The sequence below is a fragment of the Hetaerina americana genome, unplaced genomic scaffold, assembly GCF_022747635.1.
Source record: "Hetaerina americana unplaced genomic scaffold, ioHetAmer1.1.p SCAF_12, whole genome shotgun sequence".
NCBI lineage: Eukaryota > Metazoa > Arthropoda > Insecta > Odonata > Calopterygidae > Hetaerina > Hetaerina americana.
Window position 1 is genome coordinate 2,899,595 of NW_027286292.1, and position 72,089 is coordinate 2,971,683.

Sequence of the window (72,089 nt, forward strand, 5' to 3'; positions counted from 1 at the left end):
AAAGCTAAGAAATGAACATTTTTATCAAACAGCACGAAACACTATATATCGCTATAGGAAATTCTAATGCAATTCATGTACGGATTCAGAAAAGATCAGCAGTTAGGACGAATATCGTACTATAAATATAGCTTTAATACGCTCAATCAAATCGCAATCTATTTATTTAAATTTGACCATGCACTTGACCAAAACCTATAGCAACTACCTTAAATCAAATAATCGTTTTATTGAAATGGAAAAGAATGTATACTTTATAATCAGAATTAGATGCCCAGAAATATCCCATGAAATGTGTATGACTTTATTATGACTTACAGGTTCTTTGTCATACATTATTTGAGCATTAAGAATTGAAAAATTAGTTGAAAATAAGGACCTTCAGGAAATGGAATGATTTGAAAGATCGTGCAAATTGCTTTCGCACAAAAATTCCAATTGGCAATAGATTGAACAAGAGGGATTTACTAACAAGACGAACCTCATGATATTCTAGGAGTGAAGGAAACTAATAAATGAAATTAAGGAATGTTGGCGGCATTTTTGCTAATCCTATTAAATTAAAATTATAATAATTATTTTTAAGTACTTAGATGCTGGTGAAATACAATTTCCTCCAAACGTAGACAATTATAATTAATTTGGTTAATTGAAACTCTTTAATTGATGCAGCAAATTTAACAGGATGGCAAATTTAACAAAATTACAGTACAAGTAAAATACGCCTCTCATTTTCTCAAATTTCTCAATTATTACCAAATCTGGCCGTTTACCTTTTCCGAGAATGGGGAAATTGCCAATGAAAAGCCTCTTACCCAAAAAGAGGGTCCGAAAAATCTATGGTGACTTTTACCTCAATTTTCCAGCGAAAATCTCTTCACATCCAGAGGGGAACAGAGATAGTGAACAGAACTCGATAGAAAACAACAAATTGATCGCAGGCACCACGACGAACTCCAAACATCGGAAAAAAGGCACTTCAGAATTTGCTGCGAAACGAATGAATGAAACGTAAAATACCGTGATTTTGATTTTAGGGTGATGAGTGGACAGAGTTGACGAACAGGTATTTGTTTCTTTTTCTGCATTCCGAGTTTTTGATCATCTTTTATTTCATCCAAAAAAACGATCATTCGTATTCATCGATGCATAATTCAACGTTGTGTTTTTTTCGTGTGGATGACGAGGGGATATATCCCTTCCTTTCCGATTTTATTTGTGATTTCGGAAAGACGGAAGGAAGCCATCGCTCGAGAAGCATGCGAATGGAGGGAATCCTTGGGTGAAGGTCGATCGTGGTTGTTTATTTTAATAACGCCAAGGCTCCAACACCCATGGAAACCATTTGAATGAATATTACACTCTGCCCAGATGACTCCGAGTATAATGGAAACCGGGTATAAAATGTACCCTCGCCGCGACGCTGGTATTTTGAATTTGGGGAGGGGAACCGTAATGGGAGACTAGGAAAAGAGCGGGGCCGGGAAGGGTTGGCTCAACTAAGGAGTTGGGGGGTAGCTTGAAGGAGGCGGGGACGACGATTCCGGGACTAAGGGGGAGTGAAGTAAGAGAAGAGAGGGGTCGGCTTGGGGTAAGTTCCGGGTCTCAGGCGGAGTGAAAATTGGAAGTAAGGGAATTCTACGCCCACTAAGTAATTATGCTGCATTCCCTCAGCCCCACCCTTATTAAAGCCTTCAATAAAAAGGAGCTAACGACCTGTTATAATGAAATAGTCATACCCTTAACTGAGCTTAGTTTTCTGGCACTTAATTAGTGTACATTTTTTCTGGTCCAAAGAGTGAGTTTGCCCCTTTGGGAATTTCTTCAGCGTGAGGCCAATTAGCCGGAGCTAAGTGTGAATACATTTGAAATCGACGGATTTTGTGATCCCGATATGCGACAACTCGTTTACTTCAGGAGGGAATCATTTTATCTCAACTGTTTAAATTTTCTGTGGGACTGTATTGAACAAATTGAAGTTCCTAGGGGTTTATGACTTGTTTCAATTAGCAACTCTCCAGCCCTTAATACAAATATTTTATTGTGCCAATAACCTGGTTTTACATGATTTTAATTCCCAGATAAGGAATAGGATTAAGTGTCCCATTCCAGGTTATGAATCATTGTGATAAAAGGCACGAAATGATTGGTAAGAGGAATAAAGGCTATACTAAAGTACAAAACGACATAAGTACCTGAAAACTTCAAAGAATAGCCTCAAGAATGCCAGATAGCTTAAAAACCACGGTTACACTCAAAGTCCCATATTTTTCACGCCCTCTTTTCCATGAGAACTTCATTTTTCAATATACGAGAAGCTAATAACCTTCCAAGCTCTCTGCCACAAAACTGAATGGTTGATATCACGTGAACTCTCTTTTTGATTAGACGCTTTGGGTTTCTCAGATAGGCGTTAAATTTTCAGCTCTCAGATATTTTTCAGGCACTGAGAAAATTGAGTCACATAATCGTTGAAAACATTTCCAGCATGCCGATATATTTTCGCATTTTTGCCGTGATTAAGCATATTAGCGCTAAATATGCAATGCTGAAAAAACCAACATCTTAGGTAATTTTAACGCTCATTTAAGTATAATTTATCTGAAGCATTTTTTTCCACTTCAAGCATGGTGGCCTATTCTGCTCTTAACGGCTAATTAAAGATCCTCATACGTTGCCACTTCATGGAAGGTATAAAATTCAGAAGGGGTAGTAATTCCAACGAAGCCACAATAATCGGCCCTACGCTGACGTTGAAGCTTGATTAGGGAGGGTGGAGCACACGAAGTACTTGGCCCATGTGACTTGTGAAATTCATGCATCAAGAGTGAGCGGGGGTCAGCTCCTATCAAACGTCTGCGATTTCCCAGTAAAGATCTGGTATCCGAAAAACATTACAGATTGTGTGCCGCACGGCTTGTTCAATTCACCGAGGCTAGAACCAATGTCCTCCGTTTAATAGCTCACCCTCCTCAGTAAAAGTTGGTTAATTAAAGCGTAATGCTGTGAGGTAAATTTTCATATTCAACAATGAAAACCAAATTTTATTCTATATCTTTATTTATTCACTCGTTATTTAGTGATACCCTTGTATGATTTAAGTCTTTCACTTTTCCAGTGCATTCCTTGTACGTATACTTTTCAGTTTTTTTAGTTAAAAATTAAAAGGTTAACATAATAAACAGAGCATTTATTTAGCATTTTTCGTATATTAATAAGAAAAATGATTTCATATAATAAATTTTTCTGGTACATGTAAATGACAGCTAATTGAAGAAGGTCGCCAATTCTGCAGGGAATATATTTTTTATGTCTAACTTATTATTTATAATTATCAGAAGGTAGCTTTAATTAAAATCCTGTGGTTCAATTATGACACTAGATACCATAAAAACCAAAAATCTGATTAATTAGAGGACTGAATTTATTCTTTTTTGGAGAACAATCACCAAGAATAAAAATGATGAAATACTAAAAAGAGTACCTTGAAAACGGTATTAGTAAAATTAGTGACATGTGGCCCTTATATGATTTGTTTGTGGGTAATTCACTGAGTGGCCGGAAAGATAAAAAGTGCTTTGAAAATATTTATTTCAAAGATAAGCATTGAAATCCATGACTGCTGTAGGAAAATTATTTTCTACTCTACAGTTTTATATTAATTTTCGCATGAATTAAATCGAGCTGAAGGAAACTGGCTCAAAGAAGTAATCCTGTGATGGATACCCGTAGGTTTAACTTACCGTGTTTCCCACTGGAAAGTAGGTTTCCGTTTTCCGTAACATGCACCAAAATCATGAAATAGGGCATGCGAGTGGGTGGAAATGGAAAATTCAGTGGACATTTTGGTCAATTGGTCGAGACATTTCATTTATCGGACCCATTTTTAATATTCTGCTTCATCCATGAAGACGAGAAGGGGTGTGGATCGGCCAAGAACCCTGACAATGCACATCGAGGAGTAACGCAGAAGATGAGCATTTAAAGGAATTACTCCCGGGCATGGATGGGCATGCGATTGGGGCGGGGCAGAGGATGGGGGCTGGAGGAAGGGGCCGGCAGAGAGCGTGTCACAATGGCTGGGTGCGCGGCGGAACTCGGGTCTTTGTTTAAAGAACGCGACTGAGAAAATTTGATCCTTTTTGGGAGACTTTACATTAGCTTAAAAGCCAAGTTCTGCCCTCTCCTTAGAATAACCGTCTAGGGAAGAAAGGACTTATCGAAAGGGGGGAGCCGAATCGGTGACTTCCTGAGGCCTCCCAATTTCTTCGCCTCCCCTTGCCTCCTTCGAGACCCCAACACCCTTCTCTCCTCAGCCCCCATCTCCCTCGTCCGAGAGGCAAAGGGCAGCCCTCCAGCTGATAACACTTGTTTCCATTACTCGCGGCCATTTGACTTTCGACGTCCCTGAGAATTATCATCATTGTCCCTCAAGTAGAACAGGAAGATGAGTGGATTTCGACCCCCACCTTAACCCCAAGAACTAACCCACCCCTAAATGCCCCACAGTGCCTCGTCAAAGCCACTCCCTTGCAAGTACGTTCCGCCTACACGTCCAAACCTACTCATTGTGATGTCAAAATCATATACGTTACGGAGATAACCCTTTCAATGGCATTAGACAGACTTATGGCAGACAAACACACAATTATAGGTACATGAATTTCTTGGAAGAGATTGACCTTTGCAGTACACCAAGATAGTTCTCACGAGAAAATTCATCAGTTAGAATCACTACATTTGGTAGGATAAAATGAATTTTAAATGGAAATGTAATTATCAACTGAAGTTACGCTGATGGTGAGAGATTAATTATCCAAAGTTTTCGTTCATTAATTAATTTCTACCCTTGAGCTAAGTACTTCATTCTGGAAATTCTGGGTTTCCAAGAGCAGGCCCGACTGCCTATGTATTCTAAAGTTCCAGTTTCAAATCAGGAGATACTTCTGCATTCATTCATTTAGCACATTCATAATCTGGAAGAATACTTTCTGGTTGGCAGAAATGTCTAGGAAACCACATAGAGCACTGTGGAAAGAAACATTTTCTCTTACCTCTCCTGCTCCCAACCACGATGATGAACATTCAAATTGACGGCCCATTTATTTTTTATATAAGTTACTCTGATTTATATAAGTTTATATAAGTTATGAGGTACTCTCATTGAAATATTATTGCTGAAAATGACTCCGTAGTTCTTAACACGTTCTGATGAAATGATAGTATAACTGACACAGTGACGCACGATACACAAGTGAGCTTTCAATCTTGCCCGTCGACGTCATCCCCTGGCAAGGGTGAATCAGCCACACGTTCAAACCTACGGAATATGATTTATAAAGTCGCACACATTACGGAGATAATCAATTGATAGCATTAGGCAGACTTACGGCAGTCAAGTCGACCAATGAGAGAATTCATCGGTTAGAATCCATTTCCGTTGGCATTTCTGCAATGAACCGTTCCTACGGAGAAATGCCTTCTCTTCTACCGCCGACACCAATCAAAACCATTCTTCCTAATTATATTAAAAATATAACGCCTAAAATCCAGCCATCCTTCGATTCTCCCATGGAATTCAAAAAACATAAAAATAACGATAAAAACTGTTATCGAAAATTCCTCGCAGTAGTTGGGATCAAACCAAGCATCTCAAAGAAATAAATACGTTTTAATCAAATTGATAGCACTGCTATTGTAATCCCCTTTTTTCCCTGCTACACAGGGATGTACTTATCCATCTGATTACTCTTGCCAAAGAATTGGTTCACGAAGCGTTGTGAAGATATGCATAATATGATGAGCAAGGGCATGAACTAGGTTTAGGAAATGAATTTGCCGGCATATCATTAAGTGTAGTCGATCCGATACTTGTAGTCCGCCGCGGTCGAAAGTCTCTCTTAATGAGTAGTACTGAGGTCCACAGCTAAAAAAGGTAACATTTCGCTCGATGGACACTGGTGAAATATTCCTTGCGAATTTTGCTTTGAATTTTTAATTACTGCTTTTACATCCGCCAATGAGCAACTTATTTTATTTCTCCAGTTTCTTATTTGATCAACGAAAATGTGCCATTCCCTCGCAGTCGGTTAGGGCACAAACTAAATAAGAATTCCTATCTGATTAATTTTCAAACGCAACGAAAAGTTTGGCCTTTTAGTCTAAAATAGGCGTTGTGCCAATCGTGTTTAGCTCTATAACTCATAGCATCCAGGTACGATTGTAAAAAGTATCTTCTTTACTATTGCTTAAAGATGATGCTCCAATGACTCACTTCCAAGTTTCATGATCAGAATCTAACTCTCCCCACTGAAATACCCACAAGAAAATTTTGGAGTATGTGTGGGAGAACATGAGCATCGACGAATAAATTCTCTAATATTCAAAGGAATTCCACTGGGGCTTCTCGGTTGATCCTGTGCCACCGGCAAGAGTACATAGATAATATAAGGGGTACCAGGAGTCCGTTTACTATGAAGCACCCTCGAGTGCCTCCGCACTTCCCCCACCCTCCCCCAAGTCTCCGCCTTCCGCCACCCCCCTCCCTATAGGCACGCTACCTCTCTCCCCGAGCGATGTTGACGTCTTTTTTGCCACCTCCGAAGGCGGTGGGGGAGGGGTGACGGGCGAAGAGGTGGCGGGCTGTGGGAGGGAGGAAGGAAGGGGGAGGTTGGGTTGAGACGACGGCGGCATGAGGGCTCATGGCAGCAACTGATAATACATCACTTTCAAAACTCCTCCAGATAAAATCTGCGGTTGCACTGGGGCAGAAGATGTTACGCGTTGTCGCTTGACAAATGATTCTGCCAGATCTTTTGTTTTCGTGCCCGCCTCTCTCCATGCGGCGGCAAGGGTTCCCTTTCCTCCAACCCAGCGGCGCTGCCGCCGACGCCGCCGCCCCTGGGACCCTCCCGAGGAAGGGAAGGAGTGCCACTCCACGGGATATTCATCTTGTGCCCACGGGTGGAAGGAAGCCTACGCTCCCCATACGAGACCCACACGAGTCCTTTCCTCGCTCGCTCATTGCTATTCACGAGCCCTGGCATGAATAACTACTTGGACGACTAAATTCACCCATCCATGCATTTTACGGCCATGTTTCCACTTGCCTTCATTACACCCCGCCATATATAATGCCCTAGATGTAGGGTGAAGAGGTCTCGTCTTTTTTTATGAATCTCATTTTTACGTGCCATTGGTGTTCAGATGTCATTTACGTGTACGCTCGCTCCACGAGTGTGGACAAATAATAATGTCTTGATATATTTGAGCGCATCTCATGCATTCTGGTAATAAAGGAATAGTTTAGTGTACAGGAAAATATACCTCTCGAGGAAATATATGTTGTTGTGAGGCTGGAAGAGTGAACATGCAAGAACCTCAAGTCGTTATTTCATATTTGGTTAAATTAAATATAAATAATTGTAAATTTTAATAAGTAATCACAAATGCAAATATAATGATGACAAAACTCTTTTCACCTGGAAAACAATTACGCCGTTCTTAGAGAAATATTATTCTGCGTCAATGTGCAACTCACGTACTTTCTGCAGCATTCAAATTAAAAAATTCCGGATTATAGATTAATACGGCATCGAAAATAGCAGGTTTTTTCTCATTTTAGACAATTTGGTATGAAAGTAAAAATATATTGTGCCCAGAATATGCAATGGGTTTATATTATGGGTTAGGAATCAATCGAGCACGTTGCATTTTAAGGGATAAAATAGTAAATACAAAGGAAGGTAAACAATAATATCAGGGAGGGAGAATTTGACATCTTGCTCAAGAAGCGGAGAATTGTGTTCAAAATTAAACCGCTTATCTTTAATAAATGGATATTCTAATAAGCTTCGGCATCAGGAGTACTACAGAAACAAATTTGTGACATTCTATGTGACCAATTTTACTTGCATTGATCCTCTTTCCTTATTTTAGACCGCTATTCCTTATCACATAAAAGCTTCGGTAGAATCCTCTTAGGGGATAATAATAAATTTCTTCCCTTGCATGAAACTGTGAATGTGGCCATTTTCTATTAAAGTTTATTGGTTTTTGCTTTTCGATGTGAAAATTAAGCATCCAATAAAAATTATTTGTTCTAGAAAAATCTGTTAACTTATTCTTAGGCCAAACATACGGCAACACGCTATTAGTTGCCTGGAATACTTAAACACTATAACGCAATATATTCAACATACACATATACAATGAATGCACACACTGGTTCCTATTTTCTCAATACTGCTGATTCTATTTTCAAACGTCCATTCAAAAGTACAATACTCCTACGAAAGAAAAGGAGGGATCTCAAATTCTGTACACAGCTGGATTTTTAATGCTTGGTTCGCTGGGAAATATGTGATTTATGAAGTGCGTGCTTGATTGATGGGAGTAAAGTGAGCTATCATTCGTTGTAACGGATAATTGCTGATTCCACTGTTGACATGCTGTGAATGCAAACGTCTGGCTGTAAGTAGTTTTTCTGTGATGATCGATAAGGAGTTTATACTTACCTCTTTCATTTACTTTATGTATTCTATCAAGGCGATTAAAGTCATTGGCAAAATAATGAGGGGTTTTGTAATTTAGTAATTGATAGGACAAGGACAGCACATGGAACTTTTCTGTGATATTCCTGATATAACCAGTTTAGTTTGTTAAAGTATTCTGTTATGTGATCTTCAATTTTCAAATTGTGAATGGGGCGTGCACATGAGTTAAATGGCCTTTGGAGTTTTACCGACATCTCTTTTGAGAGTTCTTGGTACGCTATGTGACCTTAATAAAAGTGAGGAATAATGAGAGAAGAAACTATCTGTTTTTTTTCAATGCGATGGGCATAACATTCTGATATTTCCTAAAGGATTGAAGGTATAACAATACTTCAATTTTAAAAACTTGTGAAGACCATTAAAAATTTCCATCCATAGGGAAACTTAGATTTGTAACAACATTCCTAAATGGAATGAGGGTGCCTTGACGATACAAGTTGAATGGTTTAAATACAGTGTGGTATTTTAGCAGTTTAGGATATCCAATCACTATAGCTTGCGTTTTATTCGGATTAAGACTAGCGAAATTTTACGTGCTCCATCCTGTTATGTTATTAAGGTCAGCATGTATTTGTTGTATAGCTAGAGGAGGGTTATTGATTGCGGTACTTATCTGGACGTCGTCTGCATGCATGCAATATTTGGAGTATTGAAGAGATAAAGAAATGTCATTTATGTGCACCGAGAATAGTAGTGGCTGAAGGATTTAGCCCTGCGGAAAACCACGCGAGACATCAAGCCATGAAGAGTAAGTGTCACCAGCCACCACTCTTTGTCGGTGTCCTGAGAAAAAAGAGGAAACTTATGCAGTGACGGTTCTCGAAAATCCAAGGCAAGATAATTTAGCCAGTATGACATCTTTACCAATGTAATCAAAACCTTTGCTAAAGTCAAGTAGGACAAGAACCGTGACCATCTTTTTCCCCGTAGCTCGTCAAAGGCCATCAGTTATTCTGACCAAAGCTGTAGAAGTACTGTGAACCTTCCAGAAGCCAGCTTAAAATACGTACATTATATTATGCAGCTTATGGAGCTTTGATGAGATAGTTAAGCTAATTGTTTGGTGATCTGGAGTTGGGGTATTTTATTTTTTTAGGATTGGTGGAATTAATGTATTATCCACAGAGAAGAAAATATTCCCTGCGATAGCGAGCATTAGAAGATATTTCTGATGCATGGAATTATGAGAGGAGTTAATTAGGAACCAATTGAGATGCTTTAGTAGGTGGTAGATTGCTTTTTAGTTTATCATGGAGTGCTTGCAGAGTACTGTTTTTTGTCAAACTATCCGCTGCGTTTGGTAGCAAGGTGAATTTATTGTTCAATGTTTCGAGTGACTGTGACGGGGGTTTAGGCACATCTGTGTTTTTACCTATTCCTACAGATTTAAGTTGTTTCCAGAGGTTATTTGGCTGTTCTCTTTTACTAGTAAGTGAGTAAAAATATATCATATTTGGCATTTCTTATCTCCTGCTTAGCTTTATTCCTAAATTTTTTATATTTTTCAAATAAGGTTGTTTTTTGATCTCTAAACGGCGCGGAAAGCGGTATCGCGTGCAGCCATGAATTTTCTGACGTCTGGTATCAGCCAGGGTACAGGTGGTTTAAAAACACATCTTGTTCTTTCCGGAGTGAATGATTTCAGCAATTGGATTAGAAAATAATATAAAAATTTAATTGTTCTTCGACATCACTTAGATATTTAATACTGCACCATATAATTGATGGCGCAATAACAGAGGGAAACAATGAGTTTGCGTGAGTTAGGTTTAAAAATAATCAAGGGCGATGAACGAACAACGAAATACCAACTTTAAAAATAATTAAGCATCGTGATTTGAAATTTTTCGTTTTACATTTGACCTTCAATTTGGTCATATATTTCATTCGATAAATAGGCAAAAAAAGTGATAGTATTCATTCAATTAAACGAGGTTGTATTCTCAAGGGAGTACGTGAGAGAATATCTACGTCTTTACCAACCTACGTAGATCGCTTAATTTGCCACAATTACCAAGCATATAATATTTTGTGAATATCTAAATGGTACTTTCATGCAGTTAGAGTAAAAAAGTGTTGGCGAAATATTTGTCCCTTTGAGAACTTTTTAAAGGTTTCAGTTTCCATTTTGAAACTTATTGATGAATATTTACAAATAAGCTGCATTTTATAATAATTCAGTCTCTCAGCAACAAAAGAGGGTATAATAATATATGACGCCTTCATAAGTTTAAAAGTAGGTCATTAAAACGGGTAGTATGGTCAAAAGTCGGGTAACGGATGGCACACAGTTTATAAATCGTTATGAGAATTGTAGATAGTTTCCAGCTACGTTGCTGTTCGTACGCCCTACGCATAGCAAGTATATTTAATTTTATAGTTTTGGACTCAATCCTCTCTCCAATAGTTACGAATTTCATGGAGTTATACGTATGTGTTAAGCTACAATTTTAGTGTCAATTATTCAATAACCAGACTTGAAAGCGTTGCAGACATTTCCAATAAATGGTGAATTTTAATCAGCAATGTACGGATTTAAAATCTAATGCAGTTTTAAAATGAATACAAAATTTTACGGAAAATAGCTTATGCTGAACATTGAATAAAAATTAGACGAATGTAAATCTTAGTCGTTTCCCGATCTAATAATTAGCACTCTAAATCTTGTAAAATGATTTCGTGGAAATTATATTCCCCATTGTAACCGTAAAATGTTTCTCCGGAGCTATGAAATAATCTACTCAATAAAGAATGGTGTATTGTCACGCCGACTATTATACGCATGGCATGGCACGTATCTAATACGCATGGTTTCGCCAACTTTAAAAATTTAATTAAAGCTAAATCGGTGTGACATGCTTAAATCGTATTTGTCTTCCACTCTTGAAATTAACACCGATTTAAACCTTCGGGCATTTGTTGCCCTGAAGGTAGTCATGAGTTTTTGTGGTCTTAATATATTTTTGAACTTGCGGTATTGCTTCTGATAATTGGATTTGGTTATCCGCATCCTGCAAGCTCTGATAATTAAAAAATATTTGAACCGCAAACGTTTAAAGAAAGTCGGCCCATCCCGAATTCGATGTCCTCTCCCCTCCTCAAACGTTGTAGTTACTTTTCTTTACCATGCTTCTAAGGCAGCCAGAGTGATATTCCAAAAATGTAATCTGGGATGTAGTGGGGCCCCGTGACGGAAGGGGACTGGTGGAAGGGCGGGGACTGGTCAAAGGGGAACTGCGGGACAAAGGAGAGCAGGGGTATGGGTTAGGACGGGTTCAGGGGGTGGGTCGTGGGGTCGGTGTTTGGAGGGTGTGCGAGAAGGAGTTATTTGAATGCAGGATACATTGGGGGAAGGGGGCGGGAGGTTGAGGGCTGAGGTTGACAGAGGGGAAAGGGGGAGGCGCGGGAGGTCGACGGGTGGGTTTCGGATAGTTCTGCGAGGCTTGGTTAGCTCCCGGGGATATTTGGGGTTACGAAAGAGATGAGCTGATATTGCAAGAGAAGAGCATTCATTATGGAAATTAAAAACCCATCCTCACCATATCCGTCCAATCTTGCGCTGCCCACTACGAAAAGGGCACATATTGCTTAACGGCAAGGTGAGTGGGACAGATTCGGGTCGGAATTTGGATTAAATTTAGTGGCTATCTTTTGATGTCCGCTGAGATATCAAACTAAGCTTCGGGGCTTGCCCCCTTTGAATTACAGCCAGTTGGCAAAAAAAAGGCAACCAGTTTCATAATACCATCGAAGAAAAAAAGCTGACGAAAGGCTGTTTTTAGAGGAGACATTTTTTTAATTTCTCAAAAAGCTTTGTGGAGTTACATATTGATATCGAATTTCGAATTTCCAAATATGAATTGACGTTTGTGCTAATAAAAGAACCAACATTGCGACTGGTCTGATGACAGAAGAATATTTTTTCTGCTAAATATTTGACATTTGAAAAATGTTTTAAAGAATTTGTAATGCAAGTATTTAAACAGAAAAGTGATAAGGCACATGCTCTTATTTCTTTCATACCTTTTTGCAATCGACAATTTCCATAATCTGTTTTAAGTAGATCATCCTGGGATTTACTCTAATTCTTTCCCTCCATTTCAAATTTGATTTTCAGTTAAGTATTAATACTCAAAATATACAGGCAAATTCCTGTTTGCCTGTACCTAGGCAAATTCCTTTTATTTCTTGGCAGTCTTCCAAAGAAATTTCCCCCATTATCCACGATACAAATTATTTACTCATTTGAAACTCTACCTATCAAATGAATATTCAGCATTATTCTCATGCACCACAATCTCATCACCTTCTTACTCTACTGGTCCTATCGCCAAAATCTCATATTCGAGAAAAAATTATGAGTAGAAAAAAAATTTTCATATAAAACGCTTAAATATTCGCTTACACATGTCAACTTACCTGGTTATATACCCAACGGTTTGCGAAATTCTTATGTACATCATGGTTGGATGGCCAATCTGTACCCTCTAGCCTGGCCTGACTTAGCCTGTTACGCCAATAGTTTCTCAAGAAGATAGAATGCATCACTTGAGTGAAGCTGACGAAGCCAAGAGCCGTGGCCGAGAATCGAAACCAGACCCATAGAATAGAAGTCCAATGCTTTAACTGGGCTATCACGGACTATAAAGGTAGAGCCAAAGGCTACATCATGTGAGGACTGCAGAAAAATTAATTTCATCTCACACGAAACTAAAATGGTTCTCAGAATCATAAACAAGAAGATGGAGAACAGGAATAAATTACAGAAAATAGGAATATATTAGAAGGACAGGAGGCTAATATGCAACCTACCCATTTCTCAGACTGCTCAGGTGCGAGAGGAATATGGAGAGTCCAAATGGACAGTGTTAGGAAGAGGAGTGAGGCAGAGTTGTCTATTATCACCTGTGATTGTGTTGTTCAACGTATAAGTGGAGGAAATGATCAACGAGACATGGGAAGAACTAGAGATAGAAATGAAGGTCGGAGGGGGATTCATGAAATAAGTTAGGTACGTTGATAGTCAAGCTTTGACTTGTATAGTATGTCAGCCAAAGGACTGCAAGCATTGCTGAGTGAATTGAAAATTCAGCGTGTTAGATATGGGATGAAAGTAAATGTATATAAAACAAAGGTTAAGCGGTTTTCCAGAAAGTCAAAGGCTATGCTAAACGACAAAACAGAAGGGTAGAAACAAGAGCAGTCGAAAGTTTTCGTACCTCGGAATAGTTAGGCAAAGAAGCTTTCACAAGAAGGAGGGGACCGATAACAGGGACGTTGCATAAGTATATTAAGAAAAGCATTGTCAAAAATTGAATACGTAGCGTGGCTATTTACAGCGCGGTGACATGGTCATTGAAGCAAGGTTATATTCGCACATTGGAAGCTTTTAAAATGTGAGTTTGAAGGAGGATGGGAACAGAAAGTAGACCGAAGAGAAAACAAATGAAAATGGGTCCAGAATGGTGGGGAGGATGGTGAGATTTGCGGAAGGAGGCAAGAAATGTGAATGCAATGTATTTTGGTTTGCGGTGGAATCTTCACAAATGTGATTGATGGGACAACATCGGGCGAGTGAGGAAGGGTTAAGATAAGATTAGGCATGAAATGAGCGAAATAAAGGGGAGAAAGAAGTATGAAGAAAAAAAAGGTTTATTATAGTGTCCGATATCAAAATATACTTAGTTGGAGGAGCGAAACATACCTACCGTTTTTCATTTTTTCTTCAGACAAAACTTACCTAAATGGTAGAGTGCCAATAACATTTGTAATATCAAGTTATACATCTGCGTCATATACTTTTTTTTGAAATCATTTGTTCCTAGGGGTACGCCGTCGATTACTAAAGCAGAGTTTTCCTTTTATGGCAGGTTCCAACTCAGTCATAGGGTATACGTAGTTTAATTTCTAATTATGGCAGTCATATCCTTTTCTTTCAGTGTTTTTGTATTTGTTCCATTTAAGGCCTAAATACATTGAAATAGTCTTTATACCTTCGCTTTGTCTCCATCTTCAATAAGATTTCCATTATCAATGGCCAGAATAAGATTGATATTTGCTCTACGCTCATCGCAAAGGTACCTAATGGTTGTAAGAGACCTCAACAATTTCCAAGAAAAATTCATGCCGTAGTTCACTCAGAATCTTCATTCAGTCTTTTCACTTTCTGCTGATTTCAGTTTTCAACTTTATTATCATATTGTCCTTCCTCAGTTTTTCAGAAATCGCATTTTTCCATTTGCGTTTCTGTTTGGTCAAATACCTAAGTCAGCGATTCATAGTCCCCTCTCCACAGGTACCCTTTGGCATAAAGTTTTCTTTTCGGCAACAGCTTATGCAGAGTTGATTTCTTGCTATCTTTCTTCTGTCAACCCGATGTTGCTATCTTTTCCATTTCTTTTTCCAATTTCTGCAGAGGTCATTCACCTTCTATCTATCTTTCATTGGCCACTTTAACTTCTTGAATTTCAGATGCCATTTCAAGAGCAGTAAATTGTGGTCATTGTCGATTTCAATGTCGCCCACCCCGGTTATCTTTTGCAGTGCTGTTTAAGATCTGATTTTCTAGGATTGGTATCTGTGCTTTTAGTTGCTTTTATCACAGTATGGACAACATCATTTTGTGTTGAAAGCTCTTTAAGTGCTCCAATCTTCCGCAACATTTGCCCGCTTCCACATTTCCAGTCGTTGAATCTAAATTATCTAGTAGCTGATGCTCCTATAGTCTCCGTCTTTGGACAACTCCATTTTACTTCACAAAAAATTTCTAACCTCATTCTATATGTCTCGAAATTTTAATTCCATAAACTCAAAAGCGAAAGTGAGGCAGCCGTTTAAATAATTTTAAACTCAACTGCACTGACCTCAGTGTCGCTGCAACTAATACAGCAGTCTCCATATTCTCTCAGCGGGCTACTTCCCACTCCCTCGGGAAATCGGTAGCCTAATGTTGGCGGTAACCACTCAGCAAGTCAAGTAAATTTCAGAGACCTTCGAAGAAGTTTTAGGACATTTCAACACAGGATGGTCGTCTACTTTCTCCGAGAACCGTCTTTTATTATCTGAAGCTGCTAATTCGTCGAGTATCCACACTTATTTCGCCCTTAACCTCTATATTTGGAGGTAAACACACCACCCGCAATTAGATGGACGCAATCAATAGCTTTATTGCTCAGCCACGGGAGGGAACTAATACGATAAAATTCATTATTTCATTCACGCCAGTTGATTGAAATTACAGGTCACTGTACGGTAAAGTGATTGTATACAAAAGTACCGGCAAAATACGAGGGTCATCCGGAAAGTAGTACCCGTTCGTGCCGCATGAAGTGCTGACGACGCGAGTAGCCGCTGGACGAGGTCAGATAGCTTCAGTGGCTTGTCTGCCTTCTCTGAGCCAAGTTGCGTGACGCTAGCATTGCCTGTGTTGTTTCTGTGATTGTTTACAATGTTTAAAAAAATTGAGAACGCCGCCAGTTGTGAAGTGAGGGCAGTGATTAAATTCCTCAATGCAAGAAACGTTCGCCCATGTGATATTCATCGCCAATTAAAGGAGGTGTATGGAGACAATGTAATGGACGAGTCGTCTGTTCGGCGGTGGTGTCGCAACTTCAACATGGGGAGGGGGAACACACACGACGATGAGCGTTCGGGGAGACCGTCTGTCATTACAGACCAACTGGTGAGCTCAGTTGACGAATTCGTGAGGAACGATCGGCGCGTCACAATTGATGACATCTGTGAGCATTTTCCCAATGTTTCTCGAACAATTGTTCATGAAATTGTTAAACACCATCTGCATTATGCAAAAATTTGTGCAAGATGGGTCCCTCGCAAGCTTACAGATGAGCACAAAACCAAGCGTATGGCTGCAGCACTGACGTTTTTGGGACGTTATTCTGATGAAGGAGACTCTTTCTTGACTCGCATAATTACTGGTGACGAAACATGGGTTTGTTATGCATCACCTGAGAGTAAACGACAGTCAATGGAGTGGCATCATGCTCATTCACCAAACAAACCAAAAAAATTCAAGACAGTTCTGTCCACCAGGAAACTCATGGCAACCATTTTCTGGGATCGACGAGGTGTATTGCTTATTGATTTTATGGCCCGTGGAGACACTATTAATGCCAATGCGTATTGTGAAACATAAAAGAAATTACGGCGGGCAATACAAAATCGGCGGCGAGGTCTATTGTCTACTGGTGTCATTCTCGTTCATGACAATGCCAGGCCTCATGCAGCTGGGATAACACAAAAACTTTTGCAGCAATTCAAATGGGAAACTTTCGACCATCCACCGTATAGCCCGGACTTGGCCCCTTCAGATTTTCATCTCTTTACAAAGCTTAAAGACTTTTTGGCAGGAAAAAGATTTGACAGCGATGAAGAACTTAAAGAAGAGTGACCCTGTATCTCAATGAGCTGGCGGCGAAGGACTATGCAGCAGGAATACAGAAACTTGTCACACGTTATGACAAATGCCTTAATTTGCTTGGAGATTATGTTGAGAAGTAGTTTAAAGTATCCTCTTTCAAATAAAATTTTTTATGTTTGTTAATATTTACTTTTGTCTTTTTATTTCACGAACGGGTACTACTTTCCGGATGACCCTCGTATATTTGAATATGAATTGACTATTTTCTACCGAAACCGTTATTTTACCGCAGCATGATATAATCATAAAAAAAAACCATAAATAAAAAAAATCATGAGGCATTCAGTTAACATGCCCTCATATAACTACGATGCACATTCGAAAAGTAAGGGCCATTTTCTTATATTTAATTATTTGTGGGTAACACCTAAAAGAGAATCTAGCGAATAACACGTCGAAATAAACGCAATCAAACAATAGTTTGGTATAATCAAAGCAATTTTACCGCACTTTACCCTTCAGGATGGGAGGATGAAATAACTACTCTCTCGATCACACCTGTTGTTTCCCTGCATAATATGTCATTTTGTCATATTTTCTATCGAGCCAAGGACCCGAACGTTGCCGTACTTCTAAATTCAGCCTGAAAACGCAATTAATGCGGGGAATATCCGCAAAGTAATTGCCGTTATCTTATACTTAAATATTGGCAGGTCGGAACAATTAATCCTAAGGCTAAGAAAATGTTGTACCCATGCCCATCTATTGAGGATTCTTACGAAGCCAGTGAAGTTATTGATTTCAATCAATAGTTGTCTGCCTGTCGATGAATGCAGAAAATAAAGTCCGCTAAAATTGTCGGTCCCGCCATTTGTGAAGGGCTTGCTTGCTTGCTGTGACTCGATTTTTATGTGAACAGGTATCGTCAGCTGTCCAAATTCATCGGGAGTCGTGCCAAGTTCAAGAAAACACAGTAATGGATTAAGGTAAATCTAGACAATGGACGTCAAAACATCAAATTATTATTATTAGGTAATCTACCGGTTAAGGTAGGTTTTTGGATGGACACAGCTACCCAATAAATATTTTGTGACTCCTAAAAAAACACAAAATCCAGCATCCTACCCTACGTCAGGTCCCTCTTCATTTCTGAGTACTTTCTTCCTCCCTTCATCCCGTCCAACATCCCTATCCTGTTCCTTCCCTTTCCTCATTTACCTGAAATTCTCTCCTCTATTACAGTCTTCAACATCCGACTGACGGTCAATACCCCCTTCATCCACTTTTCCTGCCTCCATAGGATTTCTCTCAACAAACCCCTCTCTTCGCCCACCATACCCAATACTTCCTCATTTGCTTTCTTCTCTGTCCATTTCACCTTCTCCATTCTTCTCCACACCCATATTTCAAAAGCCTCCAATCTACGTCTATTCTCCAGCTTTCATGACCACGTTTCCGCGCCGTATATAGCTACGCTCCATATGAAAATTTTTACGAGTCTTTTCTTAATATCCTTAGTCAAAGTCCCTCTCATTTACTCCCTCCGCCTTGTGAAAGCCTCTTTGCCTTGCACAATTCTTCTCCTTACGTCCCTGCTACTTTGACCGTGTTGGTCCAAAACACTTCCGAGATACGTAAAATGTTCTACCTGCTCTGGTTTTTGCCCTCCTATTTTAATATTTATTCTCGTCCCATACCTGTCGCACTGAATTTCCTATTCACTCAGCAATGCTTGCAACCCCTTGGCTGACTGACAAACTAAAGCTTGGTCATCAGCGAACCTAACTGATTTTACGAATTCCCCGCCCACTTGCATTCCTACCTCAAGTTCTTCCCATGCCTCTTTTATCATTTCCTCTACATACAGGTTGAACAGCAGCACTGCTTACACCTCTTCCCAACACTACCCATCCGGACTCCCCGTTCCCCACTCCCACCTGTGCAGTCTGAGACATGTACAGGTTGCGGATTAGCCTCCTTTACCTCCAATCTATTCCTATTTTCTTCAATATAATCATTAGCTTTTCCCAATTCACTCTATCAAACGCTTTTTCGAAATCTACCAAACAGGCAAACACCTCCTGATTGCAATCTATATTCCTCTTGATCAATAATATCTTTACTGCAATTGCATCACGCGTACCTCTCCCCTTCCTAAACCCAAACTGATCATCCCCAAAGAAATCATTTGCCCTATTCTGTATCCTTTTTTTATGATCCTGAGGACAACTTTAGCTGCGTGAAACATAAAATATGGCCGCCCAAATGTGAATGATGAAAAGTGGAGAGGTAAGGCCACAATCCAGACCGATGAAATCGCTCAACAAGTGGTCCAAGAACTGCGATCTGATCAACGATTAGTTCTCTGACTGATTAATTTTATCTTGCCGGACGCATCACTATTAACATCATTTTTACTGGAAAGTATAACATATTATGTGTAAGGTGGGCACCGAAAATGCTTGCCGACCAACTCAAAGAGCCAAAAATGTTAAATGGACGAAGGTTTTTGGACGAGTATCGACAAGATTGATCACCCGCTCTCCAGTCCCGACCTGGCAACTGACTAACTACTCGTAGTTCCTCTTTTGGCACCTGTGCCTCGGTGGAAAACGGTTTGAAGATGACGAACTCAAGAACGTCACCGGATTCATATCCCAGGCGGCGAACTTATGTACTTATGGATTAAAGAAGCTGCTGCAGCGTTGGGAAAATTGCTTTGATTTGAACGGCGACTATGTAGAAAAGTGAAGTAGGTTTGTAGGAAACTAAAATCGTCAATAAAAACTTTTTAAAACGAATACAATTTTGTGACCAAACGGACTTAACTTAAAAAAGTAACCCTTCTTAAAAGAGCTCGTATTTGAGGCTTAAAATGATTTCCATGTGCATTCATGCCATTGGAAATAAAACGTATTGTCATTATTATAATCGTTGTCTTAAATGCACTACGAGATATATCTTATAATACTAAATACGGTTTATGTGATCGCTAAGGAATATTTCGTGTCGGTTTAGAGGCATAAAAACGGTTCGAGACGGATGTCTGATACTCACTCGCTCCCTCACGCACATATTGGGCGTCAGGTTGTCATCCTTTCGTCAGCCTGCTGGGATATGGTCAACCACTCCTCCATCGGCAATATCCACTACCTATGCCTAATGCCCATCCCTCCTTCGTGGGCAAACCATCATTTAAATAGCATTGTATTCTTGCCCTCCGACATACGCACTAATTCCGTCATCTTCCTGCCAACCAGCCACCGAGATGTGCCATACACAAAGATACATACATGCATCCCTTTCCACCCACCTTGCGTATCTCCTTTCCTCGGATTCCCCATTATTATATTTGTCGACAGCAATTTTCGAGTAGATGTGAGCATTTCGCTCCTTTGTGATCCCTTTCACTGAAGGCAACTCATGTCCTCGTGCCGTGTTGTTTGAACACCGAAACTAATATAGTCCCTTCAAGGGTGCCAGGAGCGATTTCAGCTGCAAGTAAGTGGGGCGGGGGGACTGGTTGGGGGAACGGGCGGAGGAGGGGTCGTGGAGGAGGGCTCAGGGGAGGGGGCCGGGAAGAAGGAAGGGGGCTCTTTTGGGGAGGCGTGGGGCGGAAGTGGATGAAGATCGGTAAGCAAGGCGGGCGGCCCGCGGCGGGTCCCGGGCTGCAAACATCCTTACCCGCTCCGCCGCCAGGGGGCAGGCGTGTTCAAATATAATAATCCGGGGCGTTGTGCACCCAGTTCTGCACAGATGAAGCGGGGAAGTTTTTGAAAGACGGGGGCGGAAGGGAGAAGAGGTCGTTTCCGTGGGTGGATGAGCGGAGTTTAGGGGAAATGGGGGTTCATGTGGGCCGCCACGGTCAACCCGACACGCGGCTGAGCTGCTGCGTCCTGAGGAACGTTCGATGGAATCAAAGCAAAAAGTCCATTTCTTCAAAAGGAAAGGATGGCCGCCGGCTGAATAGGAAGAGGGTATTTATTTGCCTTGACACAAAAAATAACCGTGGGATAATAATCAATCCGGCAAATGTTATTAGTAAATGGACAAAGGAGTTCTCGAGTTTCGACCCCGATAGAATGTGTGCGAGGGTGAAAGTAAGTGGGTGAAAGTTGTTGAGGTCCGTCGGAAATTTGATAAAGCGATCTCCGGCGGTGGACCAAACTATGTCCTATCTTCATCGTACCCGTGCAATATTTGATCTAATCCCAGCAAATATCCTTCATTTTGACTTATTATGATCAGGAATCACAGGAATGCAGCTTACACAAAAGGCACTCCGCCGACTAATGAGAGGTAATGTGACCATCTTTTTGTATTCTGCTAGGATTTAGATCAATTAATGATCACAGAATAATGAAAAAGTGATCAATTAATTTTAAGACACTTAAATAATGCCTTATGTCTTGTTTAAAAAACTGAATATAATACTTTAATTGACTCAAATTAGGTATGGAGGCAAATGGAGATATGCTATCATTGATTTGATCCATGGCCATGAACGCGTTCATCCTTTAAGCTGGAGGATTACGCTATAATTTATTGTAGGGGTTGACACAGTATCTCCTCGGTTTTTATTTAGGGCTTTGATTCTAAGACTGAAGAGATTTTATTTCGAAAGATCCAGCCATAGATTTTTACCTCATTGCTACGAGTCCAATCAGAAATCCTCAAGGAACATTGCAAAATGTTTTGCAAATATTTACTAATTTCTAGGCCTACAAAATGAATGCATGAAAGTTGCAGAGGTAGATCTGTGTGATGTTCAAATTTTTGTAAAACACTATAATTTTATAGGGAAATTTAATCGTTGCCTTGATAAATGTGACCAATGAATTAATTCTAAATGAATTAATTACTACCTCTCTTAACATTTTCAATAAATTATTGGAAATAGCGAGGGTACTCTAATATCGAGGTAAGAAGTGCAAGAAATTCAAGAAGGATAATAATAAAAATTTCAAGAATAACTTTCGTAAAAATGATCAAGAAAGAGATAATTCCACAATGTTCTAAATGAATTAATTAACACCTCTCTTAAAATTTTTAAATGGATTCTGCAATACGTATTTTAAGCTATTATAGTTTATTTAAAAAAAAAGCAATTTTGGTAGAAAAACATTTTTCTCTTATTTCTGATCCCCGTATAAGGAAAACTTAGTATTTAAAGTTTTGCGGTCGCAAATTTCTTTATGAGCTTCTGTAATTAAGATCTATTTGAGTTACATTCGTTGCTAACAAAGGAAGAGTTTCATTATCACTAGTTGGTGAAGTGACGAGTTGATACAAGAAGTTCAAAGCAAATGGATATAATAGCAACTCGCAGGTGTCTTTGTCATTACCCTCTGTTTTAGAATTATACGGTATGTGATCTAACCAATTTATGGGACACTGAATGAAACTTTAAAAAATCGTGTATTGATGAAATTTTGGAATACGAGTAGTTCCCTTCTAAACGCCTACTGAATCAGAAATACCGAAATAGAATGTGCGGAATCAAATAAATGATTGAGTGTGTGTTCTGAGGCTGACTATGAAATAATGATGCATCATGGTCATGACTGCACGAATTACCATCTTAATAAACGATTAGTAGTGCCACGAGTCACCATCCGGTGACCGGCAGCCTTAGACCACCAGGCATAAATTAAGTGTCGAAAACATCCCGAAAAGGACCGCTCCTCGGCCAGTCCTCTCCCGTTTCCCTCTCCTCCTCTCGAAATCGCGGGGCGTCCATCCGACCTCCTCCAAGTTTTCTACTCCTCTTGAAGTCGCGGATTGAACCTCCGACCTCCTCCGAGCAAACCTTAGCACCCACCTCTCCCTTTCTTTCCGCCTTCCACCACACTTTCCTGGCCTCTGTCGGTGTCTTGACCCAGTGATTGTCATTGTCCGTTCATTTCAAGGGGTATAAAAACCTGTGCCAAGGAGTTACGGCCATCCAATTTAAACAAGAGCATTCGTTAATGCCGACGGACCGGACAGCCACCGTGATGTTAATTTGATTTCAGATGTGGTTGGGAAGCGTGCAGTTTTTATATCAAGCTCATAAGTATAAAACAAAAACTTTAAGGGCGGTTTAATCTGGCTCTTATAACATTTATTTGTTTTCTCTGTAAATATTGTGCACATTTTTTCTTTCCATCGGTTTAATCACCTGGAAATCGTCGGATATGCAAAGTTGAACATACACTAGTAAAATTATTTACATGTTACTTCATTAGAGAGGGGTTGGCCATTTATTTTTTATGGTTTTGTGTTTTTTCATTAGCCATGACTTGGATGGGTACCCCATTCTACCGGGACTCCCCCAATCCGAAACCGTCCTTTCCGCGATCGGGGATGAATTTACTTGAAGCGGACCTTTTTGCGAATACAATTGACACAACCGCAACCATAGCCCTTGCGAAGGGATTAAATTCTTCCTCGCCGAATACCTTGGGAAGCCTTGTGTATCTCAAACCTCTTTTCAGTGGAGACGACAAAATATCTGTTGAGCAATTATTGGGAAATTGGAAATCACTAGTCACATTTTCGGTGACTTGTGAGTTTTCTCCGATGTAGATTTGCGTCGCGTATTTCCGTTCTTGTCACTAGAACGTACTTCTATGAAGTGCATCATACTTCAACTCGATTTGGTGTCACTCTTCTATGCAAGAATAAAGAAAATAGCGCGCCAATTGCGAGATGCAATGAAAGAATCAAACTCGAAAGGTAGATTTATGAAAATGTTTGAATGGAAAAATTTTTTTTGAGAGCAATACAATAGAGGATATCATGATAACATTAGGGTCAAAGAAATAAAAAAATACGGAAATAATTTTAATTTCCCTTTAAAAGCTCAAAATAGAGATGTTTGCAACGAAAACGTCGAGAGGTCGACGCTGTAGATACTATATTCCATAACTTAAATTAATTCGTCCCAATCAATGTTATGAGTCAAATGAAAAAAAATGATCGGTTGTAGCTTTACATTCTCCCGATGATGAAGAACATGTGTGTGACAAAAAGGACGAGAGGCGGCATTTTATTGCGTGAAAGACTTCGTAAGAAACAAAAAAATGTTGGGTGAAAAGGTTGAATAGCCGGCTACAATTTCGAAACGTCTTGCGAGGACAATTGTTAGGAATGGATATAGGCTGCCTGAAGTAGTCTAACCTATGCGGGGAGGAATGAGGCCCGGAGGAAGTAAATAAAGTAGTTTTAACCACAGAGGAAGATTCCTCCACTTTATTTCATGATTGCCGTTGCTCGAGATGATGATTTACCAGAGAAGACTACACGTATATTAACGGAGCTGGAAAAGTTAGAAGAAACAATACCGCCGATTTTTACGAGTCAGAGACAAAGGGACGAGTTTTCTCTTTTTAGGAAATGTAGGGAAGAGTGAACAAGTAGTGTAAAAGGACGCTGAAATAGTAACTAAAATACTTTCAGATGACAATATAGCCCCCACTTTAAACGCAATATCCATTACATATATAGTAGTAGTTGTTTTAAGGGAAGCGACCGACAACTGAGGTCGTTTGCGTCATTAGAGATGGGTGGGAAGGGATGAAGGGTGGAGAGAAACCCGGCGTCGTGCTCTCCAGAAAGCACCTCAAGGTGGGATCGGGATGCCGCTACAAAAGATCTGTCGTCGTCTCCAGGATTTAAAATCGCGCCCTCTGGGTGGGAAGTCAGTACGCTAGCCACGCGAGTACGCCAAATCCCGATCCCCTTGAATATACAGAATTGTGGTAAGAAAGTGAAGCAAACCACGACCTTTTGTACATTTTTATCCAATTGATGTGCCGCCCGAAGCTTTAAAACTACGTCAAAACTTGCAACTCGAGTTTTGCAAGTTATTTATTCATGAAAATCTCTCCTTTGGCACCAACATGGTATTCGATGGGCGTCAGTAACGTGAACCCCAATAAGAAATGCCCTTATCGAGTATGATTTACTGAGCAAATTAGTCAAGAAAAAAATATCACTTAAATGCTGAACAAGGGTGTAATACCACCATCTACCATCTCCTGGTGGTAGATGGTGGTATTTTTAACCTTTAATGCTATTTAGGAAAAAGACGTAAATTGAGAACCAATACAGAATTGTCCTTTGATCGATTACCGCGCTTTAAACAGCGAGACGTAGTTTTTCTATTTTCCGAAAAAAAAGGAAATATTCGACGAATCATTTCTCAATACCTGTTTTTCAACCATTAGCTTGTTTAGTGGATAATGCCAAGTTAAGGTGGATGATAAAAATAAGGAGTATGCGGCGTTTAGTATGCCGTATGGATATAACGAATTCAATCGACTGAGCTTTGGTTTAGTAAACGCTCCTTCGACGGTTACGCTACTAACGACAAGCGTTTTGGTGGGATTGATTTATCATGAACGAGCTTGCTAGCTTGATGACAATTTACAATATGATCCAACTTCTGAAAAGCACAGAGAAGGTTTTCGAGAAATACTAGTATTTTGTCACCAACCGACTGCGAAACTGAGACTTTCACCCGAGGAACGCTAATTTTTCGAAAACAAGTTGGGTATTTGGGACGCCTAGTCATTGCCGAAGGAATACATCCTAATGAAGAAAATATAGTTGCCATTTGGAACTTTCCAACTCTCGAAAATGTTAACTACGAGTAAGTGTGGCCATGTAGCTAAACAAGCTGAATACTTTCTCCAAACATGATGCATTTAAAAGGGGTTAACTACAACCCAATCTAGTAGGACAACTGGTTCTTTTGCGCAACCAAAGCAAAGCTAGGAAACTGATTTTCGGCTGGAAACATCCCTACATAATTATTAAAAGAGGACCCAGTGACAGCAGACATACAGAATGAAAGGAGAACTCTTGCTCCTTAGCTTAGCCTTCTCACCTACCTTAGATCTGCACACTGGCAAACGATGTACCCGGCAACGCAGCTTCTCGTAAAACGCAATACTCTTCCCTCCTGCAAAATTCTCACTTCTGTCAGTAGAGTTCCCATTGCACGTCCAATTCATCCAAATGTCCTACTACTACCCATTCCCCACCGTATGACCTCAGATTTCCGGGAAGATATACTCCGTCTATTGGCAGTTTCTCTCAAATAGCAGCGAGGAGGTATCCATATATTATACGTTAGGCCAACAAACTAGTCAGGTTTTCACCGAGCAGGCCGAAAATAAGGATCATATTCAGGAACGACTTATCGGTTCTAAAGGATGGCGTAATTTGAACGTATAAGCTTGAAGTCATTCTTCATTGTGAGTCTGTATGAAGCCCCTTGGTACTCCGGAGCGACCGTCCGCTCTTGGAAGACATCTGGAACTACCACTGTTCCCCAACCAAAGTACGATAGCCTTGAAGGCCAGAGCGATGCACCATAAGTACGAGGACGAAGCGTTCACCTGTATAGACGCGGATGTTCCCCCACCCCAGGGAAGAGCATCTACGTCGACCTGATCTTCGCATCAGCTTCTGTGTCGGCCGTGGATTCCGTAAAATTACGTTTCACTTCCTGACCTCAACCATGACATCCATCCAAGCCTCACAGAAAGCTGTCCTATAAACCAGACAATCAGCCCAGTTAGAATAGAGTATAACCGCAGACGTAAGAGGAAGAATAGAGTAGTCGCCACAGGGAAGGTCCTCATCCCAGACCTTAAGACATGGAACCTGTTACCATCTCCGTCATGGCAAGACCACACTCTTAAACACTAAGCTCGCCACTCTATTAGAGCCACCATAGCTCGCCAGAATACTGAGATTCTAAGGTGCACACTCCTGACCCTCTTCATCTGCCTTTAACCGCCGCCCACCGAAGGTACCCTGCTCTTTCCTGAGCACCGCCTCATTTTCTCCCAGGGCGATGGATGGTAAGTATACCCCCCCCCCGCCACACGCCCTTGCGGCGGCTTGCGGGGTATTGAGTAGATGTAGATGTATTTACCTCCACTCAGAAAAGTTCCCAGGAGTACTGAATGCAAAGAGCTAAGTAGCTAAGTTTTACGTTTTATACTCCACGATTTAAAATAATAAGGTCTACAACTGTTATCAGTCTTCTTCATTCGCGATGCGTTTGGACATGTTTTGCATGTTTTGGTGGGAAGGACCAACAATGGCCAAATCGTATAGCTTCATTCAGAGATCACAAGTTTCGGTTAAAAATCTATTCCGTTGACGAATGCTGGCCACAACCATGCATTGCCTACTAAGTTCCCCCTTATTTGGCGGCGCCTTCAAAAGTCGATTGATTTGGCCCACTTCCAATGAATGTTGGTGTAGCGGCCAGAAGGGCGACCACGTCAATTATATTTCCCAAGAGTAAAATGATTGACAGAATAGAGAATATAAGTCCTGGTAACTACAGGACACAGCCCAATCGGCCGTGTGGCGTGCCCGGCAGTGGGAGAGGCAAAGCTTCCACGGTCGTCATCTCACGAAACCCTTGCAAAAGAAAACCTACAGCAGCAGAACAGAAGACGCAGATGAAGAATATTAATTTAGTTTGAATAGGGGCATGGAATGTTAAGACAACGCTGAGGACAGGAAAATTAGAGAATATTAAGCGAGAGATGGATAAATAGATATTTTAGGCTAATGCGATGTGAGCTGGAAGGATAGTAGGGATAAGAACAAGCAAAGGATTGAATATTACTGGTAGAGATAAAAGTAGAACCGATGAACTTGGTCATTGTTCAGGTAAACATGCCACCAAGCAATCATAGGAAGGGAGAGGTCGATAGGATTTACGATCAATTAGGGGACATAATCGCGTGTGCTCCTGCTGGGAAATATTTGATAGTGATGGGGAATTGGAATGCGGCGATAGGCAAAGGAAGAGGTGGATATTAGGTGGAGGACTACGGTTTAGGTAGGAGAAATGACCGCGGGAAGAAAGCTATTGAGTTCTGCATGAGACAGGGGTTAGTCATCACCAACACTTGCTTTAGAAACCACAAAAGGCGTAGGTATACATGAAAAATGCCAGGTAACTCAGAAAGATATCAGTTAGAATATATTTTGGTTAGACACAGGTTTAGGAACAGTGTGAACAAGTTACACAGCTTCCCGGGAGCAGATGCAGTCTCGGACTACAATTCGGTTGTTATGAAGAGTAGCGTCCGTTTCAAAAGGGTAAGGTAGGGGCGGCAGGTTAGGAATTGGAATGCAGAAGCATTGACTGGATTAAAAGGGAAGGAGTATCAGCAGGCTGTAATGGAAATCACGGATGACGACTAAGAGCTTAGTGCTATCTAGGAAAACTGGGTATGCAGATATAAAGGGCATTGAAAGTCGCAAAATAAACTATAGGAACTGTTAATGGGAAAGTACAAGGAAACCGTGGATCACGTATGACACGACTACAATGTTAGATGAGAGAAGAAACCGGAAGAATGTATACACGGAGTTCCGCAAAATAAAGTAAAAATAGTTCAATAATATATTGAGACGGGCAACAAATAAAGCAAAAGAATCATGGTGGAAGATGCAGTGCGAGGATATGGAAATTTTACAGAGGAAAGGTGAAATTCGTGCGCCCTACAGCAAGGTTAAATCAATATCGGGAAGTAAGAAGGGAAGATCTGTGCTAACAGATAGAGATAAGTCGGGTGAGATAATAGTTGACACAGAAAATACCCCATAGAGATGAAAGGATATAGCTTATGTCCAGGCATACTCGATGATGAGATAGAAAGAGCATTAAGGGAGATGAAATCAAATAAGGCCTTGGCGGTAGACAAAATTCCTGCGGAACCACTAAAAGGTTTGGGAATATATGGGATGAAGATTATATATGGACTCATTCGTAGTATCTATGAGGAAGGAATCTAGCCGGAAGACTTTGTGAGATCAGTTTTAGATCCTATTCCGAAAAAGGTTAAGGCAACATCATGTGAGGACTACAGAACAATGAGTTTGATTTCCCACGCAGCTAAAGTTATTCTCAGGATTATAGACAAAGGATGGAGAGTATGGGAAATGATTACTTAGGAAATAATCAGTTTGGGTGTAGGAAGGGAACAGGCGCACAGGCACGCGTGATGCCATTCCAATAATGGCATCACTAATCGAGAGGAATATAGAACACAACCAGGACGTATTTGCCTGTTTCGTAGATTTCGAAAAAGCGTTTGATAGAGAAAATTGGGAAAACTAATGAGCAGGAAATTGGAATAAGTTGGAGGAAAAGGAGGTTAATCCGCAACCTATACATGTCTCAGACTGCTCCGGTGCGAGTGGGGAACGGGGAGTCCGGTTGGGCAGTATTAGGAAGAGGTGTAAGGCTGGGTTGCCCATTATCACCGTTGCTGTTCAACCTGTATGTGGAGGAAATGATTAAAGAGGCATGGGAAGAACTGGAAGTAGGAATGAAAGTGGGCGGGGAATTCGTAAAATAAGTTAGGTTTGCTGATGACCAAGTTCTAATTTGTCAGTCAGCCATGCATTGCTGAGTGAATTGTAAATTCAGTGGGTTAGATTAGAGTTGAAAATAAATATTAATAAAAGGTTATGCGATTTTCCAGAAAGAAAATGGCTACGCTAAACATTAAAATAGGAGGGCAAATGAAAGAGCATGCAGCACAGTTTACGTACTTCGGAAGTGTTTTGGACCAAAATTGTCTAAGTAGTAGGGACGTAAGAAAAGAATTTCGCAAGGCAAAGAGGCTTTCACAAGTAGGAGGGAGTTGATGACTGGGACTTTGAGCAAGGATTTTAAGAAAATACTCAAACTTTGTTGTGGAGCGAAGTTGTGTACAGCGCGGAAACGTGGTAATTGAAGTAGGGTGATAGAAGTAGATTGGAGGCATTTAAAATGTGGGTGTGGAAAAGGATGGAGAAGGTAAAATGGACCGAAAGGAAAACAAATGAGGAATTACTAGGTATATTGGGCAAGGAGAGGGGTTTTTGCCGGGAGAAATCCTAAGGAGGCAGGAAAAATGAATGAAGGGCGTATTGATCAACAGTGGGATGTTGAAGACTGTAATAGAGGTGAGAATGTTGGGCGAACGAATATAGGGCAGGAATAGGACAGGGATGTTGCACGGGATGAAGGGAGGAAGAAAGTACTTGAGATGAAGAGGAACCTGATGTAGAGTAGGATGCTGGATTTTGTGTTTTGTTAGGAGTAACAAAATATTTATTGGTAGTTGTGTCCAACCAAAAACCGACCTTAACCGGTAGAATACTTAATAAATAAAATATATTACGCATACATACTGGAAGGTATACATGTAGTAAACATATATACCTGCCAGTTGTTATCACATTAAATTTTTTTGAGGTTCATGTATTAACTTGTCACTTAACCAAATAAAGGCGATAATATTTTTCATATGTAAGATTTGTAAGCAACGAACGTCCACATAAAGCTTAGAAATATAGAAGTTACCAAAGGAATTAGCGATGAAAGAGCTGTAAATGCAAAGTCCGACCCCAGTGGTGGCGGAATAACTTCCTCGCCTACCAACCCTTAGGTCACGGGTTCCATTCTTGTCTACGTGGTTTCCTCCACCTGGAGCTTGGGTGTATGTAATTGTAATATTGTTGTATCATTCTTTAAAGTCCGATGTAAAGACCGAGGTGCTGTTGTCGGGCTAAAGCAAAATAAATAAATAAATGGGGATCGAAATAAACAGCTTAAAAGTAACATTTACTTATTACGCAACGTGAATTATAATGGCTAAAATTCGTGTTGCAGAGTACATTTGCAAATTTAAGAAAATAACTCGTAGTAATTAGTTCACTTAAGTCGCTCTGTCACATGGACCGTCCAGTCCGTCGACATCCACGGTTGGAAGCGTAAAAATAAGAGGGCGGTAACTCCTTTGCAAAAGTTTTTTAATCTCCTTAACATACGCTGACAAAGGTATTCACAAGGACAAGGCACCGTGATTGGAAAGGGGAGCGTGGTAAGCGGAAGGAAAGGGATAGGATGATCTTAAGAGTAGCACGGAGGAGGCCGGAAGTTCGACGAGGGATTACGGGAGGGGTAAGAAACTCGGAGGTCCCCGTCAATCCGAGAGGGGGAGAGAGGAACGGGAAACAAATGGCTGGTGAATTGTCCAGGTTCATAGACACTTTGGTATTTTCTGTATTAAAACGAAAATCATGAATAACTTAATTTTTAAAATGGAAGATGTGGAGCTATTGGCTGTTAAAGTAATAATCTCAAGAAAGAAGATCCTAAGGCCAATAAAAATAATTAAGAAGAAACTCCTATACCGGTATTTCGGTCACACAGGTGACCATCAACGGGGAGAAAATCAAATAGGGCACTTGAACTAAGAAGAGGAATGTGCACAGGCACCGTCCAAAGTCAAGTGAACACTTGACTTTGGACGGTGCCTGTGCACATTCCTCTTCTTAGTTCAAGTGCCCTATTTGATTTTCTCCCCGTTGATGGTCACCTGTGTGACCGAAATACCGGTATAGGAGTTTCTTCTTAATTATTTTTATTGGCCTTAGGATCTTCTTTCTTGAGATTATTAACTTAATTTTTGATGTTGCATGCCTGACCTGTAATCACCCACTCTTCAACACCCTAGCGGTGGCTTCCAGGGTAGCATGTAGATAGATATCAAAACATAAAACAAGTTTTTCCGTCCAATAGAGGGTTCCCTAGCTTCCCATGGCTGCTACGTGTCTATTGTCTGGCGGCAATCAAACGGCGGCGTAATTCTCCCACCGGTATCGACAATTGGACCACTCCGAATCCTGAGCAAAGAAAAGGGCCAATGGCTCATGGCACGGAAAACTATAGACGAAGATTTCCTCGGGGTAAAAAGTACAATACGTAATGATTGGAAACCTTTAATAATGATGTATGCTTACGAACCGATTCCACAAGGGAAGAAAGTCTTCATAAAATCCTCAAAATAAATTTTAATTAACCGTAAATATTTTCGAAATCTTTCAGAGTAATTCTCAATACTTTCACCTTAAAAAGGTCCGTGCAAGCTACCAATATCTAATTTTCAAATAACATATATTCTGCAGATTCTACAAAGTAATTCTTTTTTTTGTAAACGTGACACAATTCTAAATAAATGCCTAAATATATGCATCTATGCCCACATAATGCACCGAATGCCGCCGTAAAGGCGTGGGTCGAAGGGTATTAGGGCTCCAACGCCTGGCATAGGCACTCACGGCAACATTTGTCTCTTTATAGCGGTTGCCATAGGTATCATTAGGGGAAAACCTTCAAGAAGTAGCGGCGACATCTTAAACTATTTTCCGTACTCTGTAGAAGATTCACGTAAAACGTTCTCAAGGATCAGTTAATAATTTCCAAATATATTGCACATGATGTGGAATGTAGGCTAAACATATGTAGTAACATTGCGAGTTGAAACGAAGCAACATATTTCGTATAAATTCTTATGAAAAGCTAGTTTCTGGAACCGATTTTTCTTTTCGATGTTTGATGAAACTAGTGGATACAATTTACGCCTTGTATCGAGAACTAGAGGAATTCTGAAACGCTTATGATGCTTATGGATTTGGTTTTATCATTCAAAGTAGTAACAGGTAAAAATAAATTCGTATCTCAAAGAGACTTACCTCAATTTAAGCAAGAAGTGATTGCCTTCTGCAGAACTGAGACTCTTAAATAAAGCAATTGAACGGAGGTCAAGCAGATTTTAATCTTTGCCTTTTTCATAATTTTAATTAAAAGGTGAGTGCTCTCATGTTTTTCAAAATTCAAACAAACCAATCAAGCAACCAAATTAAATTGAGTAAAAGAAAGCCTTTCATTAATTTACGAGCTCGTAATATGGCAATTAATCAAGCGATGATTTCCCGTCAGCTTGCCTCATGTCTCAGCATCAATTCAGCGAAAAATCTGTTTTGAAAATAGCACTAATACAAAATAAACTTGGGAGACATAAGGTTATGACATGGGTTGGAATGGCAGATTTCAGTGAAAGGGTTGATTCTGGGATTAAGTATGGAGGGTAGGCAGTGGGGTCGAAGAGTTGGAGTGATGGGTGGAGGTGTGGGTGGGTGGAGCGTTGAGAGAAGGGAGAGGCGCCGGGGGGAGGGGACGAGTCGGCGGGGTACGTCAGAAGAGTGTGGAATGGTAGGAATTTAGGGATTAGTTGGGCGAGGCTGAGATGGGTTTCGGTGAGGTGGGAGTCCGCTCGGGCGGGTGTGCGGGGATGCAGGAAGGTTCAGAGGATTGAGGGGGCGAGGAGAGGCAGGAGCGAGAGAGTGTGAGCGAGAGAGGGAGGAGCAGCGCCATCGAAGAGATAAAGGAAGCATGTTGACTCTGGGAACAAGGATTTATATCCATATTAAGCCTTAATGGTAATTCTTGCTCTCATATTTAAATATGATTTCATGATTGCCGTGTTTCCGTTTGCATTAGTGTGACGTACCTTGATTCGCTTAAGATTATGAAACGACACTGCCCCTCATGGAGTGCTATATATTTCAGCTTTCCGTTAGTTAAAAACTTTTGTTTCTTAAATCATATTTAAGTGATATAAGATACGTCTTCCGGAAAGGTTAGGCAGTGCTATTATGTTATAATTAGTCTTACATGACCTTAAAATGCTTGTGGGACAATGGTTTAATGAATTAAAGCTGAGAAATTCCAATCACACACTCGCAAAACGCATTCACAAACACGGACAGGTCAACATCGGGAATGTTTTGAAAATTCATACATGGGAAAATTGTGTCCTAATTGAAAATCCGAAGCTAATTTATTCATCAAAATGCTTTGGTTTGCACTAATGCGGATCATGAAAGAGGAGTCGGGATGTGGAGCAGGAAATAAGCATGGGCGTATATGCAACAATTTCAGAGTGTAAAAATCATTCGCCTTGACTGGGATTCGAACCCAGATCCCTCAATATCCGGTCGAGTGCTTTAGTCACTTAAGCTACCGAGGCGTCCTCTTAAACTCAGAAATTTTGGGGCTTTTAAAGGAACTAGATGTTGTGACGAAATGCCGTGCATACAATGTCACAGGCATTCGTAGTCGTGCGCGATGCGCCACAGTCCACGAGGTTAAAGCCAACTTTATGGTGTTGAGGATATTGAGGGATCTGGGTTCGATTGGCGAATGGCGAAGGCGAATGATTTTTACACTCTGAAATTGTTGCATTGAAATGCACATTAGCGGATGACTCCGTTAAAAAGTTACTGTTGCGGCATCTCCCGCAGTTTCTTTGGAATGGGCGTATATTATCACCAGCTCTTTTCGATTTGTATTCGAAAGAAATGGTAAGCGAGGTATGAGGATTGGAGGCTGGAGTAAAAATAGAGGGGAACTCTTCATTTATGTTTTTTTGATGATAAAGCATTAGTTAGCTATTAATCAAAGCCTAGAAATCATTGCATAGGGCAGTGTAAAATCAATGTGATAGATGTGGGATAAGAAATGTAGGAATACAACCTGCGTTCATGGGAATATGAAGGAAACAAGACTCTCAATAAGTCGGACAGCGGCGATAAATATTAAAGTTGGGGAATATAATCTTGAACAGGTAGGAGTGGTTTGTAAGCTTAGCTATGTATATACGAGGGTCATCCGGAAAGTAGTACCCGTTCGTGAAATAAAGACACAAAAGTAAATATTAACAAACATAAAAAATTTTATTTGAAAGAGGATACTTTAAACTACTTCTCAACATAATCTCCAAGCAAATTAAGGCATTTGTCATAACGTGTGACAAGTTTCTGTATTCCTGCTGCATAGTCCTTCGCCGCCAGCTCATTGAGATACGCGAGGGACCCATCTTGCACAAATTTTTGCATAATGCAGATGGTGTTTAACAATTTCATGAACAATTGTTCGAGAAACATTGGGAAAATGCTCACAGATGTCATCAATTGTGACGCGCCGATCGTTCCTCACGAATTCGTCAACTGAGCTCACCAGTTGGTCTGTAATGACAGACGGTCTCCCCGAACGCTCATCGTCGTGTGTGTTCCCCCTCCCCATGTTGAAGTTGCGACACCACCGCCGAACAGACGACTCGTCCATTACATTGTCTCCATACACCTCCTTTAATTGGCGATGAATATCACATGGGCGAACGTTTCTTGCATTGAGGAATTTAATCACTGCCCTCACTTCACAACTGGCGGCGTTCTCAATTTTTTTAAACATTGTAAACAATCACAGAAACAACACAGGCAATGCTAGCGTCACGCAACTTGGCTCAGAGAAGGCAGACAAGCCACTGAAGCTATCTGACCTCGTCCAGCGGCTACTCGCGTCGTCAGCACTTCATGCGGCACGAACGGGTACTACTTTCCGGATGACCCTCGTATAAGTGTTTTGGGGGATAGTGGGCAAAGTAGATGAGGAGAGTTGTGTTCGGTTAATAAGTATTTACGAAGAAGTGGGAGTCGATGGCAGGCACTTTAAGTAAAGATTAGTGAATACATTAAGTGTCGTTTTTAATGGCTAGGAAACTTGGTTAAGGGATATCTTGGCTTGAGGTAAAGGGAGGAAAACAATGGGGATTTTGGTGGAATCAAGAGAAGTAGAAAGTATGCAACGTACGGGAGGAATGGTATTATACGCTTAGTTTGGGATTTAAGGATATACTAGTATAGTGTCATGTTAGGACTTATGAGTACTACTTTTCAGATCACCAAGGTCCATCTTAAACTAACCCTAAGCAGGAAGATTGCTGTTAATTATAAATAGTTATTCAGGTGGAGAAATGGGCATATAAATTCATCCACGGCAACGGATATCACGTTGCTGGAAAGGAAGTGGTCCAATTAACTGCACAGCAAAGAGAAATAGATCGCTTGTAATAAGCTTTAAGCGTAAAAAACGGAAAGCAATTGCTAGGATAAAATAGAAACGAAGGGCATAGATCAGCATGTGTATAATAACCTCCAAACCACAAGTACGGTGTGTGACAGAGAGTTCATCAACAACCGGCTTGGACATTAAACAAAGAGTTACGGCTGCGTACCGTACATGAGAGACTGCTGGGTATTAACAAATCTTCTGCCTTATAACGCATTGAAAGGAATAAGTCTCGCGAATCCGTAGAAAAGGGACCATCACAATTTGTAGAGAGATCTTTTAAGCAAAAAGATAACTTCCTATTTCTAAAAAAAAAATTTTAGTGTGTTCAACAATGAGATGAAGTGCGTAAAGAAACAAAATCAAAAAATGAGATATCATAACCTTTAAAAACTGGTGGCGGGTGTTAATAAATAAGTAATTCCTGATCCTTGTAGCTCCACCGGAAAAAATAAAGAAGAGGGGAGCATGTGATATCAAATGATGCCATTTAGGCCCTACTTTAAGTTGGCCGCAGCGATATATTTCTATTGCGGCTGGTCTCTCATTCACAATTTGCTGTATCTCCCTGAAACGTATATAACGTGCGTACCATATTTACGTGTGGATACGAAAGGAAAGGATCATGTCCCGCGGGGTCGTGTTTGCGAGATGACTGAACTAAATGAAATAAAAAATTCAATTTGAAAGTGAAAAAGGAACTAGCTCCTTCAGCTTCCTGGATTTTGCCATTTCTACTGTCAGAGGGTTTTGACAATCAGAAAGCTTAAGTACATAGCCCAATATACTGCGTGCAAATAATGCGTCATTTACTCTGTATGTGACGCTTCTTTTTCTAAAAATGTCTTTTGTAACCATATGCTAAAATTCTCCAAACTATCATAACCAAATTATCACCTCTTTCATGATAACTGCGAATGATTAAACAAATCACCGCCAGTATGGTTACCAATGAAAATTCATTGAAAATATATTATTAAGTATTCACTGAAAATATATTACTAATATGTATTTGATGCATTTAATTTGTATGAGAATAAGTGTGTTTATATGTGTACCTGGTGATGTGAAAGTGAAATATTTAATGTCTTTAACGAAAAATAAATTTAAGAGGGTGATGGAAAATGACGAGGAAGCTCAGAAGACAATGCATGTAATTGACAAGTATGAAACGGAAGAGTGTGAGGGAAGAATACAAATAGCAGAACCAGAAGAAAAGGAGAATTAATTCGATGAAAATGAGAAGTTGATTTGTAAATTGGTGAAAAGGTGTCACATAAGGAAAAAGCAGACAATAATATTAAATAAATAATATGAATGTGTAGGCAGCGTGTGATGAAACGGGGTAAAATCCATTTGCATGGAGTACATGCATTGTGAGAATTTGAATTTCTATTCTGTTGTGAACAACACAATCTCCAAACTAAAATTCAGTTTCTTAGATGACGATTGGGATTGCATAACAGTTACTTACTTTGTGCTGGTTGCGAGGTCAGAAGGTTTATCCCGATGGAATCATGAAAGCCGATCCCCAGGGCCGAACTGACTATTTCACTAATTAATATAAAATCGGTATAGATTATTACTCATTAAGTGATTACGATATTATTCGAGGAATTAAATTTAATTCAAGAAGAGAATTCAAAATTTAAAGAAGAAGGAACTATATTAAAACGATGATGAAAATATTGTTAAAGCCTATAATCAAATAATCCGTCTGAATGATTAGATAACTGCAATATGGAATCACTGCTGAGGAGAAAAAAAAGATTCCTTGCATTTATTTCATTCTATTTCACCCATTAAAAAGATTTAGAATCTAAACGTTTTTATTAATAGGTTAAATTAGGTAGAAAAGTATTCATTATTTATTAGATTCATTAATACTCTCCAAATAGAATTATCTTACCTACTATTATTCTACTTCAATTTAATGAACTCAAACCTACTAATGTTTTCAAGAGTTTGGTTAAAGGAATGCAACTAAAGTCTAAAATAAACCACTTTTTTACGGTGTGTGGTGAAAATCCAAAAGAGCCGAAATAGCATGGGAAACGCGTGATAATCATATTCTTATTTTAAGTATTAAAAACTCTGCTTGATTTAGAACATAGAACACGAACATGTTTACTAATTGCCTCAGTCTAAATTTAGCTTAGGTTCCAAAAACATTGCAAGAAATTCACCGGTTTTAGCAATGGATAACACAAAATATTTTTAAGATTAGGGGATATGAGATCAGTATTGCCAATTTACAGCCGTCCAAAGATTGTAAATCATATATCCGCCAAAAGAAATTGAGTCATAAATCATATCTCTGCCATAAAATGTTATCTCACTCTTGTCAATCTTGGGTCAAATTTTTCGTTCACGTAAAAACACTTCGATATAGAGAAACATATTATATTTTATATTATTTGTTTTATTTACTTATTGTCTTAATTGGGCGAGATGGAGACTAATAGACCTTACTAACCATGAGACACGATATTGAAGACAATTTCATGCATCAAAGACCTAGATTGAGGATAACTCACCAAGGCGGGAATCGAACCCGCGCCCTCTGGATTGGCAGGCGAGGACGCAACCCCCCCGCCACTGGGGCCGGCGCACATATGTAGAGACGAAAAACTTGATTGGAGATAAAAACACTCAAGTATTTTTGACCATTTCGGTCACATTTTTACAAGGTAACCATCCAACCTAATCCAGGATTACAGGATAAATTTTGAACTTTTTCAATGTGTGGCAAACTTCAGATGGAACAATGATATTTTATATTTGCATGTAGGCCACGCCATTCAGAAACTCTAAACACATTTTGCAGTGCAGCTAAAGATGGAAAAGTCCTAAACGCACAACTAAGCCAAAACTAAGCCAGAGATCACGTTCTACAACAAAATATAATACAATAATAATATGTTTATGATTGCTCGCGACAAAGTATTAATTTTTCATTATTTTATCAAATAAATTAGATATAATTCAAAATTTTAAAGGAGAAAATACTGTAATGAATTATTAGCGTAGATTGGGCACTAGTAGCGAAGTGAGAGGTGTTTGAGCTGGATTAATAAATAGCCATAGCATACATTAACCTTATTTAAGGGAATCTTGAAAGCATTCAGATGCATATACTTTTCAGAAGAAATGTGACAAAAGGGTGGCTCTTGAGGGACGGATTGGAGAAAATATAATAACCGAAAACTCGTTTAGAAATAACTATCTGCAACTATGAGGCATGCTGATTAGTGTAGTTTTATCAGAGATGTTAAACGTTTTTGAATGGGGAATATAAAATGCCTATTGCGTTGCATCAATAAATTCTGAGACGATTTTATTATTATTGGTAAGATGATGAAATTAATAAATAATATTTAACTCTAAAAGATCACCTCCAAGGATTAAATCACATACTATACGATTTCTGGAAGGGCCTTCTCTTCTTCACTACAACAGACTTGATGAAAAGTATGCATAGTAGTTTATAATGCAATGGTAGAACCTGGGCACAATGTAAAGTTAGCCGAACAGGTATTTGCCACTAATTCCTAAACGCTCTACTTGGAAAGATAACTGTAATATTCACATTAGGGATACTCATGATCATAGGCATTGAATACGAAATCAAATGGCTAACATTTTCTGTGAAAAAAATTGATTAAATTTTAAATTTATTTTACTCTTTTTACATTTTAAGTCAATTAATTTTCTTTGTGAAAATTAAATCTCATTTACCACTCGAGTATTGAACTAATACTGATACTAATACTATATTTTAAATTTTATCTTCCATGAAGCATGGATTCATTTTTAATTATAAATGAATTGAACTCCAGCCGCCAGATTTTTAATATCCATTAATTTAAAAAGTGGAGAGGGGTAAAAATATGGGTTCTAAGAGAATTTTAAGCTTTAATACAGAGCCGAAAAGACGCAGCTATAAAGCCGTACATGTGTCTCCCTCGCATTTCAGATTCACTTTGGATTTGAAAAACTAGTGCCTTATAATGCTCGAGCCCGCCTGAGATGACACCCTCCACGTACTCCATTAAAATAAGCTCATTCGTTTTTTGGAATTACAACGGATTTTATCGCCGTGTTTTTAAGTCGGAAGGAATTAACTTATCCGGTGGAAAGGTGGGCGCCGGAGAGATGATCCCCCAATTCTCCTCTCTCTCCCAGTTCTCTCGAGCCCTTCCCACCGCTCCACTACTCCACACCCCTGCACCCCTCCCGTCTACCTCCACCATCGACGGGACGCCTTGGCATTCAACCTGCGTGCCATGGGCCGTGACATGAGAAACTCGGCTAATACCCAGATGGAATGGTATTTTCCTTTGGGCGGGTGCGCGCCGACTCCATCACAGCTGGACCATTTGCAAGTAAATACCGGCATTAAAAGCCTGAAACTCTCTCCCGTTCCCTGTCGCTGATAAATCGCGTCCCAGCGGGTCGGCGATGGCTGGGAGGAGAGAGAGGAGGTCAAGGGACAAGGGGGAGGAATGTTGGAGGTCGTTGGGGAGAGGTCGGTGGGTTGGGGGTCTGCTCCCTGGGCATGGGGAGGGGATGCGTATGCGCATAAATGTATATGTATGTGTGTGTGTGTGCGTGTATGTCAATGTGAGCATATCTTCCTCGGGAGCGCTTAGGGGCGAGCCCCTTGGGGTGTCGTAGGGTTAAGGCGGCGGTAGGGTGGCGTGCGGAAGGGCTCGGAGGGGGACTGGCTGGCGTACGGGAGAGGGTGGCGGTGTGCATGTGTTGGAGTGCCCCGCACGTTGTCATTCACACGATGAGAAAGAATTCTTAAGTTTGGCGCACGCGGCGCGGAGAATGCTAGCCGCATGCAGGGTGCACCGTGAGTGGAGTTGGTAGCGACTCGGTGGAGGGGAGAGGAATGGGAGGGGCTTGAACGACGGGGCTCCGAGGGAGGCGCCTATATTCCACCCGAAAGACCCAACGCAGCGTCCTCGGAGATGATTTCGCACCAAATGCTTCGACAAACCGCGTCGTTGGGGTCACTTCGGTGGGGAGTGCGAACGAGTCCACTTCACCCGGGTAAAAAGAGTGATGTAGCCACCAGCAATGACGAATTCAAGCACTCGTCCTTAACTCGTAGGATAAAAAATCGCAACAAAGTTATATCAAAGAACCCAAATAGTTTTCATTTAAAAAGCAAATATAAATGATATAGTGAAACACACCTATTAGTTCCCACTCCCAATGTAGGGAGGCATAAATGTCACGTGTGTTTTTATATATGATTCCCATCATGCAACTCCCTATCGGGGCATTTAGGACGTTCCAAATGCCCTATTCTTTCTGGAAACTCAGTCTCTCTTGATAAATGATTCCGCACTGTTCGTTCTTCATATACATCTTTCCCATCATCAATAATCAGAGTGCTTCGTACAAACTCTCCTGTTCGTAATACCCTTGATTTTTTCTTCCCATGTATCTCCTCGACCACGTTCCGCTATTCCTTTGGATCTCCTTCCGCTGGTTATGGTTAGCATGGTTACATTATTTCTCATCTCATGTCGTCTGAGCGATTCAACCCTCATTTATTTTCTCAACATAACCAAAAGATCCTAGTGCACGTTTTTCATACGTCCCTATTACAAGTGTATCAATTCAATTTTGTCCACGACACATTTATTCCTTATCCTAAACCTCCAATTTTCCAAGGTACACTGATCATAATTATTTAACACCTATAGCTGTAACTATGCATTAATGTATCCAGGAATGTTCAAGTTTCGGTTGTGTACAATAATTTGTTAAGAGGGAAATAAAACCCTAGCGTACATGCAGCCTTAAGCTAACATTTGTTTATTGTATACTAGTCATACTATCAATAATCTTATTCCTGTATACGAACGCTTTGCAATCCCCTCAAGTATTACTATATTATTGGCTAACAATTTGCTAAGGCATAAAAAATTCTTCACCTTTCCAATTAATTAGCCATAAAACTTCGACGTGCAATTATTTTCTCAATTCTATAAATGAAACCAAAATACATTCGTTTTGTAAACACTTTCTCTCTCTTTTCTTCTCCTTTTTTGCCTCATTGAAGTTCTCCTCGGCTAGTAGGGGACCTTTGAGGTTCTAAAAATCAATTTGTGGGAACCTAGAAGAACGGTAACATTTACAACTTCAATCATTACATATATTCTCCTCATGTGTCCACTCTCACATAGCCATCCGTAAAAATAATGAATAGCCATGGTGACTATACGAATCGTGTATCAACATTCCATTTTACCCAACTATACCTCCTTCCTCATTTCATCAAGTGTAAATTAGTGTCCCAATTCGCGTACAATCCCCCCCCGGGAGGCTATGCGAATGTATGAAACGATTCCAAGATCTGTTTCAGCATAATTTGATAACTGGTACCTGCCCAACTCTTAAGGTACTTTTCGTATATAATTTAACTATGTTTTAAGGACCACTTTATAGATATCAAGAATTTTCTCCTAAAAACTCTATTACTTTTTCTCCGCAATTATTCTTAATTTATACAACAAATCTACTGTCATATTCCCATCTGGCCTTTCGTATAGCTCCAAATCTTAATCATTCCTGGCACGTTCCTTATTATTGATTCTATTTGGCCGAAGACAGAACCTACTTCCTCCTCCAGGTGACTAATTTTCCGCAGGTACACGTGGATTACCGCTGAGTTACCTGAAACTGTATTGATTGCTACCAATAATATACTACTTTCATCACATTTAAGAGAATATGTACTTCAACTGTGACACGTAGTATGCCTGCAGTCGTCCGTTGAAGATTTAACTCCATGGAAAAAACGCGGTGATTAGAGGAAGAAAGAACATGAGTACCAGCAAATCAAAATTACTTCAGCTTACGCAGATGATACATAAGGGAAGTAAATTGCTCTAATTGCTTCTAGACGATGGCGCCATTCACTGAAAATTTAGTCGCTGAGATATTGGAAAACAGTGAAAACGTGAATGACATTCTATAACTCCCCTGGTCTGTATTTGCTTTATTTATTTCCAATTATGAATTTACTCTGTAACAAACGTTTCAACAATTCCTGCAATCTCGCAATCTCATATCACAAAAGCCAAACGTATCTGTTCTTTTTAAATCATTTCCCCCTTGATGATTTCTAAATTCATCTCCTCAGTGCCGCTCTAATATTCCAGGTCCCTAGTCTACAAGTATTGGTCTCTTCTTCTTTGCTGCTGTCGAATTTCATGCGCCGGTATGATGACGATCTTCTGCCGTTTCCGGCAGCGGAAGAGGCCTTCCTGACGACGCCAGAGCGCACAACCATACAGGGTTCGTCCGGACAATAAGTGTACTGATTTTTTCCCGCCGCTCCAGGCGCGCCCAGCACCGCTCTGACGGGCTGCGATTGGAGGGGGGTATATTGGCAAGCGACGCTGAAAAAGGCAGTCGGCTCTGAGCTGTGGTGTAGTGAGGAGCTCTGTTAACGCGAACCTCCACGCTAGACCCACGTCACGGAACGCGATGCCGAAGTTTTTGGAGCAGCGTTATTCCATCAAATTTGCGGTAAAGCTTGGGAAATCGTCTACCGAAACTGTCGGTATGATTAACCAGGCTTACGGGGAGTCAGCCATGTCCAGAAACATGATCTTTCGGTGGCACAAGATGTTCGTGGAGGGCAGAGAAGAGGTCGACGACGAACCACGGCCTGGACGCCCATCAACGACACTCACCGACGAAAATGTGCGAAAAGTTCGCGATGTACTGAACTCTGATCGTCGTCTTAGTGTTCGGATTATAGCAGAGCAGTGTAATGTGCCAAAAACAATAGTGCACGAGATTATTAGGCACCAATTACAGATGCGAAAAATTTGTGCAAAGTTGGTGCCGAAAGTGCTCAGTGATGATCAAAGACTCAATCGTTTGGAAATCGCGACACAACTTGCGGATCACTGCAAAAATGATCCACATTTTTTAGAGAACGTTGTTTCGGGTGACGAGACGTGGATCTTTGAGTACGACCCGGAGTCGAAGAGACAAAGTGCGGAGTGGCACACCCCATCATCACCCCGTCAAGAGAAAGCTCGCATGAGCAAATCTCGGATCAAGGCGATGCTCATTGTCTTTTTTGACAAAAGGGGAGTCGTCCACTACGAATTTGTACCTGAACGACAAACTGTAAATGCTGCATTTTACGTCCAAGTGCTCGACAGGCTTCGAAAACGAGTCGCCCGCGTCCGGCCAGCGATCAAAAACATCTGGCGGCTGCATCACGACAATGCGCCGTCTCACGCCGCGCTTGTCGTGTCGGACTTCTTGGCCAAGCACGGCGTGGCAACGCTGCCGCACCAAACCTACAGCCCGGACTTGGCACCACCGGACTTCTTTCTGTTCCCGAAGATAAAGAGGAGTTTGAAAGGAACGCGATATGGGGCTTTGGACGCCGTCAAAGAGGCCGTGACGACGTGTCTTCGAGAGGTTCCCGATGATGCCTTCGCGGGAGCGTTCCAGGAATGGGAACGCCGCTGGAACAAGTGTATCGACTCACAAGGTTCCTATTTTGAGGAATATTAGCTTAAGATATGTAAAAGTGTAATTAATTTTTTTTCCCGAGCTCAGTACACTTATTTTCCGGACGAACCCTGTATATGACTAGATTTATTATCCATTTTTACAATAAATATCATTGCCATCGAAGTGAAGAATATCCTCTTTGGAATAATGCAAGGGTGCTAAGATAGTGGATAACTATCAAAGGACTTCGAGATGAGTGCAATGATTACAATACAAAACAAATCAAGAAAACATCAATGCGATGAACACAGAATATTGAGTGTCACGTCGTACACAGCGAAAATACTTCCTACAGTAATCAGCTAAAAATTAGAAGGAACGCTAGAAGAAAGCCATACAAAAAATCAATACGGATTCACTAAAAGCCGAAGAACAATGGAAGAAATATCAGGTTGGCGATGCTATCAAAAAAAGATATGCGTACACAATCATTATTTGTGATATTCATGGTCCTGCAGAAGGCCTTTGACAACGTTAAATGGTACAAGATGTTCCTAATACTAGAAGCACTTGAAGAAAACTATCATGACACAAGTGAAATCCATCAACTCAACGAAAATCAGGTAATAATCATGCCATTGCAAAACGAAACGAAAGCAGAAGCCAAAACAAACAAATGATTTATACAAAGATACATTCTCTCGCTAGCTCTTTCAACGTATACCTATAATAGGGAATAAAATAAGCAAATTAATTGGATTTCAAAACTGGTTAGGGGAATAGCGAAGATATTACTGTGCTCTGGTTACCAGATGGCATGGTATTAATAGCAGAAACGCGAGAAGACCCGCAAGCAATTCTATATGCTATTGACCAAGTAAATCGGGAAAATAAATTCAGCATCAACAATAAGATAACTTAAATCCTTGAGTGAGGAAGAGAGAATCTGATGGCAGACAGCAAAATTGAAAAAATAAAACTAGAGCAAGGGGAATCCTTCATTTATCTGGGTAGCAGTATAACTCGGAACGGAAGAAGTTGGGCCGTCATAAAGCAAAAAATAGCTTATATAAGAATACATTCATGAAGTAAAGGACACGTGTTCAAAAAACCTAAGGTTGGAAAAAATGAAATAGTTCATCAAAATGTTTGAATAAAGCTAGAAGGACTGAAAACCTCTCCTGAGTTAATTGGATTAGTTATCATAGAAGGAGGAAAGAAGGGAAGATTCCGCGATAAAAAGACTAAGAAAAATGCATGGGACAAATTAGGAAGGATGTAAAACAGAGACGCTTCGTCTATCAGTAGTGGGTGTCATTAAAACTGAATAGAGAAGACTGGAAGGCTCTAGTAAACTAGTATTAAGATAGAAATAATATTTAACGACAGGAATGATGATGTCTATTGCCTTTGCAAAGATACCTGCGGGGGTTTCCTGTTGCCTACCGCAATGGTATTTTAACGTGACAACATTAATAACATCACCCCTCACTGTGATCAAACGCCCATTCAGCCGCCTAACTGAGCAAAAGACGCTGCTTGGACTACATTTCGTCTGGCTACCTTTTGGCATATAAATGAGTAAGGATGATCTACCAGGAGAAATTATCACGGTGCCTCTCAATACTATGAAAGGCATCGTATGTATTCATTTCATGCACAAGCTCGTCCACCTCGCCGGGGTCGAAAGTTCAATCGATGGATATGCAATGGGCTGTTGGCAATCAATAATGATGCATAAAACCCTGAAAGAGGATCGGGGTACTTTGTGAATTGCCCTTCTAATGAATTACGCTGCCCGTCAATAATAAGGGAGACAACCCTTTATACTAAATCCGTATATATCAAGAAAATTGAGGCGAATGGGGGCCAAGCTATCTGAATTGAGAAGGAATGGAAACACGAACGAATAAGAAAATAGCTGAGTTAGTTCAAAAATAAGATTATGTTTGTGATTTATAAAGGAATAAGGGGGCTATATCATAGAGAAAATAGCCAGAGGAAATTATTTCATTGTTGATAATGCAAGGAATAATGGAAAAAAAGTGCAAATCCTCGGAAATAGGAGAGCCGTGAAGGACGCGTCAGTTTAGAGAGTGATTTTTTGTAACCATTATTGGTGATAAGCTGGAGAAAAACATTCTATGCCATGAAAAATGGAGAAGAATGATCACGGATGCTACAGTCCATCGTGGACTGTGGCATCCGTGATAATTGAGGATAACGATTGGAACGAAGGTAAACCCAGAAAACCTAAAACAGTAAAAATTCTTTGGTAGAGGATTACTGTGATGAAATTCAACATCCTCAAAATGTTCTTTCAATGGATAATAATTTGAAAATACTTTCTGACGCCAGATTTCCGATTCAAAGTTATTTTTAACTTTTATTTTGATTGGAAAGGAATTATAAAATTTGTATCCAATTGGCAATAAACACCATCTTGAGCGAAATAAGGGTCTGCGACTGGAAAAAACGGCTAGCAAAAAAGAATTTAGGACTAACTCTGAGATATGCATGGTGCTATCTACGTAGAAAATTGTTAATTAAAGAGGCTGCATGGACTGTAAAATAGTAAATTCACATCTAAATTATTTTCGGCACATGTCCTATATTATTTGGAGATGATAAATTAAAGCTAATGTATACATGCATTCCCCTTGATATTACATGTATCATATATATCAATTGGTATGAAGACGTTCAAAGTAAATATTAGAAATAAAGCCATTGTTTGCACTAGCCTTAAACTAGATGACACTGGATATATGTGCATGGGTAGAGAGCAGGAAGATCTGTCTCATGAATATTACATGATTCTTGAAATTTCGATGCTGAGTGAAATTGGTAGAAAACAACCGTAGTAGTATGGCCACGTACGGAGAATGAAAGAAGAAAGAATACCGAAACAAGCATTACCCCGGGAATCTGTATGAAAAGAAAAGAATGTTCAAACCAGAGGAGATTAACGGAGCAATGCTGGAAAGGGATATTGAAGAGTAACAATGGAAAAATTTAGCAAACTATGCATAAGGAATCAATTGAGAGCAAAATCATTTAAGAAAGGAAAATTCTATTAAAATCCTTAAAATGCCATAATTGCATTTTTAGTGAGTTAATTGAGAGTATTACACATTTAAGTTTAAAAGAAGAACTTTCGTGCATCCAAAGAACTTAAATAGGGAGGCTTGTTCCTCTTATAACATAAATATCAAATTTGTGTCTCATTAAACTCGAGGCAATAGCAATCATAGTATTCGTACAATAGAAAGCCAAGTCCAGTCCACCAGGACTGAAGGCATTGGCAACTATGTAAGATGAACAAATCAACGGCTGAGTAGTTTTAATTGCAAGATAAATTTATGTCGCTTTCATTTTATCGCGTGGAATCCATTTAAATGTTATGAAAAATGATTTACATGATAAGAAAAATTTGAATGTTAAATATAAAATGAATAAGCTTGGAACTACCATAGTGAGGGCAACAGATAGACGGACATGTACGAAAGAGAACACGTAATGAACAAATAGAAAATATAGAGATTAAAAAGTACAAAGGCGAGATAAAAATATTTCAAAGGAAACATGATGAATGGTACAACATGAAAATAGGTCGAAATTCCCGACCAAGGGAGGGATTGAAAGAATTCGCACATGATAAAAGGAAACCTCAGACACACAATTAGAGATAATGAATAAAAACGACAGAAGAAATTGTATTTGATAGATGCATGAGAGAATGAACGGATTCAGAGAGAATAAGTGGAATACCTATATTGTATCGCCATTTTAAATCTTAAAAGCCAGGTTCAATATAGGAAAAAACAGTAATATTGATGAGGAAAGCCCAGAACCAGACACAGCTGACGGAGAGAATAAAAGTTACTCTGAGAAATGAAGGCAAGCAAATTAAAGTGTGAAGCATTTCTTCTTGTAAATTAATATAACTATTTGTAAGGCGAATTTGAAGGAAGAATTTTTAGGGGTCCTTCGCCTTGTTTTGTGTGGTTAGCGGAAATTTCACGTCATCGGTTTTTAATTCCTTCCGAAAAAGATTTCTAATTGAGAACCAAAACATGATATATTTTTGCATGCGGGGAATGCAATACTATTGATCTTCAATAACAGAGACTACAAGGTTTATTTATACTCCTTTCCCAGTTTTAAGTGCTCAAATTCACATCAAATTGGACCCGTTGGTAACTTCAGACGCAAAATATTATCTTTTCACTATTTCAAAATATTATATGGATTATAATATTATCCTACCACGTATGAACAAAAGCCAGAGGACCGAGGATACTGAGGCATGGATATAATTTTTTGGCATAAAAATAACGAATTGATGTAATTTTAGTGTTTTCACGGCAAGTAGAAGCCGTCACTTAACAGTTTAGTACAAAGCAGACCTGTCGGAGAGCATTCACATTTCCATCTGAAACACGCGTAGGAATGCTCAGGACAATCCGTTCAGCGGTGCCCGAAAAAAAACAGCGAGTATGCATGAGAACGGACATTTTGAAATGAGTACCGCCTCTCCAAGTGTTTTTCTCTAAAAAGAGATATGCTCGGAAGTGTTTCACTGGTTCCCAAGTGTGGAATGGTAGGTGAGCATTAACTGCTGTAGGTTTCCCATAATTTACGTCGCAGACACTGCTCTCGGCCGCACATGTATAAATCCTCTCTCCTTTCAACGCTCACCCCATCCCCTACACCCCTTTCTCATCCATTTCAACTCCCACCACCCTTGGCCGTCCCATTACCACTCCCTTCTATTCCCTTCGCCCTCCCGCTCAGCCCCAGTGCTGCTTATTCCCAGCTTTTCCGCCTCTCCACTTAAAATCTAATGAGGGGTCGGCAAGTCAAATAAAGAGGCTCATTTTTATGGAGAAATAAACTTAGCTTCAAAAAAACTCAACGGAAACGTATGATTCCCCATGAATGGCTACAAGTATTTCAGAATTGAGAGCAATGGTCAATTGCTATGAATATTTATTCCGTAAATTACCTTTTCCGAATAATTTTTCCTGCAATTACCACAAGTTCGTTCATTACGCCCCACGATTGCATGAATAGCATATTGATAATCGTAAATTAATCGAAGCACAAGGAGTCTTCCGTCCTTCAAAAATATAAATAAGACATTTTCTAATGGCTTATATATATTTTTGGTTATTGACACAAAAATGAGTTGAAAATGTTTTACATCTCTTTGATAATCAATAAATATAAATGGTGGAAATTTGTGTTAAATGGACAAAGAAGTTGAATTGAATAATGAAATTGAAATCGGGCATTAACTAATAAAATGATATCAACTTACATGCGTTTTTCATTTGACTACTAGTTGGAAATAATAATTTTCATCAGTTTTCATAAACAGTTCTTGAGTAATTAAATTTGCATGTTTTTTTATAGTTGAAACCCCAATCATATTTCTTACAATGCATTGATAAACTAATCCTATAGTTATGTCTGCCAATAATCGTCAATCGAATTTCTCGGTGAATACACATTCGCTCTCTACACTTTAGCAGCTTTAAAGGAGTGTTTATTTCAAAGTTACTGCAGTGCAGTGAAAATCGCAAAGGTCCAATTTCGGGGTCCGCACCGCCAGGATGAGCATGGTGCTCCGAGCCGGGCCCTGCTCCCTCAACTCAGGAGTGAGCCATTAGGAAATGGGTAGTGGTGGGGCCACGGCCGGGGGGCCACTGGAGTATTCGTCAGTGCTCGCAAGGGTGGGGGGAATGGAGGTTCAGGAGGGGTGTGTGGGAAGGGTAGGGGCGGTGGACTGAGGGTAGGAGAGGAGTGAATAATTCAAGGGCGATGTTGGGCTTAAATTATCGCGGGGCCAGCATATTGGCCGGCCTCCATTCTTCTCCCGAAATCCCTCGTATAGCTTCCGTCCGGGGCATTCCCCGTGGCCCACCCCTTCGAGTGCCGCTATCTCATAAATCAAAATTAACCCCCACCGCTGCTCCCCGTACCTCGCAAAACGGTCCTCCACTCCACCCCAACCTCCCCGCCCCTCCACATATCCGAGCCCGTCAGACCCAGCAAGCTCAACTCCGTCGGCAACGGGCACCACCTGAACATCCCCTCCTTTGGGGGGGGAGACGAGGGAGCCCTCGAGCGAGTCCCGTCTTAATGGACTTCCAACCGTTTCGAAGCGCCGGGGACCCTCACGTGTTTTGGCGCACGGGGAGAGCGAGCGTACGAGTGAGTGCCCACTGGCTTCGTGCGGGGTCGGGGCCGCGGGACGGTGTGCAGCGGCGAGGGATCGACCTCCCGAGGAAGTAGTACATCAAGCGAGCGCCAAGTCTCTCGTATGTCTGTGTGCTCGTGCGTGCGCACTCGGAGGCTCCGCTGCTGTCCATTAACGATATGAGGAGTCAGGGCGACTCCCGGGGCCGACTGATTTAAGCGAAGGACGGGGGATGCCTCCTGCCTCCTTATTACGTTAGACGGGGGTCAGCGGGAGGAGTGAGGCGGGTAAAGGATAAGGGGCGTTTCGGAGGAGACGGAACTTGGGGGGGGGAGGGAGCGAGAGAGTTCGGGCACGAGGCGCCTGAGTAATGGTCAATCACGGAAATTGAATTGTGAGAGAAATGAGCCCAAGGTGGCTTCCATCATTCTATCCGCCGGCCCTTGCGTGGATGAGCCCTGGGGCCCAGAGGGGGGGGGGGTCAGTGCTGAAGGGTGGCAACATCTTCCCGAGCCAAATCCTTTACACGTTACTCAAAGACAGCCCCGAGGGGTAAAACTCACATCCCCATCCCCTCCCCGGTTCACTACTGCCTTCTCCAACTCCAGACTGCAGCAGATCTCGCTCGCTTGACCAGTGGAGGAGTTGGCTGGCAGTCCAGAATGAGCCTAGATTTGAAGCATCTATTTCTTTACCCCGTTAGGATTTGGCTGTTGTAGCCACTCATTTTTAATCCAACTTTTATGTCTGTGGAAATGAATTGCATTGGTAAATGTGAAACATTCAAAACTAAGCCCTTAGTGATATGAATCAGGACGAAAAGACTATTTGTTTATGATATTATGTTTACATATGAATCAACTAATACCTCCATAACTAGGGTTTATAACAATATTTTACGTTTCCTTGAATGAAGAAACAAAAATATTGCTTTAAATCTAGTAAAATCATGTAGTTTTACAAAGTAGAGCATGGAATAGTTTATTCCATCGTGATTATTAAAAATCTAAGCGGGCAAGGATGGGTGAGGCCGTTGCAGAGCCGAACAAAGTACTAGAATCAAAATTTTTGTGCCGAAAAGGAAATTGCGTTTCAAAATCACCCTAATCAATGTGCCTCGAAACAAGGATTCTTCGCAAACTCCTAAGCACAGCAAAAAAATATAATGAGACATTATTAATTGAAAAATCCAAAACTTGTTTTAGTTTAGCAGCGTAGGGTAGTAGGGCAGGTAAGGCAGGTAGGTATCAGGGCAGGGTACTCTTAAATAAATGTAAATGCATAAAAAAAGTTTCAAATTAATTTTATGCAAAAAATGCGAACATATTATTCAATTTATTTCTAGATTCAGAGGTCATCCGACTATAATGAGGTCATCACCTGATGATGATGCTCAGCATCGAAACTATGGTCGTGTGAAGTAATAAATCTTTATGTGGAAGGGGATAGTTTCTTTCTCTACCCTCATCATGAAGGAATTCCAAAACGTTAAGCCTGAAACTATTATGTCATCCGACTTCACAAAAAAACTGAAGCATTGGACACGACAATGAATAATGAAAAAAATAGAAATAAAACTAAGCTGGCCCACAATGTAAAATGAAACATACGTGTATGTCATCTTCGTAGGATATTTATAATAGAATACTAAAGGAACATAAATACGTGTATATACTGAAGCGTTATTTTAAATTCATATCAGAACGTAAAGCATCTGAGATAGGAAGATAAATCATAACAATTCCATCTATCAATCCTTAACCCATCAGCAGTCACGGGGGCTGGCGTCGTGAGGTATCAGAACCCTAACCATTTTATCATGTCATGGTGGGTAAACGTACGAGGAATTTTCATAAAATAAATGGTATATGACATGAAGTTTTAAGATCACAAATTTTGGACTGAACAAATTTGACTTTCGTGTATTTACAAGTCCCGTCAAGTAATGGAGTTTTATTTCTATCAGTTCTTTCAGATATTTTCATATCTCGATAGAGTGCCGTGTCATTAATGTAATTTCCTTATCATCAACAGTTTAATGGAATGTCTAAATTTGAAATTCTTTGTCTTCCCCTCTTCTTGCTAATATGGATACCCATACTTAACTTCTGTTTCCCCAACCCTGTTACACCTTCATTACTGCGTAAACAACTTTTGAAATATAAATGTTGTACATATATATGATTTCTCGAGTTGCAGCCTATCCCATCTAATCCAAACACTGGCCGCATTTCCAAAATGTGGGCCAAAATTACGAAATAACCTTTCTCCTTCATTTCTGCGTTGTACTTATTTCCAACGATCCGCCATCTGGTTCGATAAGGAAGACCCGCATGTCCTTTCGCTTTTACTGCATTATGAAAAGGTAGAATTATGAGTGACAAACTAATTACTGAATTGTTCGCAATCAATTCAATCTCGTTTACTGAATATGACATTTCGTATTTTCTCATCATTTTATTCAACATGACATCAACGATATGATTTGATATTTAGGAAAATACATTTGTCTATTATTATAAGCACCATTTTTTCCAAACTTTATGGAGTGAATGATATGATTACATTTCAATAAATCAGGTTTACTTTTTTACGGACTTAAGAATGCAGTATCAAAATTAGGCTCCATGTCTTTTAAAACTCCTGATATGGTATAAATGATCGGTTTCTAGGTGTAAAACAACAGCCTGCTGGTGCTTTGAGATTGTATTATAAGTTATAGTTTTATTTTTCGTCGGGACTGAATTCAAAATATATTGAACTAAAACAACCAATACACTCAGAATTGCCTCGAAATACAACTATATTGGACTGGTTTTAGACAAAATAAAAAGTTGTTTAAAATTTTTACTTATTCCCTCAAATCTTCGCATTATTATGAATCGTTCTCTTGGCTGGTGGAAAGTTTCAAGAATGTAATTTCTCCCATAAATAATTTCAATAATGCTTACATAAAATAATAACAACTATGTGAAAATGAGTACGTTTACAAGTTATGTAGCCCATGTATACGTGCCATTGTTAATTGACATCTACATAATATTGACAGTGAATATACTTATTGTTATGCTTCGAAATCGACGTGGATAATGAGTAAGAGTGAGAGGGACTATAAACAGGACAAAACATGATATTATGGTTGATAATTTCAACTTTCCATCAAACTTATGTTTATTTATTGCTATTATAAGCAGCGGTAACTATTTACTCAACTTTAGTAAAAAATCCATCACAAGCATTTTAGGTTTCATCCGATCGCTTATGTCGAAATATAATTGTAAATATCGTAAATGTCGAAATATTTGTCGATATAATTTGTAAAAACTTCTACCTCTAATTTATTTCGTAAATTACGGTTCCTTTTAATAAATCAATCATTGCACATCGGAAGAGATATTCCGTGTCGCTTTATATACTCTGGTAACACAAGGGTATTCGAGCGATAAACTTTGATTTATTTAATTTACTTAAGGTGTTGTATTCGACATATAACAGCTACTTGGAGTTGTCGACATTGTCTCTTTGGAGAATTGTAAATGTGCTAATGCTTAGTGCAATAAAATTACGTACATTTAATTTCCACTTTCCCGAAACTGGACCTATTCCATGATCCAGAACTTCATTTTCGTTCTTCCAAAATGCTCGCATGTCGCACCAGGTGTCTTACGCGATGCGTCGCCCATTGTGACTAAGGAACCCGACACGATATTAGCAACGGCCAGAGGTTAACCGCCAACGTTCTTTCATTCCCACTGATTTCTCGAACCTTCATTTGTAGGCTTTCGAGGCCCGATCAGCTCCAGGCACTAATCACCATATATCCACTTGAGACTCAGTGTCGAATACCATGGAATTCGGGGCGAAAGTGACTTCGGGAACTTAATAATTCTTCTGTGTCATTCTCCAGAGAATAAATTTTGTCGTAATTCCAGCGGAAAGTTTGTGCTTGGACCGCTGCCGTCTTATCCTTCATTTTGGGAGGCACCGAACTTTTTCCACTTTCCAAAGACAGTTAGAGAAAGGGCCGAGAAATTTTAGAAACAAGTTTACTGACATCGGCATTTATTTGATTAAGTTGTATCTTTGCCAGTGATATACTGTTTTTCAAGGGTAAATTATAAAAGCATGTAATGAGAAAAATGTTTGGGCCTTTTAAAAATTAGAGATAAATCTGAGATCGGGTGAAATTTATAACAAAGCATATAAGCAAAGTATTATATCGTTCAAGAAAGATTAGGAAAATGCTTCTTTGCCTCTGATACATGAGGTCCCTGGTGGCATGTGAAATGACATCTGGCAGTACACATCATGGTCCGATTTTCCTAAAATTATTAAAAATCTATCAACAAACCAATGTATCGATTCTATGCGACCTTTAACATTTAACTGTGCCCTGTAAATGCAAAATTAAATATCATTTCGATTTCTTATAAAAAATAAACAGCAGGATACTTTTCAATCACGTCTATGATTAGACATATTTCCTATGGTATAAATGAAATTTCGTACACTTTGGTTAGAAAGATTTCTAGAATTCGTAATTATCACTATAGGCTTGTGGAAAATTTGAGCATTTGCAATCACTATTCAGTGTAATGTTTTTCATGGATTAAAGTATTCATGGAGAATGGCTCGATGTTTTCACAGACTTCATTATTAATTCCTTAAGTGCACTCGAAAATCATAATTGTTTCCTTAAGTATACTTCTTAATCACTTCTATACACTCAGAAATCATTATTTTTTGTGAGAATATTTTGAAATACTCTTTTTAACGAAGATAGTTTTCCAAATTCAAATGGAGGAACTCATAATTACACTATAGTATGTGGACAAGTCGTGAACCGAATCCTTGATCCTAACAGCTCAATTTGGGGGAAAAGCGAAAAAAAAATTTCAAACCTGAATCGTGAGTTCGAGCCAAAATTGAGTTCACGTCGCAGTCAGGGAAAGCCCCCGGTACTTTTACCCTTGGACTCAAGGATAAGCCGGCCTTCAGTTGGAATGAGAAGAGCTTAGTCCTAGAGAGTGCGCGATGGATTAGAAATGAAGATAAGGGTGGCAATGGGGTGAGGGCCTGGGAATATTTGCATCGGCGGCCTCCTGTAGAAAAGGGGATCCTAGGTGCAATTCTAGTGGGGGGAATGAGTCGTCGCCCGCTGTCATCTACTTGCTTCACCAGTCAGCCCCGGTGCCACAGCATTTGCCGCCGGCGGCAGTGGAATTCCACAGCCTCTCTCTCGCAATGTGGCCTCTCCGGCGCGGCCACAATCCGCACCCACACGCTCGGGGGCCCAGGAGGAGGGGGAAACTGTCGGTGGCCGTGGAAGAGGGTGGGGAGTGTTAGGAACTCGGTGCTCTTGCGGGGTAGAAAACGGATAAGCGCCCCGGAAGAAACCAGCAATCGATTAAATGGCGGAATCCCACAAATTCTACAAGAAATATCCAGTATTGATGAAAGATGAGTCCCTTTTAACAAAATATGTTCCATCATACTCCCTGAGGACTCAATATTTCATTGCCAAATCTTGCACTACAAGCTATTTCATTCCAAAGAATTTCAATTCAAAATACTGTGCTTTCAAACACGCGTTCGGAATCCGCTCGCGACAATTTCGTAACACGTTTTACACCAAAGAAAGTTTAGGATCGTAGTTTAAAATCAGAGTAACTCAAAATAGGATCTTCGTTAATCAATTATTACTGCCAAACGAAATAGAATTAATTTTCGGCATCAGAAAAATATGTTTTTCATCGTTATGCTGCTGTTAATGGAGTAATAGTTTTATGGTCATGAGTGGTGGCTCCGGTAATAACTCGTGCAATATATGCATATCAAATGTAGTGGAAGAAATATCTTACAGAAAAACTACCAATTTTTTCAAAATAAATGCATATACAGACATCTTTTAAACATATCCAAGACGCATTTGTGTAAATATGTTGCCAAGGTATTTTCTCGCTTGGGCTGTAAAATAATGTAATGTTTCATTTCTTATTATTAATAGAAATGGACAAAACCTCGTCAACGTTTAAACAACAAGCTGTGGTAGAGAATGCGTGCCTGAAGCTTGGGACTTGGCTAACCGCCGCGAGAGCAAGTGGCGGGGGGTGTTATATCACCAGCCATAAATAAAAACGGTATAATTACAATCAACCATACTTTAACCATTTCCATTGGACATGTGCTAACATATTTAATTTAAGTTAAAACATATATAAAACTTGAATGTTTGCCTTCATATAAACCTACGCGAAAATTTATAAAGAATCAACAGTTCATTTTCATCAATGATAGTTATTAAAACATGAACGTGTTACTGAAAATTCAACCAGAGAATACCTGAAACCTACGTAGCAAGAATATGTTTTGATAATTAAATATCAAATACCTTGACATTTTTCTCCCAGCGGAAAAAGCGTTGACACTCCGAAATGGCTGAGATCATGTCAAGATTTTCCGTTCAATGCTCGTTTATTCATCCCGCTTCACAATTTGAAGGCACAACAAGTAAAAGCACAGTGCGTATTATTTTCTTTCGTTATTAATTTACTTTCCTCTTGTTTTCCTTTCTCTAGCAAAAATTTTTTAAGGCATGGGATAAAGGAATAACAAAGTACCTTGTTCCAGAAATGAGGTTGGAATAAACCTAAGTGAAATTCATTCTTTATATTTTCTATTACAACTACGTATATTTATTTATTTTAAAACATGGTAAATATTGATAGACTTCGATTTCAACAAGAGTTCTCGGAAATGTTCATACAGACTATAGTATAGTACCAAGTGGAAATATGATCAAACAAAATTAGTGTTTCTTCAAATTTAGTTCTTAGTAAACTCTCAGTAGTTTATAAGCGGTTGTTACCTGCTTATTGAGCAAAGAAAAAATGTTTCAAATGGAGAATAATAATTTGCAAGATTCAAATCAAGCTCCGATAGCTTATGTAAAGCGCTAGCTTCTTATTGGAAGCAACAAAATTTTAGCTTTGATTCTTCAGCATATCTTTCCTTTGGGATATTCGTAATTTATTTACAGTAACGGAAAAGGAAATACTTTGTTTTCCGCATATATTTTATTATGTACGACCTAGGTTTCGACTTACAAATTCATCATCAGATGAAGTACAGAGCTTGATACACTAGACAGAGAAGAGGAGGGGAAACTGGTGTGCGTGCGTGGGGGGAGGGGGAGAGGGCGGTTGGGTATGGAATCAGTGATGGAAGAGGGGCTGTGGCACAGAGAGAGGCCCAGGAGGGTTTACATCGAATCCGTCCCCTTCAAAGCACTCTCCATTCGTTGCTATGCACTTATTTAATCTTCTTTTCCACTGTTTAAAGCAACCTTGGAGGTCGTCGGCAGTGTGGCCTTTTAGTTTTCATGTTGTTTCTTACTTTATTGCGTCAACATCTTCCCAGTGATGTCCCCTCATCTCATTTTTGCATTTTGGGAATAGGAAAAAGTTACAGGGGGCGAGAACTGGCGATTAAAGAGGAAGAATAAGGATGGTGATTCAATTTTTTTTGCCAGAAACTGGCGAACATTCAATGCTGAATGTGTAGGTGCCTTATCATGCTGAAGGATCCATCATGTTCGATTAAAATAGTGTGCGCTGTTGATTTTCCAAAATTCAATTAATCAGTTATCATTCGGGCACATTTTCGACGAACGGTAAGGACAAGGGACCGCACACGACCAATTTTGTCGCCAACACAGGTGGTTGAAGGTCATATCGGCCTTCCGTCATCCGTGACGTCTTGTCGGCCATCTTAAAAACGCTTCATCCACTTGAAAATGGATGTTTCCAAGTGGATGAAGCGTTTTAAAGATGGCCGAAAAACCTCATGTTGATTCTTTGCTCCGTGATTTCGTCAAATTCCATTTTCGACAAACATTAAAAAAAAAGGACAAAGACATAAACTAACATAACTGACACCATACGCACGGCTCGACGATCCGCCAAGCACAGACCGCTCGCTCATTGGGTCTCAGGCTACTAGCACCGCTAGTGGACGGGTCTGTAGCCTGAGTCATGGCCACCAGATTGCACCAGTTCGCGCATTTATTGCACAGACTACGTGTATCCTTATAATGACTGTTCTTGGAAATTTCCAAACGTTTCAAGGCATCTAATCTCAATCCCTTCCTCTCCAAATGTTAAATCTCTGGAACAAAGTCACTTGTGTGATTATTGTCCATTAGGTGCTTGGCAAAATGGGAAGAATAGTTTTTTGTTTTTGAAACATGCGTATTGTTCTTTCACACGTTCACGGAATTCCCTGCCGGTTCGTCCAATGTAAATAGCTGAGCACTTGCGAGTACAACCCAACTCCACTCTTTCCCACTATGGGAATTTTGCCCTGGCTGTTTGATAAAATGTTCCCTAAGTTGTCTGGCTGGTTGGTTTTATTCTGTTCTCTATAAAGGTTCTGGTCACTTTACGAGAGAAATTCCCCAGAAGGAGAATTCTTTTCCATTTCGATGAGTCTTTCTTGGGGGTGGTTTGAAAATGGGTGTGACAGTTATTTTTTCTGATGCAATTTTTCAACTAATTGGGAGCATAAAATTGATATTTGCAGCTCTCATTTTTATCATTTGAAGTTCTTTTGAGTGTTGTGTGGGAAAAAGGGAATACTAGTCAAACAGTGGACCATTGAGTTGAACGCCGCTAATTGTTGGGGTAAAGGATGCCTTGATGTGAAGTGAATGATGTAATCTGTGAAAGTATCTTTCCTGAAAATGGAGAAGTCGTTGTTGATTATTTCTTGTAATAGTAATGTCTGAAGAATTAAGGGACTTGCTAAGTTCTTCCTCCTTTGAGAACCTAGTATTTTTGTTTCAGGAATTTAGAAATTTCAAGAAGCTGTCGAGTTGTCTTTGTGAACCTGCCCATGCACAAAATACGTATATCGTCTACGCAACGGTGCCATCAGACTATGTTTTTCACCAAGCTTTTCGTTGAGGAGAACAGAACACTTTCTACCTGTCCATATAGATGTCTGCAAGTAGAGGATATACAGGGAATCCCATGGCCAGACCATGGGTTTGTAAGAAGTATTTGTAGTTGAAGTTGAAAAAGTTCTGGGACACATGTTTTAGGACCAAACACAACTCACTAACCACTGGAAATGGCACCCATTTCCGAAAACGGATCTAACTGAAGGGCTTCTTGGGTGGGGACACATGGAAAAAGGCTTTAGACGTCGAAAGAGACGAGGATGCACTTGGGAGGGAGGACTAACTCGTCAAGGCGACTGGTCAGATCGGAGGAGGTTTTGATTCCAAATTTGACGCGAACTTAGTGTGTTCCTTGGAGATGGTGTTTGCTCTTCTTGCACGGTGGCGATTATGGGCCGAAACATTGGAAACAAAATTAATATACTATATGTGGAAGAACAAAATATTTCCTTTTACGATATGAATGGCTTTCACAAAGTGACGCCTCAAACCATTCTATTTATTGACAGTAAAGAAGGATAATGCAACAGTTGATTCAAAAGCCACTGGAAGGGTCAACTTGTAATATTTTACCATAAGGTGAAGAAAAATAAGCACCTTCTCACGTGTATTATAAAATGGATAAGTTTGCTATCACATTAGCACATAACTAATGAAATAAAACTTTGAAAAATCCAAAAAGCAGTCTGTTGACAGGAAAGATGGATTTCAATTTTTCAAGAACAAGAACGAAGAAAGATTTTAAAAGGAGCCTGTTAAAAAATTTTGAAAAATGACTAAACGCTTTTTTCAAGATATCAGATTCGAAACATAAAGTTTGGGAAACTAATTTCAGTTATTTGCCACAATAGATCCTAACGACAGACTTCTTTTAAGTATGCTATCTATCTATCTGTTGCAAAATCTTAGAGCACATAATTGTCAGTTCAATAATGAGACAACTTGACAATATTAATTTTTTAAGTGACAATCAACACGGATTCAGGAAAATCCGCTCCTGCGAGACCCAATTAGGATTATTTACACATGATTTACTTTTATCGGGTGAGAGAGGTAGGCAAGTGGATGCCATCTTCTTAGATTTTCAAAAGGCATTTGATAAGGTCCCACATGGTAAACTCATTCATAAATTAAAGGTCGCGGGTATAAACAAGGGCGCCATAAATTGGGTTAAAGATTTTCTTTCAGAGCGGGAACAGAGGGTAGTCCTTGATGGCGCTAGTTCCGACAGCGTTCGAGTCACGTCGGGGGTACCTCAGGGAAGTGTAATCGGGCCGTTGCTTTTCTTGATTTTTGTTAACGATTTGATCCGCGAAGGGAGAAGTAAAATTAGGATGTTCGCGGGTGACACGGTGATCTATCGGGAGATATCTGGGGATGAGGATCGTTTTATTCTAACGCAAGATTTAGATTGCATTACTAAATGGTGTTCTAACTGGGGATTGAAACTAAATTATAATAAATGTTTGGTGGTAAATTTCTTTAAAAGATCAACGGGATTTGCTTACAAATTAGCTGGAGGTGACCTAGCAGTAGTTGATACGGTAAAATACCTAGGTATTACATTCACAAAAGACAACTTGGGGGACTCACATACGTAAAGTCTGCGGTCAAGCATACAAAAAATTGGGATTCATTAGACGCATTGTCGGCAAAAGTGACTCGAAGGTCAAGGAACGTTGTTACCACGCTCTTGTAAGGCCTCATTTAGAATACGCATGTAACGTGTGGGATCCGAGTGAAAAAGGTCTCATTCGGGAAATTGAGAAGGTTCAACGCCGGGCAGCCCGTTTTGTAAAAAATTCTTACGATAAAACGCAAAGCGTCACCGAAATGCTCATGGATTTGGGGTGGGAATCATTGGAAGAGAGACGATTCAATACAAGATTGAAACTATTAAATAAATTCAGATCCGCATGTTTCAGCACCGAGGTCTCGCAAATTATTCGTACTCCTACATATAGTACATTGGTCGCTTGGATCATGCATATAAAATTTGGGAAATAGATGCCAGAACTAGCCGACTCAAGGACTCCTTCTTCCCACGGACAATACGGGATAGCAACTGCAGGGTTATAGATAGCAAAAATTCCGCTTGCCACCCTCAGCGTCTAAAAAATAATTACTTCTACTTAAATGCATGCTCTTCCACTAAACTTATGTGTTTTGTTATAATAACCCATTCTTTCCGAATGACCTCATTCGTGCTCTGTTCATCTGTTTTTAAGTTTCCCTTTCAGTCCCTCGTCCCTCTCGGCGGGGGGAAATTCCTGCTACCTGTAACGTTGGGTCGCATTCCCTGCCTTTTACAGACTCTTTGGGGAGTAGAGTGTTTTGTGGTGCATTTTCATGTGGTAGTGATATTTCACATTCTTGCTCGTTGTGTCCTGGCTAGCGTGTTGTAAGATTGGCTTTCGTGCTGCATCCTGGGGTGCAGTTTTTTGTTGTTTTGCGGTATATGTGTTTGCATGAGTGTTGGATGAAGGGATTTTTGCATGAGTGTGCGCGCTGCTGTGGGTGTAATTTTCCACGTTGTTGTTTTGCATGTGGTATTTTTCCTTTTTACGGTTGTGACCTAACACCCCCCGCCACACGCCCTTGCGGCGGCTTGCGGGGTATTATGTAGATGTAGATGTAGAAAGTAGGGATGTAAAGGTAAAGATGGAGCTTAACTGACATACTTTTGAAAAGCACACGACTTATAATTCCCCTCGTTAATACATTGTATTTGTGCAATCCGTACGTCACTGTTCTCCGTCATCAAACATCAATAAGAATTGTTAGATGCCAAATGCCGGAAATCATTTCGTATGCAAGCGTCCAATGTAATATTCCCAAGACCAAGGAATGCGTATAGGAGCAACTCCCCCATGAACAAATATCGGCCCATAGTGCAGCATTCCTTTTCCAAGAGGGCTCACCCGAAGAGAGAGTGAGGAACGGGGTGAGCGGCAGGGATGAGGAAAGGGGGAGGGGGGAAAGGAAGCGGTTCTTGCGCGGGGGCTTGGACCCCATGGGTTCTGTCCGCCCCAAAACTACCCTCCTCACACACACTCTTCCTTCCCTCGGCTCCACCCCCGCTCACACACCCAAATGCTTTATCCCGCTAACGAACTGAGCTTGGGCTACGCGTATATGGGAATGTTAGTGAGGGTGGGGTCGTGTGGGGTGGGGGTGCGTGTTTGGGGGGCGGGGGTCGGCCGTGAGAGAGTAAGCCCAAGGAGGAGCAGGGGGAGGGGACAACAGCTGGAGGAGAGCTGTGATGGAGTGCCGCTCCTGCTTACCCCCCTCCCTCCCTAAAGGGCTTTTCCTCCTCCCGGGGCTTCCAAATTAAAATTCCGCTGCACCCCGGGTGGGCGGGGGGCCACCCCCTTTTCCGGCAAACCCCACGCCTCCCGGGCTCGGCCCCTCCCACCCTCCGGCCCGCCCGCCCGCGCACACCACTTACAACCCCCACTTACCGCTCCCCGTCCGCGAGCGGCCAAACTAAACCACTCCGCCGCGCAAGCCACCCCTTCGCCGCTTCAAAAGGTAAATTTACGCCCTTCCGCCAACCGTTATTGTGCCATAGTGGATAAAAAGGAATAAAAGGCCCCGGTAATGAATAGCCGTGCGACCGCGTGTCACATTTGGGAAACAATTTGTACGGCGACTCTTGGCTGAAAGAATGCACGTGGGCCGCCATTAGGGGGTCCGCTCGGAAGCTCCTCCTTCCCCGGCGGCCCACCTCTCGCCCCCCTTCGGCGCACACTTAACCTCCCCCCCCCCGATCCCCCACCCATACGCTTCCACATTAATCCACTAGCAGGCTGAAGCAGGAAGCGGCCGCGCCGTTGCGGTGTCATTCGGACTGAGTTGCGTCCGCGAGATACCCGCTGATCGTTCTTGGCAACCGCTTTCGCTTTTTTCAAGCCCCAGTGCACTATAAATTTCGAGTTATGTGCGTGAGAAATTTAAGGGACCCGCTTAAATGATGCACAGGTTGTTGCCCCATGTCCCGCTCACTGTTTAAGCGTTTTCACAACTGCGCCCTTTTATTTGGGGAAAGCTCCCTCTGCTTTCTAGCGAGCTCAATATTTATTAGAATATTTAGCACATTCAATTGAAGCATTTTTAGAAAATTTCACCTTGGGTGGAGTTTAAATGTCTCTTTACCATGTATGAATTCATCCCAGAGCATAAATAGGCTAAGTGCTAGTCTAATCGGACCCTACGCCCAATGATTTTGCGTGTAGCAAAGTGTTATTATAAACTATTCTTTTCTATAGTGGCATTGTAAGAATGCATGGTATAAAATGTATGGAAGGACAACGAGCAGCCATTCCGAAGAAACTAGGCGCCGTAAATGTTTGGTGATTTTGGCTCACTATTGAAAACTTTATATCTACATCCACACCTACATAATACCCACACCTACATAATACCCCACAATCTGCCGCAAAGGCGTGTGACGGGGGACGTTAGGTCGCCACCTGTAAAAGGGAACAAAACCACATGCAAAATCAATACACCATTCACACCTATGCCCACAGTGGCATACGTGCACAGTCATGCCAAAAACCTTTCAACTTACACGCATGGAAATACATATACTATCATCTAACAAAAAATTGTATCTTATGATGTATTTCAAAATTTATACAAAAATGTGCAAGCTAGAATTTGAAAATTAAGGCGAAATTCCATTACCACATGTCCTCCTCCCCAAGGGCACAGGCAGGGAATATGACCCAACGCTGCAGGTAGTGGTAGGGTCCCCCCACAGTGTGTGTGTATACATATATGTATGTATGTATATACCTGTATATATATATATATATATATATATGTGTGTGTGTGTGTTGTATTTATATATATATATATATATATATATATATGCGGGTCGCGGTAGTCCAGTGGGTAGAGAGTTGGACTACTGACCGGAGGGTCCCGGGTTCGATTCCCGGGCAAGGCACTCTGGGCACCTGCAGCTCCACCCAAGCTATGTGATTTTTCGGTTACCAGATCTTCCTGGGAAACCATAACCGGCACAGGGAAAGGAACTGACCCCCCTACCCTGATGTGTGAATTTTCACACGCCGTATAAGGCTTAGTACTGGGTGAACTCTACCATCACCTACTAAACCGACCTTCGGGTTGATTACTGTGTTAATGGTTAATGGTTAATATATATATATATATATATATATATATATATATATATATATACTACCTTGATCAAAAATTTCCCGGAATTTATTCAGAAAATTAAAAAAACAAGTTTATTCATCTAAATCTATATTGTCCCCTTCAAAGTAATCCCCATCGACTGCAACACACTTATGCCAGCGCTTGATCCAATCCTCGAAACATTTTTTATATTCGGTTTTCGGTATGTCCATCAGTGCTTCCTGCGATTTTTCCATTACTTCCTCTCGGCTGCTAAAACGCGTTCCCCGTAATGGTTTTTTAACTCGATTGAACAGAAAGAAGTCACAGGGAGCCAAATCAGGTGAATTCGGTGGCTGTTGGATGGTATTTGTTGCATTTTTCGTCAAAAAATTACGAATAATGATAGCACTGTGCGACGGTGCGTTATCATGGTGCAAAATCCACGAGTTTTCTGCCCACATTTCTGGTCTCTTTCGGCGAATTGCTTCACGCAAACGTCTCATAACGCCCAAATAATACTCTTTGTTTACTGTCTGGCCTTCTGGCAAAAATTCATGATGCACTACACCGTTGTAATCCATGAAAACCGTCAGCATTGCCTTCTTTTTTGACTGAAAACGACGTGGTTTTTTTGGTCTCGGCTCATTTGGTGAACGCCATTCACTTGCCTGATGTCTGGATTGCGTGTCGTACTCATAAACCCACGTCTCGTCTCCAGTAATGATCCTTTTGATGAATGTGATCGGATTCAGCCTCGCAAATCATGTCTTTTGCGACGTCAACACGGTCTCTTTTTTGCATGAAATTGAGGTCTTTTGCTGCTACACGACGGAAACCCAAATCATTAACCACAATGTCTTGGGCGGATCCATAGGCAATGTTCAAGTCCTCCGCTATTTCTCTGATGGTTAATTTGCGGTTATTGACCAACATTTCTTTTACTTTATCAATTTTTTCACCGACTTTCGATGTCGATGGTCTGCCACTGCGTTCATCATCTTCGATTGACTCACGACCACTTCTGAACCGCTCGTGCCACTGGTAAACGACCGTTTTTTTTAGAGAATCGTTGCCGAAACACTTTTCCAACATTTCCAACGTCCGTGCGCCACTAAATCCGTTTTTTACGCAAAATTTAATACAAGTTCGTTGTTGCAAATTTAAATCCATTTCTGAAATTGTAAAAAATCGCCAACACACACAGAGATAGATGTACTCTTGGCTACGTAACTTTTGCAAATGTCAAGTTATGACACTAAGATTTAAAGGGAATATCAACAACAGATGTACCAATTTAACAAAAAAAACAGAACTCAAATCGGAACGATGGGAGCGCCACACGGTGGTTATTCCGGGAACTTTTTGATCAAGGTAGTATATATATATTAACCATTACTATTATATTATACTATATATATTACTTAACTATTATACTATATATATAATATTGTAATAACACTTACAAAGAAGAAGACAGAAGGATAGGATATCATTTAATTATCCATTAGTTCATTTCCTTGTTTGAATGGTATTACCAAAATTAATTATGTCATGACGAGTTTTAAGGTTTACTATTTGCTGTCTCTATAAATGAAACATGATTGTCATGGGTCTATTTAATAATTTACTACGACAACTTCCCTGGAAGTAGGAAGGATACTTTTTTCAGAATAGAGTTTCAGGATCTATAGGGTCCTAACAATAAGTATCGGCACTGGTTTGCTATAGCCTCAACTGAGCGGGGGATGGGGGTCCGACCGGTCGGCTCGGTAGAGGGGCTTCGTCGAAGACGAGCCCCGCGTCGGACACCCGACGACCGCTCGAACCGATGCTCAGGTGGCCAAAGTGAGAAAGATTTTGGACACTGACAGGCATTTAACCATCGCCCTTATCAGTGAGGAGACCGGACTTTCAGTCGGAACCGTCCACACCATTGTAACGGAGGATCTTGCGATGAGGAAAGTGTGCGTGAAGCTGGTGCCGAAAGTCTTGAGCGAGGAGCAAAAACTGTCGCGGGTGGAAATTTCGTAAGAAATTTTGGACTACGTCCAGGAAGATGAAGATTTTCTCGACAAAATTCTTACTTCAAAGGATAGCTCAAACGGAGCTCAAAGGATATCTGTTGGACTCCATCGAGGCGGTTCAAGCGGCGACGACAAAGGCTCTCAACAGTATTCCGGAAACCGACTCCCAGCGGGCTTTTGACTATTGCTGGACGCGCTAAACTAAGCATGTATCAATGCAGGAGGAATGTATTTTGAAGATTATTAAGTAATTGTAATGACAACTGCAATAAATTTTGATTTTTGGAACCCGTACTGATACATTTTGTACGGACCCTGTAGATTATATTTTAGCTAGATACGGATTTAAGGACAGCGTGATCTTCGCTCAGTTTCCAGAGAGCGTATGAGAACTTGAATCACTATTTAGTAATTATTAGGTGTAGTGTCCAATTAAAGAAGAAAACAAGGAGAATGGCGTAAAAAAGGGGACGTGGAATAACTAATCGGATCAAAAAAGGAGTACCAGCAGGCTGTTAGCGAATATCGTGAGTGAAGAAGGTGAGGTGAGTTCTGCAGAGGTGAATTCGGGACATATCAAAAAAGGAATATAAAAAGCTACAAAAGAAATTGTAAAAAGTACATAAATATATATAATAGTATGTAAATAGGAAAAGGACAAAGAAGCCATAAATTGCGAACGAGGTTATTAGAAATATAGACGAAACAAGGAAATAAGAAAATGAAAACAGCGAGTTAGGTAGAAGTATAAAGAATTCAATCATAAACTGAAGCGCGAAACAAATACAGGGAAAGAAGTGGGGTGGGACACTCAGTGCGAGGACATAGAAATATTACAGGGAAAGGGTGAAATATGTACATTTCACAGGAAGGTGAAAACAATGTCAGGATGTAAAAAGTAAAAATCGTTGCAATGAAAGATAAGTCAGGAAAAAAATCAGATAAACCAGAAAATGTCGTGGGTGGATTGGAAAAATATGTCAAAGAACAATATGGAATTAGGCCATTTAATTAAACATAGAAGGAGAGTATGGCGTGGATGAATATCGCTTATGTTCAGACTTATTAAAATGCCGAAATAGAAAGGGAGTTTGGGTAACTGAAATTAAATGAGGCCGGTAGAGCAGACAGCATTCCCGCGGAACTAATTAAAGGTTTAGGAAAATGTGGGAGGAAGAGTTTTTATGGAATAACTCCTAGCATTTATGAGGGAGTGATTTGGCCTTGAAATTGGCCCGTGTTGATTGGCCCTCGGCCATGAAAATCTTTGCCAGATCAGTTTTAGTTCCTATCCTAAAAAGGAAAATGCCGCGATATGTGAGGAAAACAGAACAATCACTTTGATTTCGCACGCATCAAAAGTTTTTCTCAGAATCATCAATAAGAGAATGAAGAGAAGAGCAAATGGTGGGATGTTCAGTTTGGGTTCAGGAAGCTGATCCTGCTATCATGCATGCGTGATAGCAGGATCAACCAAGTTAAAAATGAAAAAATAGCAGTCATGATAACGCTAATTAAATGGTACATAGAATTCAATCCGGATGTCTTGTGTCCGTTATCTGAATTTCGAGAAGGCCTTTTATAGATTAAATTGGGTGGAATTAATTAATGTATTTCAGAAAATAGGAGTAGATTTGAGGCATAGGATACTTATCCGCAACCGATACATGTCGTCAGCTCAGGTACGAGTGGCGGATTGGGAGCCCTGATGTTAGGAAATTGAGTAAGGCAGAGGTGTCCATTGTCAACTGTACTTGTCAACGAATATTTGGAGGAATTTGTAAAGGAGGCGACGGAGGAGTTGGGAATGAAAGCCGGTGCGGCCTTGGTTAAATCGGTTACACTTACGGATAATCAACCTGTAGTTTGTCAGTCAGTCAAGGGGTTGCAAACTCTGTTGAATGCTTTAGAGTTTCAGTGTGTTAGGTTTGGGAAAAGAATAAAGGTAAATAAAACAAAGGTTATGCGGTTCCCGAGAAAGAGTAAGGCTAAGTTAAATATTTAAATAGGAGTTCCTAAACTATAGGAGGTGACTTATCATGGAAGTGTACTGGATGAAAGTGATAAAAGAAGTAGGGACTTGCGTTAGATAAAAAAGCATTCTCAAGTAGGATATAGAACGTTGAGTATGGAGGTTAAGAAACGATGAATGAAAACCTTGATATGAAGCGTGGTTTTGTACGGCGCAGATACATGGAAAATGGTGCAAGGTAATATGCAAAAATTGAAGATTTTTGAAATGTGGGTGTGAAGAAGAATGAAAAAATGGACAGAAAGGAAAACAAACGAGAAAGTGCTAGGCATGGTGGGGGAGAAGAGAGGATTGATGGATAAAGTCACAGGAAACAGGAAAAATGGATGCAGAGCAAGGGAATGTTGAAAACTGTGGTAGTGGGGAGAATGATGGACAAAGGAGGAAGCGGAAAGGGACATGTTAGATAGATAGATAGAGGTCTTTATTTGGGCGAAATTGAGACCAAATGGTCCCTTCTTCCATTTAACCCATCGTCATATACATATTATATTAGGCATTAAACTTATAGTTACATTCATATGTACACATAAATGAATATAGACAGACATAAATTCATTTAGCACATATTTGCACATCGAAAAGAGAAAAGTATGCATATATATATGTATACATATATATATATATATATATATATATATATATATATATATATATATATATATATATACACACACACATACATACATATATGCATACACATACCTACATATATACATACATATCCACACACACATACATACACACATAAACATACATACATGCATGCATACACATACATAAATGCATACATAATTGCGCACATATACACACATACATACATACATATACATATATAAATAAAGAAAACACCTACACATACTCAAATTAAAATGACAGTGAAGACAGAGAACAATAAAATAAGGAAAGTCTAAGCAAGGAATGAGGTTTGTGGGAAAAGCTAGGGAGAGCGTGGCATTGCTCAACTAGTAAAAACCCACGCAGGAAAAACACCCACGAAGAGAAGGGGGGTGTGAAAAACCTGCGAAAACCCTATTAATTAGAGGAAAGATACATGTACATTGTATAAATCATTTTTACATAGTATACATATTACTAAGTTACTGAAATTGAAATGGAGAAATTAAATACATTGACAACACATGCGGAGTAATGAGAAGCGTAATATTTCTAAAAATAATGATGCAAACTCCTACCGCTTGAGATGACAAAATAAAAAAGTAGAAAAAAAATTAGACACAGTGATCTGTTAAGCAGCTGAGTGGAATGACGGAGGGTATACTGGTTAAGTTAAGTACCTGAGGAAAATGAACTTGTGAAGTGCTCTTCTATATGTTGTGGTTGAAGAAGAGTTTTTTATGTCATCTGGGAGAGAGTTCCACAGACGGCATGCTGTAACATGAAAAGATTGTGATAAATTTCCGTGCGATGATGTGGGACAAGAAGTTTATTATTACCCCTATTATTTCTGTTGTGGATTGAGCTGATGAAGAGGAAATTTTTGTATGGATATTTAGGTGTGTGGTTTGAAAGTATTCCGTAGAAAAGTGAAAGAATATGTAAATGCCTGCGGCCTTCTAGCTTTAACCAGGATATTCCATTAAATGAGTCGGAAATATGATCGTATTTCCTAAGATCAACTATGATCCGCACACTGGAATTATGGGTCCTCTGGAGTTTGGTTCGATGGAATGAAGAGAGAGATTAAGTATGGTCAATGGAAGAGGGGCTTACTGTGTGTCCCGATTTCAGTCCTTGCTTTTTGTTAGGAGAGGCAAGTAAATGTATTTTTTTTCAATGAATTGGACTGCTTCCATTCAAAACCTTCCGCAACCATTATAATAACAATAATAATCTGTGAGAATTTAATTTCTTTTTTAATAATTTATTACTTCCTGCTTGAAACACTAGCTTTGATTCTATTTTTTCCGAAATCGAATGAAATATACGTATTGATTCATCGCAATCATAAAATTATGCCCTGATTTTATGGACAACGCTCATGCAAAGGTGTACTATCAAAAGGATAAACTATTTCAAAGTCGTATTCGTAGAGAATTTTCTTCCGTTTGTTTACATAGATTTTGGTATTTTTTATGCAAAAGCGGAATGAGGTTCTAGAAACTGGATTTTGAGCTCTATTAAAAAAACCTATGAAATGCGTCATTTGTATTATACCGGCAGATACAACTCACTTAATAATTTTCGTATTTAAATATATCATTTTCAAAGGCATTTTTTGTCAAAGGAAAATGATTTTCTTGGTTTGCCCCTGGGCAGTGTCTCAGGTCATCAATACAGAGAGAGTAATGATGTCCTGTTGATTTCCTGTACTGATGTATTTGCATAAGTAGTGGGATAAAAATGGGGACAGTTTATTTTTTAATGTGTTTTTCATTGTTCAATCATCTTTTCGTTTGAACACTGCAGGTAATAGTGAACGATGTCCTGCTTTACTAGCCCCGAATGTTTCATTCTTTCCGTAGGCAATTCGGATGAATTTTTGTTTTTTCGTAAATTTCGGGGTTTTGCGCAGAGTAAATTGGGTAAAATTAACAAATTGCCGCAAAAAATACGAGTAAATTAGAGTGATAGGAGACTTCTCCTTGACATGTACATGTCTTAGGCTGCTCAAGTTGCAATGGCGGATAGAAGGGTGAGATGATTAAAGAAAGGAAGCGGGGTAAGCCGGCCAGGAATGTCCATTAATAATTGTGTTTTCAACCTATATACGAGTATGGAGACCGAGCATCAAGAGTCATGGAAAGAATTGGAGTAAGTAGTCGGTGGAGAATTCATAAACTCAGTTACAATTGCGAATGACCAAGCTTGACTTTTCCACTCAGCCAATGGCTTGCAACCATAGATGAGCGCGTTGGAAATCCTGTGTTTCAGAAATGAAATGAGAATAAATATTAATGAAACATAGGTTATGCGGTTTTCGAGATAGGCTTATTTAAATACTAAAATAGTCGTTTATAAACTAGAACGGTTGGAATAGCTTACCCATCTCGGGAGTGTTTTGGGCCAAATTATCATAGCAGAATTTTGCTTGACGAAGAAGCTTATACAAAAAGATAAAAATTAATGACATGGCCGTTAAGTAAGAAACGGCTCGTCAAATCGTCGATGCAAAACGTGATTTGGTACGACACGAAAATATAATCAATGGGCAAAAATAATAGCTGTAGATTAAAATCATTTGAAATATGAGTTTGGAAAAGGGTGGAAAAGGGGTAATGGACTGAAATAAAAACCAGCGAGGGAGTGCTAGGCATGATGAAGGAAGAGGAGGGGGAAGGATTGTTGGGTGAAAAATCGGGTGAGAAGATGGATTCAGAGCATTTACATCAGAAATGGGATATTGAAATCTGAGATAGAGGAGAGAACGTTAGGCAAACGATCAAGGAGTAGAAATAGAATATGCTTTTTTGGATGGATTAAAGAAGAATGGAAGTAAGCAGAATCTGTGGGAGCGCTTTGTGGAGCTTGATGTCAGGTTGTATTTCGTTAGGGGAGGC